Raw genomic sequence first — 72,089 nt, forward strand, 5'->3', positions numbered from 1 at the left:
ATTGTTATCTATAAAAAATGATGTAATTATCATAAGAGAAGCAATATTCATATATATATATATTTTTTCTTCCAATCTTTACATTAAATGTTAAACTCAGCATCACCTGACCAAGACAGTATAATTTAGATGCAAAACATTTTGGCTCGCTGTGAAACCAATATAATTTACTCACACCAATAAAAGTAATTGCTGAAAAGAAAGATTTATTATTCAGTCAATCCAATATATTACAAACACAAACCAATATACAGTGGCAATCAATTTATTATACTATATAAAGCATTTCATGTGGAAACCAATTTATAATAAACCAAAGACTTAGTGCCAACCACATTTTTAAAAAGCTTGATATAATATTCACATAAATTTCATGCAAAAAATTCAGACTTGACTTTATAGATGTCCCAGAAAAGAACATTGCTCTTCTTTTTTTTCTCCCCCCATGTCATCAACTTCCAAGAAAGTCAAAGATTTGTAAAAACTAGTTTTCTTTTCATTCTGAATATGAAACAAAGGAATCATTAACAATACAGAAGTGGATTCTCCTTTAAAAGCTTAGGAATTCTTCAAATCTGATAAGTCGTGAAACAGCAGCTGTAGAATCACATTTTTGCTGACTTCGATTTTATTTAAAGAAACAATTTAGCAGCATGGATTTTGCAAACACTAACACATTTCTCCAATTCACATTTTAGATTTGCTGTAGCCAAAGGAGCACTTGCCAAAGTAATAAAGCCTTTGCAACTTGAAATGGGTAGGTGTTTCCAAAACATTTCAATTATTCTCCTGATGACTCTGAGAGACGGAGGGCCAAACTGATTTAGGTATGCAAAATGAGACATTTAGAGGCAGTCCTCTCTCACACAATCCCATCTCTTCCGTCCTTTACACATGAATAATTACGTGCAGGGCTTTCTGGGGATTAACAAGTAAGAAAGAGAAAAATCAGGCAGGGAAACTTTAGGGGACAGCTTTCCAAATTCATTTCAATGCAATTCGACTAACTCACATTCATTACAGTGTGTCCAATCTTACTGCTGATGAGACAACCAGAAATAATAGTCCTAGTAATCACGGTGGCAAGTCTTTGACTCCCAAGTATCTTTCAGGATTTCCTCTAAAAGTAATGACAAGAGCATTTACTCTCAAACCTGTGAGCACAGATTATGCAGCACTAACTCTAATTTTAAGATGCTTAATTTATACCCAGTATGAGTTATATTTTAAAATTCAGATAAATCATAACTTCTATGTAATCTGCGTTTTACTTGGTGATGTGGGCAGATGCCTGCTTTTAAACAGATCCTTTATTTTATAAAAGTAAGCTTCTCACTGTTCCTTAATTAACGATTGTTAATTTAATTAAACAAGGAGGCTATTGAGATGGGAGGATCAGAAAAACTCATAATTCTTAACATGCCTCTCAGTTTATCTTTTACCAGGCTTTACTTTTGCCCTTAAATTTAAAATGCCTCTGTATACAGTTTCTCAGCCAAATCAAAATCCTTGTCACTTTCTTGTTCTCTCAGTCCTCAACTTTGATTTCTTTCTTTCTTTCTTCCTTTCTTCCTTTCTTTCTTTCTTTCTTTCTTTCTTTCTTTCCTTCTCTTTCTCTCTCTCTCTCTCTCACTCTCTTTCTTTCTTTTCCTCTCCTGCTTACCATTCCTTACTATGAAACTATGGAATTTTAAGTTTGGAAAGATCACTGAAGGGCTCCAGTGCATCCTTTGGTCGTAGGATGCGTAAACTCAGGACTGGGGGTGATCAACACTCAGACTACAATCCAATAGCTGTAAGGTCCTCTACCCACAATGGCAATGAATGTATATAGTGATTTTAATTTTTTTAAGATTTTATTTATTTATTTGACATAGAAAAGACACAGCAAGAGAGGGAACACAAGGAGAGGGAGTGGGAGAGGGAGAAGTGGGCTTCCCAAAGAACAGGGAGTCAGATGCAGGACTCAATCCCAGGACACTGAGATCATGACCTGAGCCAAAGGCAGATGCTTAATGACTGAGACACCCAGGCACCTCTGTATATAGTGATTTTAAAGTAGGCAATTGTTTTGAACTCTATCTGCCAGGAAGCTGATAAGAATTTCATATTCAGTATCTCATTTAATAAAAACAATAAACATCAGTTAAGTTATATTATTTTTCCTATCATTTCAAATAATGAAGCATATTCAGCTAGTAAGTTTATTAGTTGATTAAAAGTCCACAATATTTATAATGGTAACTTTGTTATGCAAGATCTATGACTTTTCCTTTCTTTCCATACTGATCTGAGGGTCTAAATACAAATGCAGAAAATTATAACTCTGCTTAGCTCCCATTCTGGGCCCTATATTTCCTCATCAGTCCAACTTCTCTATATCACGCCCAATTTTTAGGCTACTGCTTTAAGGAAAGACATAAAACACATGAACATGAACAGGTAAATAGGAACAATTTCAAGAAGACACATCTTTAGAAATGGTATATTTATGTATTATATACATATACTAAATATGTGAGAATGAATTAAGTTATTGTATATATAAATATGTGAAAATGAATTATTTTATATATATATTTTATATATACATTTTATATATATAATATATATATTATATAATATATATTTTATATATAATTTATATATAATTATATAATACAGTAACTATATGAGGATTAATTAAAACACTGACTCATTGATTTCTGGGGGGTTACTGAATAAGTCAACTCAGAGGAAAACATTAAAGTGAGATAAAGAGGCATCTGGGTGGCTCAGCTGGTTAAGCATCTCCCTTTGGCTTAGTTCATGATCCCAGGATCCTGGGATCAAGCCCAGCATCAGGCTCCCTCCTCAGCGGGGTGCTGTTTCTCCCTCTCCCACTCTCCCTACTTACTCTCCCTCTCTCTCTCAAATGAATAAATAAAATCTTTAAAAAGAAAAAAAGTGGAATAAAGATAATGAGAATACTGGGCAAGCTTCTGGAGGAAAAAGTGGCAATTTCAGCAGGGTTACCACTAGACTGCAAGGTAACTTTGTGTTAAAACACAGTACTCAATCTAGGTGGATGCAATGCTAAAAGGAAACTTCTCTAGGCAGACCAATTAGGAAACATGTGCTTCCTCTTGGATGATCAATTTCAAGGACAAGTCCTTCCAGGCTGATGCAGCCCCATGCTGGAGCTCAGAGTTTGCCAAGCACAACTGAAGCTAGCTGGGTATCATGGCCACTCCCACTCAGTTGCTGGGCGCCCTTGAAAAGGATACAATTTGGGGTGCCTGGGTGGTGCAGTCAGTTAAGTCCGACTCTTGGTTTCAGCTTAGGTTATGATATCAGGGTCATGATCTCAGGGTCCTGAGATGGAGCCCTCAATGGGCTCCATACTCAGAGTGGAATCTACTTGAGATCCTCCCTCTACCTCTGCCTGTCCCCCTCACGTTCTCTTGTTCTGTCTAAAATAAATAAATAAATCTTTTTTTTTTTTAAAGTACACAATTTGTACAAATTTATTGGATGGAACAGAGGCTCAGGAGGGTAATAAAAACAATCACCCCTCAAATGCAAAGAGTGTAAAATATCATCAGTCTAATCACTGGTAGGCTTACAAATATACACAGTTTGTACTATAACCTTCTTGTTTCCTCTTTGTCGTGCTCTGGTAGAAGGAGCACCTGAACTTGGCTGGGTAGTACAAGATGATCAGAGATAAAAAAGAGGGGTACAATCTTATATGGGAAGAAAATTTTTAATTTTATTATTTTAATATTATTATTATTACAGTACCAGAGGAAGAATTCAATTGTCTTGTTTAAAAATTTTAAAGGTTTTATTTATTTACGAGAGAGAGAGAGAGAGAATGCACAAGTAAGCAGAGCAGCAGGCAGAGGGAAAGGGAGAAGTAGGCTCCCTGCTGAGCAAAGAGCCCAATGCAGGACTCTAACTCAGGATCTCACCAGGAATCATGACTTGAGCCAAAGGCAGATGCTTAACTGACTGAGCCACCCAGGTGCCCTGGAATTCAATTATATCTTAAGTTTCTATATATAGTTCATTTCCCCCAATATCATATTGCTATTTCAGGTATTACAAACATTTTTTATGTTACATCAATTCCATAACAGCAAATATTTTACCTGTTTCCTGACTACTTTATCTCCAGTATAGCATAGTACTTAAAAGACATATTTGCTGAATGAATGAACAAATGAATGAATGGGATATATAAACACAAATTTGTGTGGTTAGACAATATGTTGTAACATCTGGGTGTCTTAATCTGTCCAAGCTGCTTTAGTAAAATAGAGTTAAATATCACAGTCTGAGTAGCTTATAAACAACAGAAATTTATTTTTCACAATTCTGGAGGCTAAAAGTTCAGAGTACCAGCACGGTCAAGTTCTGATGAAGGTCTCCTTCTGGGTTGCAGATTGCCAGTTTTTGTTTTGTTTTGTTTTGTTTTGTTTTGTTTTGTTTTTCCTGTGTCCTCACATTGTAGAAGGGGCTAGGGAGCTTTGTGCGGACTCTCTTAAAAGGACATTAATCCTACTCATGAGGGCTCTGCCAAAGACCCTTATATGCTGGATCCTTACAAAGGCCCTAATATCTTCGCACTTGGAGTTTAAGATTCAGCATATGAATTTGGGGGAACACATTTTCCTTACAAAGCAAAAGTCCAATAATCCTAACCCCAACTTTCCCATGACTTACTTCTATTCCTCTTTCCTGAATACTCATTGCAAATATTTCCAATGGGTCAAAGAAGGGGTATAAGAATAAAAATAAAATAGAGTTCAACCGATTTATTTGCAGATAAACTAAATGACCTCATTAGTAAGACATATATAGTGTAAAACAAAAAAAGTAGTCAAATTTAAAATTAAAAGATAGAAGACTATTGTCATGGTAAGAAGTATTAAGTATCTTTTGCAATTGATTGATTTTGAATTAATGAATTCCCCATCATGAGTCATGTTTCAGAAAAATGGATAACTACCTTTTCAGAAGTATCCATTCATTTCATCCTTTTCAGTTATTCATTCAGTTAATAGATAATTATAGAACACCAACCATTTGTCAGATACTAGGTCAAGCACTAATTTTTCAATAAGATAAAGACAGATGTCATTCTTAGCCTGAAAAATGCAGATTTCCTTTAAAACCATTAAATACATAATCATAATAAAGAACAACTCAGGATCAGTGTGAAAGTAGTTGACCATCAAGACCCTCCCCCAAGATAATATTCAGTTCTATTACTGGCTGATTTAGAAGTAATGAAAAGAAAATACATGTCTTTATTTATCTAAGTAAGTAATACTAGATGAGCAAAGTCCCAACTCCATAGAAAGAACCAATTTTTATTTTTTTGAGTATCTATCAGAATTTAGCTACGCAGGATAGGTTATAAGCATATGGCCAGTAGCTTATATAACTGAAGAACTAAGGACAATACATCTGCTGCTATTACTGAAGAGTACAGAATAATAAGAAATTCTATTATAATGAAGCATTACAGACATCAACTGACATAAGAGATGGAAGAAAATGAAAGAAAGTCGCTTGAATAGGTCAAATCAGATGTGTTTGACCTCCTCCCACCCCAACTGCATCTCCTCACCTTTTAAATCTATCTCTCACTTTCATCCTCAAATGGTTCGCTCTTCATGTCTTGTCTTGGGCTTTGTATGCTATAGGAGTAGAACAAAAAATTAACTGCAAATCATTAACTGCTGTGCATTTTTCTTCCCAAGGTAGTTGACCTTATTTCCTCAGGAGTTTGAATTGGAAATCCATGACTTGTGGATGTGAACTTCCCCCACTGGACCCTAGAATAGTCTTCTTTGGGAATTTAAAGCCATGAGCAAAGAGCAATTTACATTGTGAAAAATTCTCTTCTCTGAGGAATTTGGCATTTAGGGGTCATTTATTACAACTTAGCCATGCTTGTTAACAGTCTTAAAAGTGCCTTATGTATACATATGCCTACATATGCAAACTAGGATTTATTTTAATTCCCTGGAATTAAATATTATTATGCCAGTTGAATAGAAATATAGAAGCATACTATTTGTTTTATGTCCCCCCCAAACTATCTACATAAATAAGTGGAAATATAATATTTTTAAAATCTAGCTTAGATATAGCAGTTAAGTTTTCTAAGCTTATCTGATTGATTGCTTAAGGGTCATTGTAATACAGTTGTTCCAGGGAGACACACCATTACAAAATAAATTTCAAATGATATTTGCTATTAAATGGGGAAAGGTGAGAAGGAATTAATAGTTATGCAGAACCTAAATTCCCTTATTCACCAGGTGATTTAAAGGTAGTCTATCACTACATTTGTAAAACAAAGATTTTTGCATTTAAAATAACAGCTAACATTTACTGAGAGCTTATTACATACCAGGCAATATTCCAAATATTAACTTGTTTAATATATAATAACTTATTAATGCTCATTCTAATTAATTATACTTCTAATAAGTAAATTCTTTTTTGTTTGTTTGTTTGTTAATTTATTTTTTCCAGTGTTCCAGGATTCACTATTTATGCACCTCACCCAGTGCTCCATGCAATACATACCCTCCTTAATACCCACCACCAGGCTCACCCACCCCCATACCCCTCCCCTCCAAAACCCTCAGTTTGTTTCTCAGAGTTCACAGTCTCTCATGGTTTGTCTCTCCCTCTGATTTCCCCCAACTCACTTCTCCTCTCCTTCTCCTAATGTCCTCCGTGTTATTCCTTATGCTCCACAACTAAGTGAAACCATATAATTGACTCTCTCTGCTTGACTTATTTCACTCACAATAATCTCCTCCAGTCCCATCTATGTTGATACAAAAGTTGGTTGTTCCTCCTTTCTGATGGAGGCATAATACTCCATTGTATACATGGACCATATCTTCTTTCTTAAAAACGAGGCAGAAGTCTAAGTAACTTGCCTAAGATTATACAGTTGCGGTGGTGGAGTAAAAATCGAACCCAGTAGGTATGATCATAGTCTATGCTCTTATGTAAAAACTGTTTCATATGGACTTATATTTGTATGTATTAGAAGGCAAAACTATTTATATTTTTGCTTTGTTGGACTTCGCTAGTGCCAGAAAAACTTGTCATGATGAGGGAAAAAAAAATTGTTATGATGTAGAAGATTTTTTCTTTAGAGGGGAGAACACACTGAGGTCATTTCAGGTGTTTCCTTACCTACTACAGAAAATTAAAAGATAATTTCAGCCATGACATCAGAAGAGTTGCAGAACTAAATTGCTTGGAAGGTCAAGAAGGACCAATGATACTCTTGGTTCTTGGGTAGCTTTCATTTTACTAGAAAGATTACACTTTAAGGTTCTCCTATTCCAAGTGATGCAACTAGAAATAGATTCTTACAAATAAATCTTTTAATTAAAAGTATATAATTAAAAAAAAAGAGTAATGAGGAAAGTCTGCTGTTAAAAACTATTTTCTTAGTAAGGAAGGATGTGAGCAAATTTGCGTTTGTTAGGTGGGGTCAATCTAGTAAAAACTTACTTTGTGGTTATAGATACATATAAAGAGTATACAAGTTTGCAAATTCTCTTCAGAAATAAATTACAAAAAAGTATTTAAAAAGGAAATAAAAAAAAAAAAGCCCAGCAAATTTAAAGACTTTGAGTGCATTTTAAAATTTCTTGATTTTCATTGTCACTACCCAAGTCATTCCATGCTCCTTTGTGCTGTAGGCTAGTGAGAAAACTAGTTGACTACTTCTTGTAGCTTTTCTGATAGTGCAGTGACATCTTAGAGGAGTGTGTTTTGACACGCTCATTAACAGATGGCAGTACATTTTCCCCTCATTATATCTAGTTGGTGGCCTTGAGAACTTGTCTACTGGATTACTGCTTTTATAGAAATAGTAGGAAAGAAATTATTGATATATATTTGCTTAAAATATACATAGAAAACACAAGAAGGTGTGTTAATAGGTGTGTACACATCAGGAGAGAATGTTTTGTCCTATGTTTATTATTTTAAGAAGGCTTTTATTTTGATAATAATCTTCTATATCAATTTTTCTATAAATATTATTGTTGTACTTGAAGAGTTACAAACATAAGAGTCTTCTTCCCTAAGATCTTTCAGTGTGAATTAATTTACTATACTTAATGAACTTTATGATATATTTCTTAAAGATTTATTTATTTATTTATTTGATATATATATATAGAGAGAGAGAGAGAGAGAGAGAGAGAGAGTGTGTGTTGGGTGGGAGGGAAAGGACAGAGAGAGAGGGAGAGAGAATCTCTAATAGACTCCCCAGTGAGCCTGAAGCCCAAATGAAGCTCAATCCCAGGACCCTGAGATAAACCAAGACCTGAGCCAAAACCAAGAGTGGAACACTTAACCCACTTAGCCACCCAGGGACCCCTACAATATATTTTTAAATGATACGTCTTTGACACTTCCATAAAATATTTACAGATAGAGAAAGTCACTACCTTACAATCAAAACCATCCTTCAAATTCCTTCTTCTGCATCACGATCACCACCACTCTCATCACCTATGTGATGAGAGTGGTAGTCAACCGTTACCAACTTCATTGTTCATTATAGCAGATTCACCAGCATTGCATCTTTCTCCAAACACTTACCCTTCATAAACACCTATATGCAAGTGATCAATGTCAGGTTTTCCCAACAAAAGTGTGCACTCTCCTTTTCTTTACATATTTTAAGAAATAGACTTTGATTCTCTTCTTCATATTCATTTCTATTTTCATTGGCTTTCCTTTCCATCCTTTCCATTTTCTCCCCTCCTTCTTTCCTTCATTTCATGGCAATTGTGACTGGAAAAGTCCCTCTAAGAACTTAACTGGAAATCGACTTTTAGGCTGTAGTTAGTAAGAGTTGACCAGTTCACCTTAACAGTTAAATTAGAATCACAAAGTGGGTCATGATCTATAATCTGCAGTAACTACTAGATAGTGTCATCTTTCAGTGACAGTGAACATACGACAAATAAGGCACTCTAAATCTTTGTCTTATTTTTGCATGTCACTGAAGGAAAATTAAATTGCTTGAAAAATTCAGTGAACGTGCTCTCCTATTACTAGGCAGTCTTCAGTTAATATTGTGCTACGATGCAAAAGAACTATAGAATGGCAAATGTGAACCTTTATACTGCATTAAATAACATTTTATGAACAGAAATAGAGCATATAATATGTGAGGCAAAGAGATAGAACATGAGAATGTGGAATAAGATGTAATTTATTTTCCTAAAATGGCTCTTGTCTATTATATTTCAGTTCCATCTTGCTTTATAATAGATATTCTTATCAGACATTTATCTGCCATCACTTTCTGACATAATACACATCTTGTGATTTTCAATTTTATCACACAATAAACTTCCTTTATGTTCTCAAAAATAACATGAGTTAGAATTGACTAAAAATAATCCACAGTATTGCCATAGGTATTTCAAACTAGAAAACTGATTCTTTGTACTCTAACTAGCTATAAAGAATGGATTTTGGAGGACTTTGAAGCCTTCCACCAAAAATCCTCAAAGAGTTTAATAGCTTTTATTTATAGTTAAATTATAAACAGAATTTGTTCAGACTGTTACATGGAAACAAAAGAGACAAAAAAGAATTTCTCTTTACATTTCAGCTTCTTTAGGCAATTTTCTCCATATTAATAATTGTGGTTGGTATAATATTGGAATTATAAAAATTCCTTAAGTTCCTTCATGGTGTTAATTTCTTCATGATGCACTTTTAATTAAAATAGACAGTGACTTTCTGTTTGCGTCTATTACAAAATTAAAACATAAGCTGAATTTCAAAACATCACAGAGTGATCCTCTACTCAAATCCATCAAACTTGATAATGTTGTCCCATCTGTGAAATGTCTCTGTTTCTCTGATTTTATCTTTACAATCATCACCACCATCATGTTATTAATAATTTCTAAAATCCTGTTTCATCTAAACAACCTTACCAGTAAAGAAATCACATCTGTCTTATCCCTCTCAATTAGTCCCGAAATACCCATGGGTCCTTCCTCTTAATCTCTTACAAATGAAACTAAAATTATGTATTTTCCTAATTCTGGCATATTTAATCACTTTATAAAATGTGTAACAGCAAATAGGCATTATTTTGTCTGTAGATGGTTTATCTGAGTATATGGCAGATTCAATCTATTGGATTTCATTAACATTTTAGGGAAAATAAACATTGAGACCATATACCCATTATTTTGCCAAGCAAATTAAAAAAAAAAATGCTTACCTAAGTGACAATCGATTTTTTAGTGGTAGCAAATTACAAAATCATGCCCTTGTTATTTGCTCACTGTCTTTTTGTTTTCTGTCTCTGCATCATCTAAAGCTGAATGCAGCTTAACCTCTGTAGTAGTATAAATCCACTTCAAGTAGTCTGATACTTAAGAAAGTTTTTATATGTACATCTATATGAATTCTACTTGCATAAAGAGTATAACTCTTTTGTCAGAGAACTGAAGCTTGAATCCTGATTCAAACACCACTAGCTTTGTTACCCTGAACATGAAACAATAAAATGGTAATAGCACAAATTTCATAAATTTGCTGGGTAAATAAAAGAGATAAAGTACTTAGCACAATCAGTGCCTGGCACATAGTACTTAAATATTAACTGTTACTTTTATGACCAAAGATAGAAAAATCTATTAACAAATAAAATGTTTTACATATAAATGTGTTGGTATAATTATTTTGTTTATTTATCCCATATATATGTGTTATATTCATATTCATATAGGTGAATGTGTCTTAAACTGAAAACTGCTATAAGGCAGAGACAAATCTTGAACTCTTCTTATAAACCATCTAATATAAAATCTCTATAATTAATTTCATACCAATTGCTTTTTTTTTCAAGTTTTTATTTAAATTCCAAGTAGTTAATATACAGTGTAATATTAGTTTCAGGTATAGAGTTTAGCTATTCATCACTTACATACAACACCCAGTGCTCATCAGAACAAAGGCCCTCCTTAATGCCCATCACCCATTTAGCCCATCCCCCACCTATCTCTCCTCCAGCAACCCTCAGTTTGTTCTCTATGGTTGAGAGTCTGTTTTCTGGTTGATCATACCAATAGCTTTCATATGGTGACAATAAATACACAAAGCCCATTTTTTCCCAATAAATTATAATTATACTCTAAGAGAAAGCTTATTTGACCTTCTATAAAAGAAAAACCTTCTAGCATCTTTCTAAGGAAGACAGATTACCTAAAAATACTATGGGACTCTACTTGTATTCATCATTACCCAGTACTATTATTAAAACTTCAAATTCAATATTATGGATTCAAGTGCTTTTTATGCAGAATATTTTTTAAATATTTATGTATTTAATGAATTCAAGGTAAGAAAAGTTTTCAGAAAAGCAAGATAGAAAAAGCAAAACAATTGTTTGAACACACTTAAAATTTTCATAATATAGTGCCATGAAAACTGGTATAGAATTTAAAAATCGTGGCAGACATCCAAAGAGTTTGCAATAACAGTAGTTTTAGTTAATTAGAACATTCAATCGGCAGTGTTTGGGAATGTGTTTAAGTGAAATATACTACTTATTGTTTGAAATTCATTAATTCTTAGAAACAAACTTCACAAAATTTATTACATATAATTGAATTCTACTACAGAATAACCTCGAGAAAATTTATTTGGGAAATCAAGGAAACCAAGATTTTATTTAAAGCTATCATAAAACTTGGTAGTTTTATTTTATTTTGTTTTGTTTCAATTATTCTTTTATTTTATTAAAATATTAAGGTCACTTTTCATTCACCCAGTTTGGTAAGAAGTCTGGTATCAGTCACATTTGGACTTTTTTTCAATGGTATGAGACTATATGTGCCTGGAGAGCTTTAGAACTGGCCTGGTTCCTAGTTCCTGATGGTAACCATCACTGATATAACTCCTTTTACAAAATACCAATGAATTGCCATCTACCCACCATCAGACAACATTTTTTATGGCAGTCAGTTATGCTTCTCCCCAGTAACCCTGTTTTCTGACTGTAGGTCTGTCACAATGGGGCACTGATTCTGTCTGCAAGGCAAAAAGCTTAGCGTAAAAAAAGATTGCCATCCCCTACTAGAGTATTGTGTGTATGAGTAGAAATCAGCAAAATCACTGTTTTGTGAAACCTTTCACCTAATACAGTAGCCTGGAAAGACTTGAGAAAGTTCTCTTCTCCTTTGGTATTGGACCACTCTCTTCTTAAAGCACTTAACTGGGAAGCTGTTTTATGGCCGTTCAATAGTACAAAGAAGTTTCTAATCCTCTTTTCACACCTTCTAACCTGTCATTTTGAAGTGCTTTAAAGAATGACTCTTCCTGGAAAGGGAAGCAGGAAGATAAAATCACCCCGAGGTTTTTTTGTGTTTGATTTTGGTTTTGTTTTTTAATCTGCTATAGCGTAACAAGGGAAAAAAAAATAAGGTCACAATAAAATATCGTACAGCACAGATATGATCATTGTGAAGAAGTAGTTTAGGGAAAATACCTTTTCTTCAGCTAAAATAAACTACTCATTGCTAAAAAAAAAAAAAAATAGGGTAAAATGGGATGAGGGCCCAGATACTAATTTTGTTAAACATTTCCTCTGTTCACTGGTTTCACTGCTTTTGAAGCACTCTTGATTGAAATATGAAGCAGAGCATATACTGTAAATATAAAATCAGTGCTGATACTGAATGAAATGTGCTGTGCTGTTATCCACAGATACGTCCATAGTTTAGGGTATTTATATAAAGAATTCTTGTTCAATACGGAAGTCATTTTGAGATGTATGTCTTGAATATATGTTCATGGATGAGAGTGTAATCTCTGATATTAGTATGACTTGGTTTCTGCTTCTCTTCTCTGCCTGCTACACACTTCTGTGTTAGGCTAAGTGGAGATACAGCATTGGATAGGAAAGAAAGTTCCCACTTCTCATGGAGCCTACAACCTGTGAGGAAGCCTATAATGAAAAGAAAATCATTACATAACAATGCAATGACACATTGTGTCAACCAATGTGGGGATGTTGCTGTGGGGAGGAAGTAAGCTTTAGACAGGAAGGTGAACTCAGGAGAACATTTCCTGTTGAAGTAATATCTGAGCTCCCAATTGCGGGAACACAAAGAGCCAGACATATCCATGTGGAGATTATAGCATTTTAGATGAAAGGAATGGTAGCAAGAACAAAGTCACTGAGGTAAGATGAACTTTACATGATTGAGATAAAGAAAGGAACCAAGGCCAACCCCACTCTCTTAAAGTAAGGGGAGGCTACCAGGGCATGAATTTGGAGACAGAAAGAAGAACCAGGTCATATGGCATTTTATAATGCAAGAACAGGAATTTTTATTTTAACTGTAAAGGTGATTTATTATAATGCTTTAATCAGGAATTTTTTTTAAATGTTATTTTTTTGTAGTTAAGGAATGGATTATAGAAGTATAAGGATGGGAGCAGGAAATCTGACCAGAGGATGATGTTGACTTGGGCTAGAATAATGGTAGTAGACATGGAGAGAATTAGACAGTAGACCTTGCAGTTGAAGCTGATAACCCTTCTTGATAGATTTAATGTGTATTATGTTGAAAATGCAGAAATTAAAGATTACCCAAGGTTCTGGATTAAAGATTACCCAAGTTCCCAAAGCATTTGATTGAATGTGGATGCTGTTTGTTTGCCTGAGAAACTCGAAGATAACAAGAATATGGTATGGAAAAAGGATTAAGAATTGGTTTTTGTCTTTGCATAGTAACACATTTAAACCTATAAGAGAACTACTATAATCAGCATTTGACAAAAGTTAGAAAACTTTAAAAGACAAAACAAAAAAACAAACAACAAAAACAACAATAAAAAAAACTTGCCCATAGCTTTCATTTAACTGTTATGTCAATTTAGTATTCATAATAGAGAAGTTACTGTATGCATTGCATACAGAGAATAGAAACTACTGTACACATTAGTAAGTAATTTTAGTGCTTATTCACAATTCTGCTAAGTCACATGGCCTTCGCTTCGTGGCCTGCACAGTCTTCCTTTGAATGAAGAAATAAAAATTATCCAAAGTGGTGAAAAGTTCTGCAATGCAGACACATTTATTTCAGGGCAATAGCTGGAGCTAACCAATGAGTTTCACTTCTGTTTATGAGTCAGGAACTATTGATATTGAATGTTTATAAACGGGATCAGCTAGATACCTAGACTACCACCTACCATATTGGTAGCTGGTGGTGCAAATGACAGACTAAAAAGGGTTAAACAAAAATGGAAGAACAAATTAAAAGACTATCTAAATAAATGATAATTTCTCTGACATTCTCTTGCATTTCATGCATGAGCTCTGTGCAGTGAATAGATCAACACGTTTAGTTTTCAATTCAGTAGCCGAGGTTTGTTATGAAAGTTGAGTAATACAGATGGTAGGCAATTATTCATGCTGCATCAGAAAGCCACTATGAAGACCTTATTAAAATACAACTGTTGATTAGTAATCATGGTTTCTGGGAAAAAAAAAAAACAAAAAAACAAAAAACAAAATAACTTGGTAAAAAATGAAATCTCCGGTGGGTTCAAATGCTTACTAATGCATCAGGTTAAGGCAAGGTTAAGATGTCAGTATTATTAACTACAAGATCAAATGACCTGGGTCCTCATTTCCCCCCTTAAATCTGCTAATTTAAACCACTGCTTTTATAATGATTATGTTATTATTATCAATGTGCCTTTCTAGCAATCACAACTCTCATGCAGCTGTACAGTAACTATGATGTTTCTTCTTCTTAAAAAAAGAGAACCCTGTCTCTTCCTCGTTAAAGTATTCATTTAATTGGATTTTGCTTTTAAGGGCACTTGCTAAGTCCTAGTACCTGACTGCAGTTGATAACAATCAGCACATAGTGCAACAATAAATTTCATTGTTAATAATAATGACTTAATGAGAGCTCAATATGAGGGGAATGCCTTCAAACTTGTACCTTGTAGATCATCTCTAATTTTTCACAATAACATGCCAACGTGTTATAGATTGAATTATGTGCCCCCCATGTCCAAATTCATATGTTGAAGACTATTTGGAGATAAAGATTTATGGAAGCAACTGAGATTAAATGAAGACAGGTGGGACCCTAATCCAACAGGACTGCTGTCCTTATAAGAAGACGTAGAGGACACCAAGAGTGCACATACCCGGGGAAAAAGACCACATGCAGACACAGGAAGAAGATGGCCATCTGTAATCATGAAGATAGGCCTCAGGAGAAGTAGAAACCCCTGACACCTTGACCTTGGACTTGTAGCCTCTAGAACTGTGAGAAAATACATTTCTGCTACTTAAACTACCGTGTCTATGGGATTTTATTTTGGCAGCCCTAGCAGACTAATACTACACAAAGTAAAGATCAGTGTAACTATTTGAAAGAAAAAAGAATTGCCCATCAAAAGCTCAATCTGGACCATTCCCACTGAGTGTCTGTTACAGAAATCAGCTCTAGCTTGATCAATCGGAGGCTTTTCTGATTTCATAGCCTGGGTTGATCCACTATATTTACAAACGCTCTCTTAGAGCTGAAAGTTACTCTAGTTTAATTCCAAGCACCCTTGACATATATGGAATTTGGGAATTAAATATTTACTTTGGGAAGTAAATATGTGACCTTTTTTTTTTTTTTTTTTTTTTTTTTTTTAAATAATGTAGTGTTTGATTCTACTTTTCTGGCTTTCCCATGTCAGAGGAGATTAGGGTTCTTATGTATTTTGAAAGGATTTCGATTATTTCCCTCACACTTTCAGCGCACTAATATCTAGTAGTCACCTACTATGTTCCTGGGAGTATTCTATTATTATGGATGCAACAAATAAGACATAAGCCTGTCATAAAGATCTCCAAGGTACATTGTCCTATGGGAGGAATAAACACAAGAGCAAGTCATTAAAATATTCTCTGGGAGTGCAACTCACAGTGTGGTGCATGATCTCACACCAACTTGCAATATCATACTGGTCTGCCATGCGATTAGCACAAAATGTGAGAAGGAACACTTAGAAATTTCTACAGTGATTTGGCATAAGTACAAAAATCCAACCTTTTTGTCTGTGTATATTTACAAAAATATTAGTTTGGTCTGTGAAGAACAGGGAATTAAAACAAGCAAACAGACATACAAAAAATAGTCTGTTACCACAGGTAGATTGAGAAGTTCTGTTCTATGTGATGTCTGTATTTCCCTCATCTTGAGGAGAGAAGATGGAAAAAAAATTCAAAACGTGAGCTTTTTATAGACAGTTGTCCACATATTTTTTTTAAGACTTTATTTATTTATTTGACAGCGATCACAAGTAGGCAGAGAGGCAGGCAGAGAGAGAGAGGGGGAATCAGGCTCCCCAATGAGCAGAGAGCCCAATGTAAGGCTCGATCCCAGGACCCCAGGATCACAAACAGAGCTGAAGGTAGAGGCTTTAACCCACTGAGCAACCCAGGCACCCGAATTGTCCACATATTTTTTATTGAATTTACTTCCACTTAGGTTAAGATGAAATAAAATTAATACTATGATTGGGGTCAGCTACTGAGTGTATTTTATTTTAAAGTAAAAGAAGAGAAAAAATATTCTAAGATGACTTTATACAGATTGACTAACTTTCTTATTTGTGTTAGTTATCTTTTGCCTCAATTAAAAAAAATAAAGCAATTGAACTTAGTACTTTGACACCCAATCCTCTCACTTACTTTTACAAGTATTTAAAATAATTATCCAGGAACCACTGCTTCTTTTATTACAATTTAATAGGGAGATGGTCAGGTCAGGAGCTGGATCTCTTTTGAAGGTTAGAGTCAGGTGGGAGCTTCCAGATACATTTTTTGAAGTACATTTTAATTTTTTCAAGTAATATCCAGGCCATTCTTTTCTGGCTTTCTCAAGATGAGAAAGTTGGAATTCATGTACCTTATCTTGGCTTAGGAGAATTCACTAACATCTCACTGGCAATCACTCACATGACTCCTGAAGAAAAGAATGTCTGGATCACAAGAATATCTTGTTTGCAACCAGGGGAGACAGGGGCTTGGATATTTGGTCTATGTCATTATTATTTTCTTGAATTTTCAGTGGTTTGATAGAAAAGAAATTTTAATGAAAAATTATAAGTGGGAATGGAAAGCTGTGGATGAACTAGTCCAGAAATTATTTGTCAACCAGTGCAGAAAGACAATGCAAAGTTAAAAGGTGTTATGAACCGTCTTGGTGCAATACAGAAAGAAATAATTAACTTATATGTTTATAAGTAGAACAAAGTTCAAAAGATTTAATGTACACTTTTGGTAAATTTACAGAAAAAAATTAATACAATGGATTTATATACGAATCATGCCCACAGACACCCAATTACTAATAAACCTTTATCCCTCCTCAAGAATTTCTATCGCACCTAGTATAATCTGAAAAAGCAATTGACTTTTGCCAGTTCTATTAAAAAACTGGTATACCACCTTTCCAGGCAGTGCAATCAGCTTTCCTCTTTTATTTCCTCTTTCTACAAGGGAGAAGTTGTTTTGTTTTCCTTTTCTTTTGGCAAAACAGGATAGAGTATAATTGCTACTCCCTGCATGTGCCTAGAATGAAATCCTTATGGAAGATTCTTTCCCATTATAAATGAATCATTTTCTAGGACCTATTCTTCTTTTCCAAGTTTTCTTTTTCCATGGAAGAGCTTATAAATTACAATTTAAATTTAGGACATAATTGGTTTCTTTATTAGTTTTTGTGGGCCTTTTGGTACAATTGCAGGTATTTTTCAAAGGGAATAGCCTTTTTTTCTTACGTGCCAAGATTCATTTAACTTTGAAATGTCAGAATGTTTGAGCAGGACCTTGGCATTCTTAATGTGGATATATGAATAGATTCTTCAAGAAAAACACTACCAATTATGTTCCTATTTTTACATTTAATTGAAAAAAAACCTTATCTAGATATGACCTAAATCCTGAAGAAATTGAATGTCATTATGTAATATAGATGAGAAAGTTTATCAAAGTTATAATATTTTAATTTCTATAAATCACATGCAAAATTCTGGAAGTAACAGATGACTATAATTAAACATTATGATGTCTCTTTTCCTTTTACCAATGTATTGTAACACACAAAGGAAGAGAGAGCATGGAGATGGGGCATGTTACGTGGCAATTAATGAATAGTTCTCCCATTTGGGAGGAATTATGAAAATTGAAGTTTTTCTATATTAGGACTCAGTTTAGCGCCTTGGGTCTATCCTTTATTATATTCTGAAATCTAGAAACCTGGTTATACCTTCTGACTCTCAAGTTGGAAGTAATAAATCTACCAGTATTGTTATGTAATTTAAACGAGGGAAAACATGAGCGCACATATTGTAAACTGGAAGACTCTATGTAAATATCGATTATACTTGCATTTCGATGCTTATGTCTACTCCTTCTCCATGTAAAACTTGAAACATTTAAGTATATTCTGACCTAGGGGGAAATGTGTATATTTTACTTTCGAATTATTGACAGTACAGACTGCATATGTGCTAGAGAAATTAAACTGCCACTTGGTGTCTTTATTTACACTGATCTCTGGAATAATGGATGTCATTTTTTTTTTCTTTGTGAACCAGAATATATGTATTTTCCATGGATTGATCAGATGTCTTTTTGATCATATTGATATTTTCATCCTTTACTACCAATTTATCACATTTTTTTGCCCCAGACACTGCTTTTCATTGGCACTGTAATCATAGGCAAAGATTCGGGATCCAAAATATCTGAGGGTCGAAAAATACCAATAGGTCTCCAAATCTAATGGAAGGCATGTTTACTACGGTGTCCTTTCTCCCAGCGAATTGGCATTCTTTGGTACCTAAGGCAATCTAGAAAAGACAAACCTCTGTCTGGTTGCTAAGAACTGGAAGAATTTCATTGCCTCATTTGACAGAGGGACTCTACCGACAAATCACAATCTTTTCTAAGAAGTGCATTTGACCCAAGATTATATATGTCACAGAAACATTTTCTTTCCTAATGTAACACAGAGGATCCTAGATTCTGGTCCCCCTCTTCTGCTGAGCTTTATCAGTTTTATGATTTCCATGACTTACAACATACTGATCTTGAATTCTCAGTTTCTAACCATCTCAGACTGGTGGAATAAAGGTTAACATTATGCTTTTGAAGACCACAATTTATGGTAATCCTTCTTAGATGTGTACATGTGTGGGTTAGGGTGGGAATTCATTTGTGAATCTATTGGAGATGACCTTAATAAAAAAATCTATAGACCAAAAACCTGTGAGTGGTTCTGAATTATTTGAAAATAATTACCAGCAAATAAATGTGAATTTGCATCTATTGACTATTCCAGTTGACAAAGCTTCCTCCTATTTCAGGAATCTTTCACTTGCTTCCTTGTACCCAATAAATCCTCCTATCCTACCCTCCTCACCATCCCACCCCTCATCCTTCCTCCTGCATGTCTTCCTCATTCCCATCCCTAATCACTCCCCCATGTCCAACACCAGATCTAGAAATCCTTCTTTACACTTGGTGATCTGCTTAAGGCTTTCCCTGATCACTCATCTTCACTCAACTCTCAATGCTAGAAAAGCAGTTAATTTAGTCTAAAATTGTACACTTTTAGTTAGGTATTTACAGAATGTAGCATTCATTAAGGCAGAGATATAATCTGTCTTATTCACCATTGGACTGTCAGTATCTAGAAGAAAGTTTAGCATATAATGGTTCCCAATATATACTGTTATTGAATAACTAAATGAATTCAAGTTCTTTTGACTTTAAGGAAATGTCAGATTTCCCCCCAAAGAAGGAGGATGGATAATTAAATAGTTCTTCTTGACATTGTATTGGGGTTGATTTATTTTGAATATATAACCTCTATAACTTAAATCATGTTAAAAGAAAGATTATGGGCTATGCCATAAAAAAATGCTACATCAACTTATAGTTCCATTATTTATAAGCTATGTGGCCTTCAAAGAGGCACCTATGTAGACCACAGTTTTTTCCATCTGGATATTGGGAAGAATAATATTTTTATTAATAATACTTATGAGACTTTATGTATGAATATTCTTTTCTAGTCCTGATCTCACTCAAAACTCAAGACTCTTAGGTCCAACTACCTTCTTGAAATTTCCACTTGGATATCTAGTTGACATCTCAAAACAGCATTCCCTAAGCTGAATTCAGTGACTTCCTCACTTAGTTTTCTCTATAATCTTTCCCATCTCAGTATATGACAACTCCATTTCACTACTTGCTTCACACAAAAACCTTGAAGACACCATTGTTATTGTGTTGTTTTTTTTTTAATCTTTTTAATCTACATGTAGCCTTTAAAATAGCCTTTTCTGAGTTTAAGATGTATCTAGAACTCAACTACTATTCGTCAAAATGCCCCTTTCCCCTGGGTTGTAAAACTGTAGATGTTTGGGCATCCTCACTACCTAACTACATTACCCTCCAGAAAACTCCTCCTTGCTCATTTCATTTCAGTCATTAATTTTCTCACCTTAGCTTGAACACTGTTAAACACCTCATACTTCAGGATGTTTTTCTGGAACAATCTTCTCCAGTTAGCTATAGGACTAACTCCTTCCTGTCATCCTCTTTTCTGCACACGTGTCACTTTGTCAGAGATGTTTGACCTGCTATGGCTGAATATGTTGAAACCCTAATGCAAAAATGTTTGGAAGTAGGGCCTTTGGGAAGTCATTAGATCATGAGAGTGGAGTTCGCAGGATGACATTAGTGTCTTTATAAGAAGAGGAAGAAAGCTAACGCTTTCTCTCTTTGCCATGTGGGGACATAATTAGTAGATCTCCATCTCCATTCCAGAAAGAGAGCCCTCACTAAGAACCAAATATGTGGGCACTTTGATCTTCGAATTCCTACTCCAGAACCATTAGAAATGTTTGTTGTTTAATCCAGCCTGTCTGTGGTAAATTTTTATAGCATTTCAAGCCAACTAAGACACTACCCTGTATAAAATAGCATACTTCCTGTCATCAGTCTCTATCCCTGATTTATTCTTTCAAAAAACTTAAAACAGACTGATCTATTCAATATGACTTGATTATTTATTTACTATATGTTTTCTCCCAGTAGAACATAATCTCCTTGAATTTAAAGACTGTTTTATTCACTGCTTAGGATAGTGACTGGCTCACAATAAGTACACAATTGTTTTTTGAATGAATGAATGAATAAATAAATGAATGATCATTTTAGCACTTAGAAGGTTCTTAGTAACTAACATATTTTATCGTACTAACTACTTTCAGGCTAAAGGATATCACTAGTTTCCATTTTAAAGATATATCAAAGGATATCATGTTTTATTTTTCAAATAAAACTGATTTTCAAATTAGTTTTTTAACTAATGATTATGCTTTATGATAAGTACTAATTCACATGTTTATCTTTCTCTGTGATGAATCTGATTTGACTCACAGATGATAACTATTTGTGGAGAATATGTGAGCCACAGTATGTGATTCCTTGAGACTAATCGTATTCCTTCTATATGTTTTCATCTGAGGTTACTTTTGTAGTCAGCAATTCACAAGGAGACAAGTTAATTATAATTTGTTTCTCTTTCATCTTTCTTTGTGTTTATCAGATATGAAACTTAAGTGGAATTCTTATGTCTTATTAAGAAGTAGCTACTGGGCGCCTGGGTGGCTCAGTGAGTTAAGCCTCTGCCTTCGGCTTGGGTCATGATCCCAGAGTCCTGGGATCGAGCCCCACATCGGGGTCTCTGCTCAGCAGGGAGCCTGCTCCCCCCCTCTCTCTGCCTGCCTCTCTGCCTACTTGTGATCTCTGTCTGTCAAATAAATAAATAAAATCTTAAAAAAAAAAGAAATATCTACTGTAGGCAATCTTTCAAAATTATATTTAAGATTAAGATATTCTGATACAGGCACTTTTCCACAAAATTCAAATGGAACTCTACCACCCCAATCCTAAGTATGCTATATCTTCCTTATTTTCTTAAAGGCTCACTGAGAAATCTCAAAAAAATAATAATTTGATTTATCATGAAACTTTTGAGTATGGGCCAAATCTTTAATTCCAGTAACATCACAAAATAGAATTTTTACCTCTTTTGCTATCTATACGTTGTATAAATTGTGTTAAGTCTCACACAAACTTCATGGCCTGCCTGCCTTTCTTCCTTCCTCCCCTCCTCCCTCTCTCTCTTTAACTTTTCTTTCACTTCTCCATCCCTCTATCCCTCCCTTCCTTTCTTCTCTTTCTTTTATTCTCTTAATTCATTTTTAAATAATGTGCTCTCTATTGGTCAGAAATCCAATTCAAATGCAAATAACTAAAGACAAAAGGGTACCTTCTTGGAATAGTGTATATCTGTAAATGGATCTCAGATCTTATTTCAAAAACAAGAACTCACTTAAAAAGGTGTCCACATAGGGTCACCTGAGTGGCTCAATTGGTTAAGCATCTGCCTTCAGCTCAGGCCATGATTTCAGGGTCCTGGGTTTGAGTCCCATATAGGGCTCCCTGCTCAGTGGGGAGTCTACTTCTCCCTCTCCTTCTGCCCCTGCCCCTCCCTGCTTGTGCTCTTCCTTTGACTTGACTGAGCCATCCAGATGCCCCAAGTTACATTTAAATTACTAATATTTATTAACTTCTATAGGACAGAGAATGTTTTATTCATTTATTTATTCTAATTTCTACCAACAATTATACCATGTCCAGATATAAAGTAGGACTCAATGATTCTGGTTAAAGAATTGATGAAATGAAAGAATAATGATAACTAATTTCTTTATTTACAATTATAAATGTTTTTCCTATTTGGAGACATTATTTTAGTTGATAAAAATAAAGATCTCTTGTGTGAGGAACGTTGTCCCATGGGTAAGGTCCATGCAATGTAATAATCTCAAGGTAATTTTGGTGTTGACAATGATATTTGAAAACACATAGTTAAATACAAGCTTAACTGTAATCTTCAACATTCATCAATTTAATTTTGGTAATTCCTCTTCATGCAACACTGTTCTCTCCAAATCTATCTTCCTATACATAAAACACTTTAGGGGATTAAATTATTCCTCTACAATTGAAAAAAAAAATATCCTATTCATGCAAATATGTGCAATTTATTTTAACACTTTAGGTTCATGAGTATGTTAGAAACTTCTTGACTTCTCAGTCCCCACTGCAACATCCAGAGAAGATCTCCTTTCATCATTTTGACAATAGGAATGATTTTGTAAATACTCCTTGAATGTATTTCACAGGTCAGCAGTCTCACTCCAATATAGATCTACATCTTAGATTAGATCATAATTTGTTTTCTGCTTTACCTTCACCCTGACGTGCTATTTCATATAATGAAACAGTAAATCAATAGAATCCTTGTGGGTGGGATTCAGTAAAAAAAACAACCTGTGTTCTGCTTAATTATAAACTCATTAAAATGAGAACATGACATTTCCAAAGCACTGATTTATTCTTACAAGTCAAATCTCACTGAAAGCTAAGTGTGAGGCTTACTGTCCTGAAAACAATCTTAATTAACTAAAACCATGCACAAATGATCACTGATCTGGTTGGACCTCAAGAGCCTACTGATTTTGTCCTCCAAAAGAGTAGATATGGTAGGTCATGTTAAGTAATGGTCTCAATTATAGATGGAATTTTACCTAGTCCAGAACTCTATAAAGAGAAAAATATATATATTCTCAGAGAAAACTTATTTTCCTCATATCATTTGTGTGTGATTTGATTATAATGTCAAGGAGAAAAACGCTAATCTATGCCTTATAAAATAAAACTATAGATATGTTTACAAATGGTGTTCATGGGTCCTAATATCCATATATAAATAGATAATTCATAATTTAGTTAGGCACATGAGACACACTTTAATTTGCTAATATTTATTTTTCTTCTCTCTGGTCTTTTATTAATAGGTTAGTATTTTATTTTTTTGGAGGTGAGAATTATAGCACCATAAGGCATGGTGATTGGATCAAGGTCAAATAGGTAGTAAATGAGAGAAGAATGTGCTGCTCTTGTTATTTCTGGAAAAGAGATCACCCTGTGTTTCCAAATATTTGGATGCACAGAGCATCTTTTCTTAGAACATATAACTTGCCATGCCTGTGATTATCTTGATTCAATCATAAGGAGAGACTCTTCAACGGGCTCGCTCCCCTGGAATCCTCATTTGGAATTCAATGGCCATTTTGCATTAATAACTTCACTTACCATTGTGCATTACCATTTGCAGGAACTGTACTCTGAAATGTAAGCTAGAATGCACCGTATTTAAAAGCAATCTCTACTTGTCAATATTTTGAAAATGCAAAACAAAACAAAATAAAAACCCATGAATCCTATCAATCTCCTTCCTGATCCATTTTTCTTAACTGATCTGTTCCACAGTTTGGGCACTGAAGGCTTTAGAAATAACTTCAATATGTTTTTATTTGCTGTGACAAGATAACTTTCTGGGTTTCAGCACTTGGCAGATAATTAAAATATGTGGAATACTACTGTCCTGATAGTTACTTTGCTTTGGAACAGATTTACTTGGGAAATAATGAAATATTGCTAACTTCTAAGCTTTCTCATTACATTAGAAGGTTAATTTACTTAAAAAGCACAGTGAGTTAAACAGCTGGACTGAAATGCACATTTCACATTATCATCAAAGTGTGATGTCTTTCTATGGAAATTGGGTGAAAACCTGTCCTATAAGCTATTACTCTCTCATGTAACTGGTCACCCACTCACTAAGTCTGTATTATCCTCAGGGAACAATGAAAAGAAGCATCTGCAAGGAAGTAGAAAGCGTTCTTTGGTCACTGATGTAATTGGATTGGGTATATTTATGTTCTAGCAGATCAGGGTCAAAGACTTGAATTGAATTTGAAATTGCACTGTAATTCTCGCTAACTGAAAAAAAAATTAGGAAGAAATGATCTCTGAAATTATATATTTAAGAGTTGAACCACCCAAGCCTATAAAATGCTTGCTCTGAAATATACCTTCCCCAAGGGTCAATATTCTAAATAAAGAAATCTAAACTTATTCTTCACTACAAATAGCTGATAACCAATAAACTCTGAGTCAAAGAGGATTATGTCTAAGAAAGCTGCCTTCTCTATGCCCTCTTGATATCAGAAGTAAAGAGATAGACATTGGGGTCAGAAGTAATTACTTTTGAGTTACTATATCATCTGGAATGTTATGTTTCACATTTTTGTTTTTAGAAATATATTTGGAAATACATAAAAATAATACATATATAAATATGTAGATATTTGATATAGGTATTTCTCTCTATATATTTAATATGTATCTGTATACTTAATATAATATATATATCTGTATACTTAAATAATTTTTCAAGCAAAAATGGATATTAATCAATAACTTTTATTCTTCTTAAAACACTAATTCCCGGAGAAAGGAATAAGGCTGCTGCAGTAAACAAAAAGGGACTTTTCACCAAAACTTAGTTTATTTAAATGTATGCATATACAGATGAAATGAATGTGAAGATTAATAATTTTAGATATAGGATTTTTGAAATCCTGGTGTACAAACTTAGACATGCATAATATTTTTTATAACCCTTCCATATTTTGGCTTTAGGTACCACATAATTTACTAAATTTCCACAATATAATATGTTAACTCATTATTTCTGAAAGCTATAATATAGTCATTAGGTCAGAAGACTATAGCTTTCAAAATATCATGCCACCGGGTCACCTGAACAACATATGACCTTTTCTATATCAAGACATTGCATTGCAGAAGGAAGCAAAATGTTTCTCTGTAATGAGGTGGACTGCAGGGGCATCCTGCAAATGGCTGATGGAAGAATAAATTTAGAAATTCATGGTTCACTGATGAATTGAACATCTTTTCACTCAAAAGGCACTAAATAAAATCAATAATATGTTTTCATTTAAAGGGAGGAGTTATACTTCCTAGGTTCAAATACAGTTTTGATATTTAATAGAATGAACAGTTTGATATGTATATCATTTAGTACCTTCCATTGTGGAGTGTGATTCCTCAAAGATCTTCTAGTTATGATATTTGCTTTATTGCTAATGGGTTTCAAACCATTTTATATGCAAATCATTTGTTAAACAGTCTTTATCTTAGTTTCTTCCTCCTTCCTCCTTCCTTCCTTCCTCCTAAGATTAATACATCTTAATTATTCAGTCACTGAAATTAAGAAGAGACATTTCTTCAATGCTATTTGAAAATTGAATATCAGTATCTTACCTTTTGGTATCATGTAAATGTGTCCCCCTCTTCCCAAATTCTTATGGTAAATCCTAAGCACCAAAAGGTGATAATAGTAGCAAGTAGGACCTTTGGGAGGTGATTAGATGGTAAATGTGGAGCCTTCATGAATGGAATTAATGTTCTTCTCAAAGAGATCCCACAGAGCTTCCCTGTCCATTCTCCATGTGAGAACCCAGTGAGAAATAGTCTACAGCTAAGAAAAGGGCCCTTACCAGAAGGGACCAGGCTGGTACCATAATTTTGTAGTTCTTAACCTCTAGAATTATAAGAAAGAAACTTAATTATATGCTACCCAGTGTGTGGTATTTTGTTATGGCAGCCTAAACAGACTAAGACACCTTTCTAGGTATAAAATTAAAATGAATCTATATGAGAAAAATAGCTAGCACAAATCCTGGCATATATTAAAATACCATAAAATATTTGGGATGTGTGTGTGTGCATGCCTGTGTGTGTAGGGACATATACAGAGTTAATATACAGAAATATATATTTCTGAATAAAAGAATTTATAAAATATTTAGTTATAAATATATTCCCAAGGAGTTTTATTTACCCAATGAGACATGGGGGAGTTTATTGAATAATACATTAACTCCATTCCTTCTGTCACTTTTAATAATCTGTACTAAGCATTGTTACGGGTTGAAATATCAACCATCCTGGGCAACATGTAGGTCTTTATAGAATTTGTAAATCCTCTTAACTCAACTTATATTATTCTCTTGGGATCTCCAAGATTTCTCAGTAGTCATGAAAGAGACACTGGGGAAATCATACAAATCCAGTATGAATCATTTAGACAAGGATTTTTCAGAATCATATCTATCCAAAGAGTATTCAACTCTATTTGGAGATCATGTGTCATCCTGATTAGTTTTTAGTGCCTTATGTATATCTTGCTATGCTGTAACTCATCTTCAACCTGTCCCCCAGAAAAGTGATGTTTACTTTATTTCTTTTTGTTTGTAAAATGCATATAGCTTCCTGTTGCTATTTGTCTAGCAAAGCATTCTTCACAAGTTATATCTTTTAGCTCATTGAAGAATGCCCTGATTAAGCAATTTGCCATATTTAAAACAAAATATCCACATTAGCTTTGTTACCAAAATCACCAGTGACAAACTTTCAGGACATTCTGTGTAAGTCCACTTCTTTTCCACCTTAAATACTAGGTTTGTGTGGATCATAGTATGTGGCCATCTTCTAAAAGTTCCAATGTTACTTGTTAAAAACACAAGTGGTTAATCACAGAAACATTGTTAAATAAGGCTAACAATATGTACACTGATTACACTGGAAGGCTCAGATAGCTTTTGTCTGTATTTCTCTACCCCAAGTCCATCAGAATATCTCAGCAGAGCACTGTATACTCAGCGGGCAATCAGTAAAATTTAATGAGGATTCTTATCACTCACAAGGAGACATTACAACATAAGTAACAGAAATATAAACAATTAACAGATGGGCATTTTAAGGTAAATGTCCAATATATAATTTGGGTCAATGGTTACCTTCTTTGTGGAGTGAACTTGATGTAATACTTAAAAATATATAAAATACTGTATACTGAGGACAGAGCCTTTATATTTCCTCTGGCCATTTTTTTTTCAATTGAATGATTTCCTTTGAATCTGAGATCCAATTATCATCATTTGGGGAGAGATTCTGGTTACCAATTTAAAATAATTATTTTTTTAGCAGTCTGCAATGATACATGGAGACAATGTAACTATGTCTTTATTTAGTGCTAAATTATCTACTTTATGTAATAAGCAAATGCTAGAAAAGAAGAAAGGATATTCTGTACAATTTTTCTCCAATGACAAAGATTGGATGTCCAGTATTTGACCCAAAGTCATGATTTTTGGTCAATTACTTACATTTCAGACCACATTTTATGTATCAAGTTTAGCCTCTCTTTTCTTGAACTTTTATCCAGTTAATAGATTGCTTATTATTTATATAACGCCTATTTCTGAAGAATTTAATGTAATTTAGTTACTCATTAATCTTGATAATGTAACTTCAAATTAGATGATTATGCATTTACAATGATGGAAACTGAGGCAGAGATAATTTTAGTAACTCCCATAAAGTCCAACCGTCTCTGATTTGTGACAATCTGCCTTCTAGGAGGAATTGTCACCTCATACACGTTCAGCACTGATAGGTCACTATATTCAAAAGTTTCCATAGAGACTGCCCCAAACTTTTATATTCTGCAGCTCATTAGCTGAGAGAGATGCTTCAGTCCCTCACTACTGCATGTACATCTGGCAATAAAAATGTCCTCTGCAGTCACTAAAGCAGGCATGAGGAGAAGACAGGGAGTGCTCAAGAGCCTCACTGGCACAAACAAGGCAACTTTCCTCTCCTCATTATTAATCCATTACATCTGGTTGTGAAGGAGGTATAGTTGGTCCCCAACAGAGGGCTAGTGGCTTAATGTCTCAGGCAGTGACATATCATGCCAGCAATAAGATCCAGGTCTAGTAGCGAGAGTCCTTGGAATCCTATTAATGGCTTTCCAATTTTCAACATATTTAGTATATTCAGTAAAATAAAAGCTTCAAGCTTTCAGTGGGAACCATCATAGATGACAGTCACGGCCCCTTACAGCAATGTGAGTGTCTGTGTCCCTTATTTTCCTGTATACAAGAAGAAAATAAACACAGATCTTAGATCCTACCTTTTTGAATAATCACGCTGAACGGAGGAAATCAGGCATCCATAATGAAATTTTTCCCTATAGAGACAATTTATTTTTATTTTTTTATTTTTTTTTTAAGAGTTTACTTATTTATTTGACAGAGAGAGATCACAAGTAAGCAGAGAGGCAGGCAGAGAGAGAGAGGAGGAAGCAGGCTCCTCACTGAGCAGAGAACCCGATGTGGGGCTCCATCCCAGGACCCTGAGATCATGACCTGAGCCGAAGGCAGAGGTTTTAACCCACTGAGCCACCCAGGCACCCCGACAATTTATTTTTAAAGAAAAAGAGATACATAGCATGAGCTTATATACTGGGAAAAAATGTTTATATGAGAACACCTAGAGGAATCATGTCAAATTTAAAATGATTGTCCAGTAATAATTATAATGATTGTCGATGGTCCTAAAGAAGTAGAATGGGGACATGGGATGTAAATTCCAGTTGCTGATCTGAAATAGAGTATGGCTATCCAATACCTGTTTTAAGATGCTACTGTTTTAGAAGAACTCCTTTCTAAGGATTTCTTTCTGCTTATGATTTTCCCCTTTTCTATTAGTGACCTAATTTGAACCAAGTTATTAATACACTATTAGAATGTTATCCTTAACTTTGATATCTTAAGAAAACAAGCAGTACGAATGTACTGTACCTATGGCATAACTCTAAAATTGTTAGAAATTCTGAATGTGTTATATGTATATAACAAAGCCACAGTTAGTATAATTTAATAGAATAAAACAGAAAAACAGAGCTGACACCTCCTATTTATCATACTCTTCACAGAAGAAGATAAAGAAAACCACCAATAGGGCTCCTGGGTGGCTCAGTGGGTTAAGCCTCTGCCTTCTGCTCAGGTCATGATGTCAGGGTCTTGGGATCAAGGCCCACAATGGCTCTCTGCTCAGCAAGGAGCCTGCTTGCCCCTCTCCCTCTGCCTCCCTCTCTGCCTACTTGTGATCTTTCTCTCTCTGTCAAATAAATAAATAAAAATCTTTAAAAAAAAAAAAAGAAAACCACCAACAATCTATGCAAGAGAGAGGAAAGTGAGCTCTGTGGTACGCAGCCAGAGATGTAACACAGACAGGTGACTTTGCTGCCGGCAAATAAATGTGAATGTCTTTGAGAGGTGTGAAATAATACAAGCAGAAATGATAGATGGAGAATTTCTGCTTGAAACAATGCATGTAAGGTATTATTCAAATCACCCTTTGTGAAAGCCATTGTTTTTTTTTTCTTGGGTTTTTTTTTGTTGTTGTTGTTGTTTTTGTTGTTTTGTTTTGTTTTGTTTTGGTAAAAGCAAGAGGGGAAAATCAATATGTAGTTACAGAATATAGTGTTAATAGCTCAGGGTATTTTTTTTTTTTTCAGACTTGGTTTCCAAACATTTTTTCATATGGTAAATTGTACTTATGTTTATACTAATCTTGAGATCTTAACACTGTTTTTTTCTAGTATAAAGTGATGCAATATGTTAGGGTTTGCTAGATAATTTGCTAGATTATAGATATATAGTATATGCATATTATCTATATTGTAGATTATAGATAATTATTTGCTAGATAATTATTGCCTCAGGCATTCTGAGTGTACTTAGTAAATTTCAGATTCAAAAATTTATTCCAGATCCCTTGAGTAGAACTACCCAATACCTTTTGCTACTGTCATAAATGACAAGCTTTGTAGCTAAAACAACAAACAATATACAACAAACAACATACAACATACTCTCTTACACTTCTAGAAGTCTGACTCCAAAAACACCTAATGTCAAGATGTCAGTAGGGTTGGATCGTTCTGGAACCTCTAAAGATACTCCATCTTCTTGTCTTGTCCAGTATCTAACGGCTCAGCATTTCTTAAATCTTAACCCCTTCCTCCATCTTCAAAGCTAATGGGTAGGGTAACATCTTCAAATCTCTCTCTCACTTTCTACTTCCTTAGTCACATTGTTTGTTTTGATTTTGACCTCTTGTTCCCCTCTTTTAAGGGTTACTGTGATTAGTCCCACCTGGATAATCTAGGATAACTTTCTTGTCTCAAATTTCTTCACTTACAACTTCACAGTCCCTTTTGATATGTAAGGTAACATATTCACATGTTTGGAGGATTAGGACTTCCAACATCTTTGACCATTATTCTGTCTGCTACAACAGGTTTTGGTAGAAATAGATGATCTTATTAAGCGATTAAATTCTATAATTCTGTGTTCACCAACATTTTTGTTAGTGCATACAACTATTTACTTATTCAGTCATTCATCCAATCATTAATTTATGCATTCATTCATTATCCAACAAGTATGTGTTTTATATCTGTTGGATGTGAGTCACAAAGCTAGCCTATGGAGACACAAAATGATTAAAAAGAAATGTATATTTCAATATAGTTCTTAAGCTGAATTTATGTGTTTATTACCTAGTATGTGCAAGATGTGGTCCACTTACAAATAAGTAGACATACTCAGGTAGTAGACAGAACATGTTATATATTATTTTCATTGAAATTATTCTTTCAGAAGTGGATTGCAACATAGTGTATGTATCCCCATCCATGAGGATATATCATAGAATTGCTAGAGAGAGAAAGAAAGAAGAAAGGAAGGAAGGAAGGAAAGAAAGAAAAAGGAAGAGAAAGAAAGAAAAAGAAATAAGGAAAGAGGGAAAGAGAGAAAGCAAGAAAATGAAGCCTGCAAAACTACAGCCTAGGGAGATATACCCAGCAGTTGACATACTGCTAGAGTGTCAATAAAATCAAATTTTGTCTGTTAGAAGAATAATGAGCTCTTTTCTCTCTGCACCCAAGGGAGATTAATTCAAGAACATGTATTTTATTCATGTTCCTCACCTCTGCCTGTAAAATAAAAGTGCTAAAAGTGGTCATCTGGGGGTGGTTTTACTTTTATTCTCTCTTCTGAGAAGAAACATGTTGCATAACTTCTTTTACACACAGAATAGCATAATAGACATTTTGTTGTTTGGATTCCTGGCCAAGTGATTTAATGAATGTTCAATTAAAAGATATGTGGGTATTTTTTATAATTATCATATCAGAGCTGACAGAAAAGTTCCCTTCCTGTTAAAAATGTCCAAAGTTAGGCAACAATCTGCTAATTCCAGGCACAAAATGAAAATGAGCAAGTCACTGAGAGGAAGCAATAGCTCTCCTTCCCTACAGTCAGACTTTTCTGAAAGAGCCCCAGGAACCTCCATCTTACCTCAGCCTCCTGCTATCTGTTTCTCTAAGTTTCTATCTTTCCTGGTGCTATTATACATTTATACCATAGCTACTGTTTGCTCTTCTCTTGGGATGGAGCAGACATGAGTTGGGTACAACTTCAACCCTACCCCACATGAATATTTTCTCCTCACTTCTGCTGCTTCATCCTTAGGTACTCTGTGCTTTGAAGTGGCTCCCTAGATATATAGGTATCCTTTTGAATTTGGTTCATGTTTTGAACTTTTCCTGAGTTCTTCTGTTTCCTCAAATTTCTGTGTTGCTTTCCACCATCCTTGCAACTAAATGAGGAAAGCCTGATGAGGTTAACTGAGCTCTATGTTAATGCATACTACTGGCTTCATATGATTACATTTTCAGAAAACATGTTTTTTATTTTAACTCAGGAGCCATCGATACTAAAATCCTGTGCTTCTTAAATACCTGTGGACTAGTAAATTCAGGATATCAAATGTTAAACAGGATGCATCTGTCTGAAGCATGAATTTTACTTCATTCAGATTTAATTGATTAGAAGTAAGTTACAACACTGCTCTTGCATTATTAAATAGAATGTACAATTTGTGTTAGAAGTCTTAAAGCCAAGTCTCTAGCTTCAAATAAATCCTCTCCTTGTGATAGGCTATTTCAGATTCATCTATCTCTAGAACTGTCTTTGTAGAATCCCACAGAAAATGCATTTAACTCATCTGCTACCATGGATATTTCTGTAGAAAAGATTGAGAACAGCTACCTAAAAAATATTGGGAATTAATTTTGTTGGAGGATGTTTCAGAGTCTCTCATAATCCATTTGTATCACTATCAATCTTGGCCCTGGAATGGAGAAAGCATAATTTACCTTTCAACTCTATGTTTAAGTAAATTTTTAGTAATTATCTCTTTAATGATAAAAGAAACAGTTGAGAAACAGAAGCACCAGAATATAAGTTAACTGCAAAAATTGGATAATACTAAGAGGAAATATTTTCTTAGATCCTAGCCACTATCAATCACACTGATGGCTGCCACAGGAAATTGGACTATGAGTTGAATATTATAAATTATCTAGGCCATGGCCACATTTTACAGATAAGAAAAATGAGGCAGTGAGAGGGAGAGGAAGGTGAAAAGGAAATGAGGAAGATAAGATTTCTCTTGGATCTCCTGTCCCCTCATTAGAAGAAGTAAACATATTACTAATGGAGTTAGTTAATAAATCTTTCTGTTATAATTGAGAGCCCCCAGATAAAGTTGGCTTAAAGTAAAAAGGAAATTTATTAAGTCATGTTAGTAAATCATGAAATGAGTGGAAATTAAGTTGTACGGAGGGGTTGAATGGGAATAAGTGCTTGAACTTAGCTCTTCTCTCTGCTTCATGTAACACCTTCATGTTCTATGTATGTGCACTTTTTCTGAACATCAAAAATAGAGCAGTATGTGTCTCATTCTTTTACTTAAACAGCTTTGTACCTACAAGGATCATCTCCTATTCTTCCTGTTCCAGAATTTTAAATCATAGGGAAGAAGTCAAGCTAGTCTTGCTTAAGTCATATGACCATCCCTTGGACCAAGGAGATATGTATTAAGTTAATTTTCTCATTCTGTGTAACCAAAAAATAACTTTTAAAGGAAAATAAAGATGGCAGGGTGTTGAACAGATAAAACAAAAACTCCTGACCTGGGTGCTGGGACTCTAGTGGGAGAGATACACTGAATTTCTGAAGTACATGTTCAGGAGTATTTTACACCCAATGTGCTCCAATTTTGTCCACCTAGATTAAGCATTATAGAAATTAGTTTTAGTAAGGCTAGCAAATTAGCTTGGTTAAAAGGGAGTTAGAAGGATCAACTGTAATAATAAACTATAATAATGTCACTGTTCCTTACATTATCATTCTTAAAAAAAATTCATTGTATAAAACCTAGTAGCCATATATTGTATGAAACAATGTATACAGATAAGTAAAATGATAATTTAATATTGCATCAAATTACCCATTACTTTTCAGAAGTAGCCTAATTTAGACTTTTCCCCCAAATTTTCTCCCCCCCACAACCATGTTTGATGTTTTCTCCAAAAAGATCTTCTTGTCTACTTTGAAATACAAATTAGGATAATGTTTAAGTGAAATGAACCTATCTCTACTGTCCATACACAGAGTATCTTGTGAAAGAGTGTCTTAGGGCTCGTTCATTTTGCCCTTTCATTTTCAAAACAATAAATATGTTGCTTCCTATAGGCATGTGCTTAAATATATATAAGAAAGCACCAATCTTCTTAATTGGATAGGATATTAATAAGGATAAATCAAATGTTACTGTGTTTCCAACTACATAATCAGCATGCTAATGATTAGGTTATTTTAAAAAAATTTTTAAAAGGAAATAAAATTGTTCTGATATAGCTGTTATTTTCTGCCTATATTTAAAACTTTGAAATTAGATTTTCAATATAAAGAAGAAGAAAAAAAGAAAACTCTCTGATGTCTATCCAGAAATGGGATATAGAAATGTAACAGCATATATATATATATATATATATTTTTTTTTTTTTTTACACTCATTGATAGAAACACTAATACACACACATATTAACAATAAAAGCTTACTTCTAGAGTCAAGCTTCAGACCTAATTGGTGAACCTCAGTGAACCTAATATTGTGTTTATTATGGGTTCTATTTAGGGAAAGAAGAGGCAGCAAATTGTAGAGAAAGGGCTTTATGGGTACAATCAGGGCACTGACCTCTATTCGACCTTCTGTGATCTTGAGAGTAGCACTATTACAGATGCTAGAACTCTTCTTCCTTATTCACAGCTGTAGCTCTTTTATATTATGGGGTATCATCAAGGAAAACATGAAAGGAAAAAAAATTTTCATGAAAAAATTAAACTTGAGATCTTGAGGTATTTCATTAGTCAAATTGTGTTTACCAGGCCATTTGCTTTTCTACCTGATGTCAGAGAAAGAAACATTCACTAATATCTCACAAACTAAAATATTAGAGTAGCTTCTCCATTCCCCTATCAACTCAGCGCCTCTTGTAACCATAGCAACTCATACATATAAAGGACGAGGACAAGATGCCCCTGATTCTGGCTTGTCCAAGTGTCCTAATATTTGATATTCCATGATTTATAGCTCTAGCAGCAAATAAAACATGTCATGTTCTTATTTTCAAAGTCTGCAATTATTCTTCCTGCTTTTGAAACAACAATGAGAGCATTGGAGATTATCAGCTGTACTTTGGTTTGAAATTCCCCATCTTGAATATTGTTTCTGTGTTCTTATAACTGAGAATACTGTCTGAGAGACTGAAGCTGGTGTCCCCACAGATTTTGTGAAATTGTAATTCTGTCTTCTCAGACAGACATAGAATAAAAGAACAAGAGTAAGAGTGAACACATAGTATAGTAGAAAGAGCTTGAACTTTAAAGTGAGACAGTCTGTTTTGAATCTCAGTCCTGCATATCCTACCAGAAAGAATTTAGGCTAGTCACTTTTGTGTCTGAGTATCTGTTTCCCCATTTTCAAAACAGAGAGATTGATAGACACTTCTTAAGATCATTGACATGATTTAATGAGATCGCATATATAAGTCCCCGAGCATAAAGTGAGTTGAACTACCAAAAATGTAGCAAGTGGACTGAATCACAGTCTCCCCTCCCTTTCAGTAGTTAAACAGACAGGGTAGACAATGAGAGCTGTGATGCAATATGGAGTACCAGGCAAATAAAAAGTAAAACTTCAGAAAAAAAAAATCTCAGATGAATCTGAAATTCCTGTTGGTGTGCTGACATTGACTGCAGTGTGGCAAACCCAGACATTGCTCCCCTTAGCAACTGAACATACCTCTTGACTAGTCCATTCATCTCCTGAGTCCTTCAGCCAGTGACTCAGTACACCTCTTCTCTCAGCAACATCTGGAGAAGACAGCTTGATGAGGTAGCCCCGCTGAACTTTCTAGGGGAATATTGGTGTTATTAACCATTTAAAGGAACGGATCTTTTAAAGTTCAAACTCTCTGGGGTTACCTTAAGAAACCAGGTCTGGAGACCAGGGAGCATCATACATCAGTGGTTCCCTCAATATCTCACAGTGTTTTGTGAGCAGATACCACCCAGCTGAGCTCTCATACTTCCCACTGATGATAGGACAGGATATTATAGCACAAAGCCATCAGTTTCTCCCAAGAATTCCTTTCCCAGGCACCTATGGGCTTTGGCAAAAGTCACAAATGCCTCTTTGCGTTTCCTGTTCATAAGAGCAACCCCAAATATCCCCCAGTTCCTTAAGACTAGCAGTGCAAAAATAAACTTTAAAGCAGCCTCTGGATTACTATTTCAATAATCATGTTATATTTTGAGAAGTGACTTTTTAAGCCACCAAGGTCACGCTGATGTGTTACTAGTCATTTTCTAGCTGCCATAGGGAAGAGTAGCAGAGAAAAAACCCTGCATTCCATGTCAGCTGACAAGGGTTCTAATCCCAGCTCTGTCACTAGGCAATTATATGAATTTATGTGAATCATTCAATAGCTCTGGACCTAAGGGCCCTCATGTATGCAGACTAAATTATTTCTGAGCTCCCATCCAGGACTAAGATTCTATGATCTGTACCCTCAATTTGCTATTGCTTGGATAGCCAGGTGGATTGAATGCTCTCTCAGAAATGCTAACCAACCTTCCTGGGAACACTTGCACACAAGGTTATTAGGTAAATAAAAAAGTGTTTCTGTTTGCAGGAAAAAAAAAAAAACCTCTTTGTAATATGTCTTCAAGTTAATATTTAATGCATTAATAAAAAGTTCATGCACACAATGTTTTCTATTTCTTTCATTTTATTTGGCAAATGTGGATTCTGTGAGCATGATATGTTAACCAATATATCAAATATATGACAAATATAACATTTGTCAATCATGGGACTCTTTAAATATTTCTAATTGGAGACCCCATTCAATAAATTTATTTTACTTCTAACTATTTAGCAATGATTTCATTCTGTTTTGATGCCCAAATTACATTTATGATTAGTTAATTTTCAGATTTAATATATATTTCACCAGCACCTATGATGAATCATTCATTCACTAGTTAAAATACCAGTAGATGATAGGATGACTTTGGTTTATAAGAACTGTATTCAAGCAATAGCAAATTTCTGCCTGAACCACTGCTGTGAAAATATTTAGACAAAAATATACCAATGAACTGTGTGACATAACTTTGAAGGGGTAAAATATTGCAAGTAGCATATTTATATATGCAATCACTGTGTATATTCAGATCTAATTTTCTCTTATTTTTTCTGTTTTATGGTTTAATTTGTTAGAATTATAGAGTCCCTTTGTAAAACCTGATATTCATAATCACAACAATAATGGATGTTGCTGAACCCAAATATAATTAAGGAAGTTGGACCAATAGTTGCTTTATCAACCAACAGAGGTATATCAAATCTTAATTGGACGGGCTTGTGCTTTCTAATATGTAAATTGCCCATTATCAGAGATATCCTCAAGTAAAGATAAAGCTCATTATCTCAGGAATACTGTTGGAATCTTAGGTACATTAACCAATAACCCCTGGAGAAGACACATAGAAAAAGGTGGTTCATTTCTTATGTTCAATAAAATACATAGATTTTAATACTGATGTCATCTAGGGAGTGTCTATAACAGGTCGGCCACTCTGTACATGATTTTATACAGCAGAGGTTGAGTCAAGGGTCTGTCTCAAAGTCGTCGAGAAGAGGAGAAAGGAAGAGAAAATAAGGAGATGGATACTTGCCAATTAGTATGATTGGTTGTCTTTTGGATGTCATGTGCAAACACCTGCTGTGATACCTAGCTCTACATCAGGAGGGCAGGGAGGCTTCACAGATGAGGGGCATGTATCCAAAAGAACACTGTCTAAAAGAAGGTTCTTGGATGGACAGAAAGATGTGATCATAGAGGAAACACAAAATTAATACATTTACATCTTAAACTTACATATACAGACTTTTGTGAATTTTATCAACACGAGTTAGCCAATCAAAGCTGGTTTATAGATAAATGACTTTACTAAAGCAATTTTCTACATCAATAAACTGTAACATAGAATTTAGGGTCAGTGGTGACTTTGCATGGAAGTAAAATATTAAAAGTTACCTGGTTTCTCTTCCTATCCTTTTTTTCTTAGCATCCCAGCAACAATGCCATACATGAATCAAGTAGATAATGAATTCACTCAACAATAAACATAGCAATGTATATACATATATGTATGTCTCATATACATAGCCCCTATTCTGAGATAGAGAAAATATCCATATGAACAAAAATGCCTAGTACTATGTGATATGTGATTTAGGAGTTCTATACAGAAGAAACTTCAAGAACACAGGGGAAGAGATGCCTACATGAACTTTCAGATTTGGTTTAAGTTAGTGATTCTGACTGTATGAACTTTTGTGTGATTTCTCTTCAGTCAATGATAGACCATTATAAAGCATTGTTTTTAAATGTCCAGTATAAGGCTGCAATAACAGGGGTGAAATATTTTTTGTATTTGTGTTTTTGTTTCCTCAAGTAAATACCCAAAAGTGAAATCACCAGGTGGTATGGTATTTCAATTTTAATATTTTGAAGAAACCTCTATACTGTTTTCCATAGTGGCTGCATCATTCACAATAGCCAAGATACAAAAACAACCTAAGTGTACATCGATAGATGAATGGATTAAATAAATGTTGTGTATATGTACAATGGAATATTACTCTCACATAAAAAATAATGAAATATTGCCATTCATGACAACAAGGTTGGGCCTACAGAGTATTAAGCTAAGTGAAATAAGTCAGACAGAAAATGACAAATAACACATGATTTCACTTACATGTGGAATCTATAAAAAAAAATGACAATTAACAAAAACAGAAATAAACTCATAAATGCAGGAAACAAACCAGTAGTTGCCAGAGTGGAGAGGGCTGTGGGGATGAGCAAAATAGATGAAGGGGATTTAAAGATACAAACTTCCAGTAAAAAATAAATAAGCCACAGGGATAAAAAATACAGCAGAGGAAATATAGTCAGTAATTTTGTAATAACTTAGTATGGTGACAGATGATAACCATATTTATCATCGTGAACATTTTGTGATGTATGTAATTGTCAAATCACTATGTTGTACACCTGAAAATAATATAATATTGTGTGTCAATTATACTTCAATTAAAACAATTAAATAATTACTGATAAAGAGGAACTTTAAAAATAAATAAATTAATAGTCCAATATATCCAGCTGGAGACAGCCAGGCAATGTTCAAACTGCAAAGTAACATTCAAACTGCAAGCCAAATGGAGCGTTTACAGCGTGACTGGTTTCAGAATCATGTAACATGATATATACCCCACATGTGTTCTTGAATACATCTCTTAGCATCACTGATCATGCAGAATGTGAATGAACAGATATAAAATTGCCACCAACATGTTATTAGGATTGGCTGAATGCTTTCATTGAAACAATGCCAACCCGGGTAAAAATTCACTGGAGTCTGAAGAAGTCTCAGGAACTTTTCTTGGTAGAGTTAAATATGGGTTTCTATAAATAGGAAAGGCAAAGAAGCAAAACCTGTTTCTTACCAACAAAAGAAAAAAAAAAAAACTGAGCAAAGATGTAAAGCTACAGCCTTTAAGGAGAGAACATCAAATTGAGAAAAAATAGTACTTATATTGTAAGACAGTGGGAACCGATTTTAAAGATCTTGAGATGGGGGCTGTGACCATATACCAACTAATGTGGATAATATGATTCGATATCAGGAATGGTGATGATTAAGTCTATTCTTTAAAATTGGGGTGTTTCAAAGTTACCATTTTTTTCATTAATTGATTTGTTCATCTATCCATTCATCCAGCTTTAATTAGGCCTATTCTATGTTTATTTACTCAACATTTCTTAAGTGTTTATAGTTGATGGCTATTTTGCCAAATTCTGTGGACTTTGAGATACTTTTTATGGAGGATGGATAAACAATAGCAACCAACATTAAATTACCAAGTGAGAGATAATCTTATGTTGCACTGAAGAATTATTTCACCTTTTATCTGATGTGGTAGTGTGTGTGTGTGCACGTGCACACGTGCGCGTGTGTGTGTGTGTTACCCAGAGTAGGCTGATGTAACTTTATGGTATCCAGAAGCTACAAATGGCTCCTTTTTGAATATGTTTGCTTGAAGGGAGAAAGGTGTATTATTAGTTAAAAGTATACTTAATTTGTTAGTAGAAAATGAAATTGCTTCCATTGATTCCATGTGTAACAGTTCTCAGAACTCAAAATTATGAAAAGAGAGTTTATTTTTTAAGACTCATACCATATTTGTTGAAGGTTATGGCAAGAGACAGTGTTGACATCATCCTTGTCTGTCTAGTTCATAGAAAGTCAAAATGCTATTATTTAAAAACATGCCCAGCTTAAACACTACCCACGAGCCATCTGATCTTCTTGTCTTTTGAATTTGTCCTCCACTTTGATGTTAAATCTCAAGCACTTTCTCACAAAAGCAAATTTCTGAGTCCTTTTTTAATTGCGGTATAACTGACATTCAGCATTCTAGTAGTTTCAGGTGTGCCACATCATGATTCAGCATTTGCATCCATTTTGAAATGATCACAGTAAGACTCGTCACCATCTGTCACCATACAAATTTACAAATTTGTTTTCCTTGTGATGAGAACTTTTAGAATGTACTTCCTTAATGACTTTCAGATTTGTAATACACTATTATTGACTCCAGTCACCACGCTATACATGACACAATGCAGTAGCAAATAAATTGGACATATTCATTTTATAACTGGAAGTTTGTACCCCTTGATCCTCTTCCCTCTCACCTTCCTACCCTCTAGCAACCACCAACCTACTCTCTGTATCTATGAGTTCTGTTTTATTCGTTCAGCTGGTTTGCTTTTTAGATTCCATGTACAAGTGAAATCATGTGGCACTTGTCTTTCTCTATTTGACTTATTTCACTTAGTGTAACAGACCTCAAGGTCTATCCATACGGTACAAATGGCAAGATTTCATTCTTTTTTATAACTACATAGTATTCCGTTGTATGTATATGTATGTGGTATATATAATCTTTATGCATTCATCTGTCAGTTGCTTAGGTTGCTTCCCTATCTTAGATACTGTAAATAATGCTGCAAAGAACATGGGGGTTCCTATATCTTTTCTAGTTAGTGTTTTTGTTTCCTTCAGATAAATACTGAGAAATATAGTTGCTGAGTCATGTAGTTGTTCTATTTTCAATTTTTTGAGAATCCTCCAAACTGTTTTCCATAGTGGTTGTTGCAATTTACCTGAAAAGCAATGCAAGAAAAGCAAAAATAAACAAATGGGACTATCTGAAACTAAAAAGCCTCTGGGCAGTGAAGGAAACCATGAGCAGAATAAAAAGGCAATATAATGAATGGGAGAAGATATTTTCAAATCCTGTATCTTGCAAGGGGTTAATATCTAAATTTCTGAGTTTTTAGCTCCAGAAGTATGAAATAAAAAATGCACAGTCTTCCAAGCACGTTGGGTACATTTCTTCAGTGTGTTCTTGACCCAGTGGGGAGAGATATTATTTATATCCTGATGACAATGAGAACTGAGAGAAAATAAACATGTTACATATTTGCTTGAATGAATTGATCAATAAGCATTTACTGTGTAATGTGCCTTTGGGTTATTACTCAAAAGGCAAAATATGTTAACCACAAATAATTAAAATAAGCATGTTGCTTGATTTACCACTTCCATTTTTGCATATTTGATAAGTAATGATTTTTTAAGGCCAGTTAGTCTATTTAGGATTGGTAGATTATTGTTGCATATAATCCTAATATCCCAGTGTTTTTGTTTTTGTTTTGTTTTTTAAGATTTTATTTATTTATTTGACAGACAGAGATCAGAAGTAGGCAGAGAGGCAGGCAAAGGAGAGGGGGAAGCGGGCTCGCCGCAGAACAGAGAGCCCGATGTGGGGCTCGATCCCAGGACACTGGGATCATGACCTGAACTGAAGGCAGAGGCTTTAACCCACTGAGCCATCCATGTCCCCCACCAGTGGTTTAAAATATAAAACAGAGATTATGTATATGACAGATTTAGCTCTGCAGAGGTAGCATTTCAACAGCAAAGAACGAGATGCATAAGGACAAAACTCCTTCTGTATGTGTGCTGATTATTTAACTGTGGAGGCAAATCAAGACACAAGTATCTACCACAGAAGAATGTACATCCTGAGAGCCAGATGATCAGTTCAGTTGAGTAAGAGATCTTTTCTGACTGCTAGAGCTAAAATGTTGAATTCTTTTCTTATTTTACACAGTTTTTTTTTATATTATTATTATTCTTTAGAAAACCAGTCTTGTTCAGAGTACATGTCTGCCTCTTCTTCAATATTATTAAATGGTCATTAGAGGCTGCTGCATAGGGAACATATAAACGAAACGATATGAAAGGTATAGCAGTTTCAGTAGACAAGATGATAAATTACTATGTGGAGAGCTGGCTCAAAGAAAAACAGCAATAAGAGCCTATGGTAGAAGCAGCCTTCCCAGAGAACACAATAACTCAGCTGTCACAGGTTCCTGGGCTCTTGGAGGGTTGACAATGAAGTAAGTGCAAAGCTGATTCTATAGAATGACTCAAACCATAGGCTTAGAAATACACTCACACCAAAGTCAATATGGCCACCTGTTTACCTGGACCACTTCCCAACAAACATAGAAATATCATGACTCAGGATGTTGGTTTCCTGTGTGGAGCATGGATAGGACTTGCCGAATTCTGAAAGGAAAATAAGGTTGAAAAGATGTTTATTTTATTTTCCAACAGCTTCACCTTACTCATTCCTTATAGGTGTTCCACTGGGATATGAGAAAGGAGTCAGAATGACAGTGATACTCATCATGTGGCAGAGGAGTGAAGAATCAATTACTAGGAATACTTTAATTCTTGGGGGAGGGGGTTACATCAACTTTCCCATGTTGTTTCCATACTAGAAGAAACTGACATAGGAAGGCAGGAAGGAGGAGAGATAGGGAAGGGGAGGGACAGAAAAAGACAGAAACAAAGACAGAGACAGACAGACAGACATACACACACATACAGCACAGAGGGTAAGGGAGAGAGTGAGATTTATCAGGAAATCAGGGATGCCAATGAGCTGGTGTTTCCTACTCCAGTGAAAGTTTATGGACAGCCCAGGCAGACTATGAACAATATGGAGAGAATTTTTTTAAGGTAATGGTTTTCAACCCTGACTGCATTTCACCCTGAATGACCTAGAAGAGCTCATTTATAATAATCCATTCCTGGGTCCCAACCCAGACCAATTAAATCAGAATTTCTGGATATACAAAACTCCATTGGTAATTTCAACTTAAAGCACAAGTTGGAAATATAAGAGTATAGAGAATAAAATCAGATTTTTTGATAGAGTTGACTATCATGTTATTTGAATTTGTGAAGTTAGAATTTGTAAGCACGTTCTGGTAATAAATATCACTGATGTCTCAGCATCAAGAATGGATATAATAAATAATTGTCAGAGGACCCATTGACCTCAAGATACTTCGGATAAATATGAGGTTTCCTCCAGATGCTATATATTCTTCACCTGCTGTGACACAATGCATATCTTAAGGGCTGAGCACACAACATGTCTTCTTATGCCAATATATGTGTTTTTGACCAGTTGTTAACAATTGAACAAACTGGGTTCTTTACACTTTTCTTTAGTGTTGTCATGTAGAAGAAAATGTGAAGATAACTTGAAATAGTCTTTCTAAGATGCATGTGGTTGTCCTAAACTGTCACTAGACTTGAGTTTGAGACTGTTTCTTATCCCAAGGTTTGGGCAACAACCTGAATATGTCTATATATTATTATTGTAATTGTTACTATTAACTTATTTCTAAAATTGAGTTAATAGTATTTCCCATGACCATATGAGAAAATTAAACATAAGATAGCAATGTGCAGTGTAGATGCAAGGAATATATAGCAGGAAACTAGTTTGATATGCTATTTGGCATATGTTTTCCTTGATATTTCTTTTACATTGATACACATTCATTTGGTTTTAAAAGCTGAAGACTGGACATAAGATTAAAAAGTTTTAGAAAGATATGTGTGATGCTGAGCTAGTTTTTCCCTCACTCCCTGGAATAAAAAATACAGTTCCCACTTAGAGACAGAAATGAAAGGGGAAAGCAGAATGTTCATACATTGGGGTTCTCCTGACAAGTGATGCACTATTTCATCCACACTCAAGAAATAGAAGGATAAGAGAAACTTCAGATAGGTTTTCAGGACTATGAAAGTAAATGGTTCTAATTATTCACTTTAATAGTGCATTCCAAGGAAATTAAAATCCTCTTCCCAAAAAGGTAAAGAGAAGGAGTTTTGGAAATTAAGACTGATGTCTTGAAAGAGAAAATGTCTGAACTCCATCAGAGTTACTAGCCACAGCAGAGTTGTTCCCAAGGAATCACAAAAGAGGTCTGCTGGACCTGGAGGCAGAGAGTCCTCCTGGTGAGGAGGAAAAGACAAAAGAGCTGAAACTTCCAGGTGACAAAGAATGAAGTGGACCAAGGAATATTTAGTACATACCATGTCAGATGTTCCCACCCATGACCCTGGGGCCATATTTATGCAACACCACCACCGCCTTATACTTCAGAGAAAACCAAACAAATGGTAGAGAGAAACTCCAGTGCAGCTGACATTCTTTTCCCACCATCCCTCAGAGTAGAGTTTAAAATAGAAATCGTTTTGTCGTGCAGTGTTAAAAATCACACTTCCTGCCTGCCTGAAACTGTGCCCTAGATTTGTACCTAATGTGGAATGTGTATCAACAGCATACAAAACAAAGCAAAATAGAATGCACATACGCATCTACCATAGGATGGATGCCTCTGACTCTCTGGAGATTGTTGATTATCTACATTTCAAATAAATTTTGCTGTGTTAAACCTATTATTTAAAACCTCCTGAATTCTTGCTTTATTTTTTGTGGATTTTGAGCAGTGCTTCCTGTTTCAAAGTCCCTGTCACTAGTTTTTTTCAGTGTCTGACTCAACTTGGACTTCAAGCATGTCAGAGCTTTCAAATTGATCCTGGAAAGCCAGGCGACCAAACCCAGGACCAGACAGCTCACACATTAGGCAAATTCAAGTGAATTCTAGTCTTTATACAGCATTAGCCATCAAAACAATCAGCAGTTTCACACCTCCCCCCCACATACACACACAGTTTACCACATTTCCACTATGTATAAGTAAGATGGAATACCTCAGACGGGCATGGGATGGAGCTGTATCTTCAATGTATTAATTGATTGCAGGACTGGCTTTTCAGCTGGGTCTAAAGAGAAGAGGAGTGAGAAGGTCAACTGGTAACTAAAATTAGATGAAAAGAGAGAATGATCTGGGATCAGGAAAGAGCTGGTTCCCTCTACTGCAGAATAACAAGATGCACAACAAATGTCCTCAGGAGATGAGCTGCTTCAGAGCAAGGACTTCCCCCACCCCTTTTTCTGCCCTCCAAGTAACCTGCACCCCCCACCCCATACACCAACCAAACACACAAACAAGCTTAAAAAAAAAAAAAAGAAGACCTAGATTCCCTGATAGGGAGTGACCACATAAAGAGAGTTTCTTGTCTTTCATTTCTGAAGATATGGTAAATTATGTATCTTGACCACCACTTCCACTAACCACTGTTTTTAATCTAAGGTGAACCAGAAGATGCTGTAACACAGAGTCAAAATGACAGTGGCTGAAGAAAATGGAATACACAAGTGTATTTCTCTCACTTAGCTGTGTATAGCTCTTAGGTTGCCGTACTGCAGGCATGTTTAAGAATTGAGAGGGAGAGGGGCACCTGTGTGACTCAGTCGGCTAAGGTTCTGCCTTTGGCTCAGGTCATGATCCCAGGATCCTGGGATCGAGCCCCTTTTTGGTCTCCCTGCTCAGTGGAGAGTGTACTTCTACCTCTCCTCCCCTGTATCTCTATCTCTCTAACAAAAAAAATCTAAAAAAAAAAAAAAAAAAGGAGGGAAAGGAGGACAGAAGCCCTGTTGCTTACCTACAGTGGAACTGAAATGAAATAATAGGGGTATCCTCATGGGATGGAGGGATCAGCAGTACTACAAACAACCAAAGAATGCCCCAGACCTCACAAAAAGTAACCCGAGTAGGTTGTACTTCCTGCCTCACAACTCAGTGGCCATGTGCCAGTTGCAAAGAATAAGAATATATTCATGAGCAAGTCAGAATCTGTCCTGTTTAATGCCTGTGGGATGAAGGTCAGCATCTGCTCTGTCACTCGAATTTCATTACAGAAAAGACAATCTGAACAGAGAATTCTGACCTGGATATCAGAAAAGGAGAGGATTTTTTTTTTTTTTTTTTTTTTTTTTGAAGGGTAGAGTAAGAACTGCTACAAGATCATCCAGACCCATCTGCATATCCAGGAGCTACTTGTCATAGGTGGGAGGTTAATTTAGCATAGTTTCACTTCTTATACATGTATATACATGAAGTATATTTCCTTTGAATCTAACTTTTATTGACTAATTTGTAGATTTAATAATTTTACTTACTCGGAGCATTTACACTTCCTTCCTCACTCTGCAGTCATAAGCTGCCCTCAATACACTGTAGTACATTCAGCTCCGTACACCTACCACAACACCAGAAAACCTGGAATGCACATCATTTTGAAGAGTGAAAATGGCTGAGGAGCATGAAGTCTCATTATGCATAGGTAAGGGACCGAAATCTGTGTCTAGATATTTAAATATAAATAGTTCCTGATATCTGGACTGTGACAGATGTAAGTCACATTATCGCTTCGTAATTACCCCCATTACTAAATTCATTACTTCTCTTTGGCATTAGGAGGACCCCATGTGAGCTCATGGGGCTCAACTGCTTCGGGTGAGAGAGAAATGAGCACTTTTCCATGGGTACATTGCTGGAATTTTTTTGATACACATCACACTCAGAGCCCAGGTTACATTAAACGAGTGGCTGAAATGATGCTTGGGGAGTTCACTGTGGCGTGGGCTCCCTCAGCACTGCAAGTGCCTAAAGCCAGCCCTGCCTCTCGCGTTTTCCAGTCTCTGCCTGTTCATATCACCTTGTCTCCTGGAGCCTATGGCGCAGTATTGTACCTAGAGGGACATTTTGCTTTTCTTAGATAACAGGTCTATTTTGCCATCGACATTCTTTTCCTACCGTTGAGATACAATTTATTTTTTAAGAAAAATCTCCATAGTGTCAGGCTATATTAGGCAATGGGACTTTAACTGTCCCAGAAGTAGATGAAGTCTGAAGGGTTGAATTGAAAAAACAAGATCACATTTCCTTAGTTGTCGATAGAAATGGGACAATTAACTTTGTCTTATACATGCACTTTGGAGCATATTTTGTTGGTGGTTGATATTTTTCAATAATACCCTCTCTAGAGCTTTCCTGTCTCTGATTATCAGCTGATAATCTTCAAATCCCTTTGCCCTTTTCTCTTTCATGCAGATATTTAAGCTCCTTCATTTATATGTTTATGTAATGTATTCAGTGAGTGCTTGTCAGAGCTGCTGCTTCTATGTTTTTTCAGAATCTTTCTTGGCAATTGATAACTAAGATTTTTACCTGCATTGAAAGAAACAGTCTATGTTGAAATTATGTCAAAATAGTTTACTGGAAAGTGAAAAATTCAAGTTACCTCTTTTGAACTCTGTAAGAGATTATTTAACAGACATTTAAATTAGTTTTTTGTTTGCTTTTTAAAATTAATTAATTAATTAATTAGAGAGAGAGAGAGAGAGCGCACAAACAGGCAGAGTAGCAGGCAGAGGGAGAGGGAAAAGTAGGCTCCCTGCTGAGTAAGGAGCCTGACAGGGGGCTCCAACCCAGGACCCTGACACGGGACTCCATCCCAGGACGCTGGGATCATGACCTGAGTGAAGGCAGTTGCTTAACTAACTGGGCCACCTAGGCGCCCAACTGACATTTAAAAATGCTAAGCACTCTGCCAGGCACTAATGTCCAATTATACAATTAGACAGCTTGGCAAGGTAGAGCAGGCAGTTAGGTAAGCAGGACAGAAGAAAGGAGGATGGCAGGTGGGCCATTGCCAGGAACCACCCAGTCTTCACCCAGAGACTGCCCCTCTTCCCTTACACCAAGCCCTTTTGCAGTAAATTTAGCACAGTTTGATAAGCAAGAGATAAGGGCCAGAGGGACCATCCCAACTTTGAAGCCAATGTGCCTAAGGAAAACATTGTTCACTAGTAATCCCAAAACTATTATAATATTATCATAATATCATTTGCATTGCATTCACCCACGTCTCCACACTCCTCCCTCGGCCCCACCATGGGTTTCCCTTAGGCGCTCATGGGAAGATGGAGGATGCAAACGGGCTGAAAAGGTTAGGGGTGTGGTAAGAAACCAGGTCAGATCCAGAGGGTGGTATGATACTGAAAACATGGGTAGGGGAAGACCAAATAGACCCCCATAAAAAACACAATGCAGAACTCTGCAGGCTGCTACCTTCCCTCCGGTCAACTAGCTCCCATGGCTCTGGAGTGTACTTTTGCTTTGCTAAATATTACCTTTGCTGCTTTAACTCTCTATCCGGTCATTCCACTGAATTCTTTCACAAGAACCAAGGAGTTTTACAGTCTACCACCTGGTAACAAGCATCACATAAATAAAGTGTGAAAATGCAAGTTATATGAACTATAAGGAACGATAAAATGAGTGACACTGACTCAAATTCGGTTTTTGCCATACTAACTGTGAAACCCTGGGCAAGTTACTTACTTTGAACTTGATATTCTCCTTCGCATAATGGGATGATAAAAATAATGCCTGCTCTGAGGAAGAAATAGGAGCATAAACATAAAGTTCTTAGAACAGTATCTGGCGCACCATCAGCATTAAATAAATGTTAGTTATTTTTACTATTATCCTTGAAGCAGAGCCAAAATACAGAATTGTGCTCGGAATCATGGGAGCTAGGGAGGGAAAAAATGTCTCTCTTGAATAAACGTAGGAAACAAACAAAACAAAACAAAACAAAAACAAAAACAAAGACAAGTGGCTGCAAAGGCAATGAATGAATTGCGTAGAGCTTCATGGATTAGTAGAAACATCCTTTGGTTCCAGCCAGCTGTTAAAGATGGGTGTATGGGTTTGTGAGCATATGTGAGTATATATGTATTATGTGTGTGCTGGAGGATTTCAGAGACAGTTTTATTTCACGTTTTGTATTTTTTCCTTGCCAAATAAAGGACTGTATTCATTAAATTCATTATATCATTTATATCCTTTATAACTCTATGATTGCTACATAGTCTAATTTGACTAATTATTTATAAAGAAATTTATCAGAAGTTTGGGGGAATGCACAGGATCAAACGGAATGGTGAGGAACCCGGCCCAGAGAAGTGAGAAACCCAGCAGCCATGGTAATAGAGACTATTCAAGGGGATCCTTTGGATTCTTCTGCTTGAATTGAAACAACTCCAGTGGCTTCTCTCATGCTTCCCCTCAAGATTCAAGGTTCTTGTTACTGTCCGACCTCTGTCTCCCTCCAGAGTCTGCTATCCACCCCACTTTAAAGGTGTAAGTGTCAGAAAACACCATGCCAGTGACAGGGTGACAAAGAATTTAATGTTTAATTCCTCAGGAATATGGAAGTTCCTGAATGACAAGAGCTTCCGGGTCAAGGGATTCACCACCAGCAAGAAGTAGAGGGAGAAGAAGAGGGAAAGAGTGTGGTTCTCTGCCCATAAGATGTTTGCATAATGTGGGGTGCAGACTAATCATGGCAGGTGTCTCCTGTTAAATGGGAGGAATTCAGAAGTGTAGGGCTAGTTGCCCTGTCTTGATTTATAGGGCTTAATAGAGATGAGTAGCCTGGGATGTCTGACATGGTGTCTGCTGTGGCTATTGTTAATGACTTAGCTAGATGCTGTTTTGCTGTGAGTGTCTCATTGCTTCCAGTTCTATTTCTGTACAGTTCCTGTGGGACAGAGACTGATTGGTCATGCTTTGGTAATCTGACCACCCCAGGTGTTTCCCTTTGACTTACAGACCATCACAGCACACACATTGGAAGACAACTGCTCCCCAAAAAGAGAGACAATGAATAAATACTGGGCAGCCAGATGACCAGAAGGAGCAATTCCTAGTCTGAAGGTGTGATGATCCCCAGTCTTTAACATCTCTTGAAAAGCTTTTTTGTTTTCCTTTTATGTATTATAATATGTGCAAAAAAGAAAAGAGGGACACATTTTTGGAGGGAGATAGTTTATGTAGGAAGAGACAGGAATAGCGAGGACAGAGGGAGTGAGATAGATTAAAAAAATAGAAAAATAAAAATAAAGATAGTATTCAGATTTTAAATTTAATTCATGTCTTTCAAATGTGTAATATACACTAAACTGTGCATCTCATTCCCAGGTCCACTGTTGACTAACTTTATATCCTTTGGAAAAGAACTCCTCTTTTGTTTGTTTGTGAAAGGATACGTGACTCTCTTGAGTTGTTTTTAGATGAAAAGTGCTAAAGTATCTTCTAATAGACATGCAAAATATAGTTATGGGCTTTGGCATGCTCCTACATATCCTTGAGAATAATTGCTTTGTGTTCAATATCCAAGAGAATATAAGGGCAGTCTGGCAATTAAAGGAAAGAGGTATCTACAGCAGGTTGAGATTTTCCTTAAAGTATCGACAAACTCTGGGCACTTGAAAATATGTTTTCATTGTGCTCCTGTCTGAGAGTCTTAGGGGCCAGTAAGATGAGATAATTCAGGGAAATTCTTTTAAAAATGCTTATTGAACCCTTTTATCTAGGAATTCTGCTACTGTGGATATGAGAAAACCAACATAAAAATCTTTCATTCTAAAGAAAAATGCAGACAAGTAAGTAAAAATAATAATAATACCAATACATGACAAATCAACGGAAATACAATGCAAATGCACTAGAGGGGATGTTTGAGTCATTTTTCTCAGGGCATTTGTTCTTGAGATCTTGTGATACAAAATTGTAAAACCAGTGGTGTGCTGGAAACAGCTCCTAAGGCTCATACCTGCTGATTGTGGGGAATCTCTTTCCAACTCTTTTTTCAGTGATGTCATGTTAATAACTTGAAATTGGCCATGGCAGGGACATTTACACCAAAGAAATAAACAGGTATTAGAAATAGAGACTTTCCTTTACTTCAATGCCTAGAATCATTTTTTCAAATGTTTGTAGGGTGATGTTTTTATGCTACTGTCTACCATTCTAAAATAAAATAGTTGAAGAGAAAAGGAAAATAATTTTATGTCTTTAGGGTAGGACAGCTTAACATTTTACTTATTTTTTCTCATATCTGTGAAGTCATGTTTTGCATGCTGATGATAGCTTCAGAATGATTGTCTTCTTTATGTGTATCTAGGAACCTCCAGGAAAAAAAAAAATGCAGTAAATAATTCAAAGCTCTTAATGAATGGTCTCCTTATTAAGATACCAGATAATTTTATTAGAGGGATAATTTTGTTGGAGGTTAAGTGATTTTTAAGCGTTTTTCCCTTAGCCTATAGTCTCATCATTAAACGTGATGTTACAGATCAATGCATGGTAAACATAAAATACCCAACTGGTAGACTGCTATGGGAACTAACCAAGCACTAACTTCAGTGTTCAAATGACCTGAGGTGATCATCACTTGCCAAAGTACCAACTGAAATTCAGAGGACAGCTTTGTTGGACTGAGTGCAGTTTTGCTTAGTACAAATTAATTTCACAATTTCCCCTTTCACCAGTGATCACCAAAAATCCATGTCCTACTGCCAATAAATAAGACTTCATTTGTTTCTTGAAATAATTATTAGTGTGAAATTGAACTCGTAGAAGCAAGTCATTGTAGCCTGTGGCTATTTCTCCTTCACTAGAGCACTCTAAATTCGTTAACTTTTAGCAATTACTTTCGTACCAGACGATTATCTTTCTAACCCAATCGATTTGCCCATATTTTTCTCGCTGCACAGTCTGTACTCTGGGGAGACAAATCTCTACCTGTTTGGAGACCTAGTAGAAGCCAAATTTCCATTGTAGCTTTTACTTTTTGGTTTATGAAATTATAAAAACCTGACTTCTTTGGTAATGTTCACTCTTTTCTTACTCAGTTATTATCAGTGATGTGTAATGATGAGTAATAATGTGATGTGTAATAATGATTCCACCACTCTTCTCAGGCTTCATTAACAATGGAAAAGAGTTTTAAAGAGTTTTAGGTGAGTAAATATAACCTCCCCCCTGAATTACTGCTGGTGGGGACAAGTTATAGGATTGAACTCCTTCTTAGTGATCTGTACGCCTAGGGCTGGTCTGTTAGGCTCCCCGAGGTCTGCTGCAGGAAGCTTTTGATTCCTGGGGGGAAAGGAGGGTTCTAATTGCTAATACTTTCTGAAGGCAGATAAAGGTTAGCAAGTAAGGGAAGGAGAAAATGTCAGGAACACATAACGACCCTTTTCCCCAGAGTCCTAGCCAAAAAATGTATGAAACAGGAGATTCCCGTTGCATTTTTCAGAGGATGTTTGAAAGGTATATTTGTTCTGTTAGAGATCTAAGGTTCTAAAAGCATGATAACTCATGGAAAGGACCTGGATGTATAATGTTTTTTGATCTATTTCTCCTCTAGATTTATGAGATGTCCTCTCCACTATTGGAAAGGTAAGTTTCTATAGAACTGAGAAGCCAATACAGTCTGAGAACAGACAGACACGACCCTCTTCCAAGGGGAGTATTGGAAGACAGTGGACTAATTTGGTAGGGGTAAGTACAGAGATTGGAGAACCACAAGGTTCGAGTGGGAAACCTGATTCACAACTTAGGAAATTTGCAACTTTGGCTAAATTTCTTACTTCTTGAAGCCCTGAATGAGTGATTTATAGCATTGTGGTAAAAAGGCTAGCTAGTACAACAACATCGTCCCTCCACCCCCTCCCCTGCCCTTATCCACAGTTTGATATTATGCCTTTCAGTTGCCTGTCTGGAAGCAGATGATCCTCCCTCTGAAGTATTGTTAGAAGACCAATAGCAGCCTAACCCTCATCATGCTATGTCATTCACCACAATTCTCCTCACATAGGCATTTTATCATCTCACATCATGGCAAGAAGGGAGAATAGAGTATAATAAGGGTGAATACAAAAAGATATTTTGAGAGAGAAAAATACTACATTAACGTAAGTTTTATTACAGTTCATAGAATTATTTTATTACAATAAATCTCTTAATGTGCCTAATTTGTTAATCTCTTATTTACCTAATTTAAAATTACACTTTATTGGGGTCCCTGGGTGGCTTAGTCGGTTAAGTGTCCGACTCTTGGTTTCAGCTCGGGTCATGATTTCAGGGTCTTGAGATCAAGCCAAAGTTGAGCTCCACGCTCGGCAGGGAATTTGCTTTCCCTCTTTGTCTACCCCCCACCCCCACTCGCACACTCTCTCTCACAAATAAATAAATAAATCTTTAACAAAATAAATAAAATTCAACTTTATCATACTACCCACAGTTTTAGGAATCCACTGGGGGTCTCATATCATATTCCCTGTACTCCCTACAAGGGGCAACTTCTGTGTATATTGAACATGTAAATAAGCCTGGCACCAAATTAGAAGCTTTACCTCCTCCATCTGTCTTAATCTTTTTAACAATTCTATGAGGTATATCTTGCCATTACCTATATTTTCAAGTGAGGAATTGGAATGTGAGGAAATTCAAGTGAGGAATTGGAGTGATTGAATAGTTCTCTCAAAGTTGCATTGTTAACAAATGGCAGTTCAAATTCAAACCCAGAAAGTCCCTTTCCAAAGATCACACTCTATTGATTAGACTTTAGCAATCACTGTATTTCTCACCTAGTTGATAGCTATGTGAAGTACATATGAAAAGTATTGGCTGACCACTGCTGTGTAACAAACTGCCATAAATTTAATGGCTGGGAGCAACATTTATCTATTAACTCATTGTTCTATAGGTCAGAAGTCCTGAACAGACTGGCTTTTCTGCTCAAGAATGGAAATAAGGTGTCAGCGGGACTGGTTTTTCACTCAGAGGCTCAGAACAACAACAACAACAACAACAACAAAAACAACAACAACAACAACAAAGAAAAAACAAAAAACAAAAGCAAAAATCTGCTTCCAGCTCATTCTTATGGTTGGTAGACAATAATTCCTTTCAATTAAGAGAACTGAAGTCCTTATTTCCCCCCAGAACTCTCTTCTGGGCACTACTCTTAGCTACTATTTCTTCCCTGGGGAGTTTGCAACATGGATGTTTGCTTTCTTCCAGGCCATCCAGTCAGCTATTTGTGATTTCTTGACCAGTAGGAGAAATCTCTTTGCTCTTAAGTGGTCATGAGATTAAATCAGGCTCACTTGGATAAACTCCCTTTCTTAAAGTTACATGAAAGCCCACATAATATAACGTGGTCATGGAAAAAAAATGCATCCTATTCACAGCTCCAGGTCTTATGCACGACATTTACATAAGGAGCCAAAAGTGCTGAGGACCATGTTAGCATTCTGCCTATCACATGAGGAATGAGTGACAGTCTCAAGGCGTTGTGAAGATTAAGGGTAATAATTGTTAAGTAGTGAATTAAGCATCTTTATTAGCATATAACACTTGATGCATGGTGACACTAATGATGAGACATCATGGAGGGACATGCATGGGACCAAATCAGGAAATAAAATCAGACATGTAGAGTCAAATAGCCCAGATAAGAAACATGATTGGGATGTGCAGTGAGGGGTTCAAACTTCATTGTTGGTGACCAAGTATAATATTTATAACCTACAGACTGTATTGATTGGATACTGGTAGTTTGTTAGGTAGGGGTTAGACTAAATTTTAAGACATAAGTATAGGGTCAGCATTATCTGTATTGATTTCCAGGCTTGGCACTGCTAGTTTAGCTGCATCCAAGATATGCTGCTTCTCTCTGATTCTACAGACTATTCTTGGAATAAACTGCTGCCTTCCCTGTCTTAGAAATTTTCTTTGTCTCTTTCCTATATTACCAAAGTCCCTAGTACTAGTTCATTCTTATCTACCATGTGCTATTATCAATTCATACATCTACCAAGAGCACATTTTTTTAAAGAGTTTATTTATTCATTTGACTGACAGAGATCATAAGTAGGCAGAGAGGCGGGGTGGGGGCGGGGAAGCAGGCTCCCCACTGAGCAGAGAGCCCGATGTGGGGCTCGATCCCAGGACCCTAAGATCATGACCTGAGCCAAAGGCAGAGGCTTTAACCCACTGAGCCACCCAGGCACCCCTACCAAGAGGAATTTTATATCATCTCTGTGATACATTTCTTTAGATACTAAGTTACAGTCAGGGAAAATATACATACATATATATACACATCCAAATTATGTCTTATTATGCATAAGTGCAATAAAAGCCATGATAGTTGACTAATATAAATTATGATCTTGTCAGATGAAGCTTTGGCATGGTATCTATTAGATCAGGTTATGTCAGCTGTATGGGAGTTCCTAATTCTTTCTTGTCCATATTTTATCACAGCTTATGTAAAACCAAATTGTAAACAAGAATATAAGATAGGGTATGCTACTATTAATCATCAGATTTTACAACAAAGTGATAATTATCAAGATATAGAGATTCTATATCAAGAATACTTGGCATTAGTGAGAACGGTAATTTTTGAATAAAAAGAGCTTCCTTCCTTCATAAAACATTTAAGGAGAGCCTAGTTTGTGCTAGACACTGGTGGTATGTAGCAGGGATAAATAATATCTGCTCTCAAAGAGATTATGATGCATTTAGGGGTAAAACAGAGAAGTAAATCAATGATTAAAAAGTATGTTGAGTTATGCCAGAGTTATGTACAGAAAGCTATAGGGACAAGTGTTATTTTAAAATCCCAGAAGTGTTATAACTTGAGTAGTAGACTGTGATTTGACTGTCTGTATGTGCCGTCGAGGCATAGACTCCAGACTTATCCCACTCTTCATGTTTCCTATCATATTATCACACATATAATAGATTTGTAATTCATATATGTTCAAGGACTAAATGAGAAAAAAAAGTTAATTGATTATTTATTTGACTACTAGTGTCTTTGTTTCTTTCTTTTACTTATTTATCCTCAAATCTAACCATACCATTTTCTTCCCAGAATCTGCCTCAGGAGACTCTTGCCTTACCCCTGATTTAGGGTTCAGATCTATCTCCATCAGTCTAATCTAGTGGTTCTTGACAGGGAACATTTTTCCCTCTATTCAGCAATACCTAGAGACATTTTTGTGAGGGGACCAATGGTAGTGTGGGTTGTTACCGGCATCTAGAGGGTAGAAGCTCAGGTTGTTACCACACATTTATAATGCAGAGAATCATCCTTCTCCTCATCAAAGAATTATCTGGCCAAAATGCCAATAGTATATATGTTGAAAAACCTGATCTAATTTCATCTTTCTAACACCAGTAATTGGTGCAGGGAAGAGCACCTGATCTAAACAGATCTACTCAGACAAAAGGTTGGAGGTTTTCCTTGATGTCAAGAGAAATGAGGCTCTATCAGTGAAATATAAATCTGAAAGCATCCATTGAATGTGGAAGTGTCTAGAGCTGAGATCTAAAGGAGCAATTTTAGACCATGAAGAGGAAGTTATAGAGGATTAGCATCCATACCAAGGAAGATGAGCTAAGAAACATAAAAAGAGATTAGTATAATTTGAACAAGGAGATAAAACATAACCTGAAGCATCCATTACCTCTGAATGTTTTAGTAATATAATCCAATGAATTCTCTTAGAATTATTTAAATATGGGGTCCTGATAACTTGCAAAAAAATCCCTTCAATCCAATAAAGAGTAAATGAGTGCATTACAAATAATACATAGGTAAAGGCAAAAAAGAAAACCATAGGTGAAGGGAAGGGTTAGCAAATGTAAAGGGGATTGTGAAGCAACATGATGTATTCCAGCCTCTCTACTCAGACATAGTATAAGCACCACCAAGAACACACATTATTGAAAGAGAAATGCTGATTCCACTCTCATGTTCAGAAAAATCTCATTGATTCTCAGCACAATCACCTTGGCATTCAGAAATCCCTTGAACTAAAAGGTGCTGTGTCCCCTCTCCCAATTCACACAGTCATAAAGATTTCCCATTAAGTCTTCCCCTTCTATGGAGTCTCCCCAGATACCACTGGTCATAATTAGCACCATCTTTTCCCCACCAATACATAGTATTAATTATTTTAATTTCTTCCACATATGCTATTATAGTCTGAGAATTAAGTGCTATTTTTTTTCCCATTCACTAGATTTGAGCTACAAAACTAAGAACAGTCTTCATCACCTTTTGACTCACAATTTAGAAGACTATTTATACCTAGTAGAAACTCATGAGGCCTTGTTTAAATAATGCTATATAGCTCAAAAACAAAGATAGTTTTTTGTTTTTGTTTTTTTTTTTGTTTGTTTGTTTGTTTCATTTGGGGGCAAAATAACATTTTAAAATCCTTATTGGAAGATTGTCTTTCAAGTTTAAAGCTCTCCCCTCCACCTGATGTGATCCTAAAAAAAAATGTTTTTGGTTCCTCTACTTTTATCCATGTTCATTATTTTGGAGCATGGAAATAGAAGAGTATCACAGAACACTGCTATTATCCTCAGAAGGAAGTCAGAGGGCACTGCTATTTCAGTGTATATTTGTCTCAAACAAATAGAGCAATAACAATCCCCTTGTGCTAATTGAAGCTGACATTTACATACTTTTAGATTCTTCTTGGGAGTAACACACTGTGCAGACACGGAACATAGCTTCTCTGCTCTATCTCCTACTACCAGGGTAATATCTTTGAAAATCTGTTCAGATCCTGAACCCTATTTATTAGAATTTTTCAAATCTCAAAGATACAAGCCAGAATGTTTTGTATAGCATCTTAGGAACCATTGGATGTTATTTCTTGCCTCCATCTCGGCCACCTCCTTCCTCATATGCTCTCCTCTGACCATCTGCTAGTATGCATTCATTACTAAAGTACTTTCAACAAAGCATGCTCTTTCCTACATCTCTGGATTTACATATGATGCTTGCTCTATTAGGAGGCATTCTGCACTCCTTTGGTGACATGACTTATTCCTATCCATACTTATGATTTAATTTTGAACCTTAAAGATCTTTTGACCATCCCACCATAGGGCAAGATGAGAACTCCCTCCTCTCTGCATTATCAGCACCCTGTGGAATTTCTTTTTCTGATTGATGTTTCCCTCCCCAAACAACTTGGAAGTCCTTTAAGGAAGGAAACTTCTTGTAATAATGTGTTTATCCATTAAATGAGGGGCTTTCTAATATTTGGAACTGTACTCCGTATCAATAATATAGATTAAATAGAGGCTCAGAACACACGGGTGTGTGTGAGTGTGTGTGTGTGTGTATTTCTAACTGAAATTCACTACGAAATTTTCTTCTTTTCTTTTTCATCTTCTATACATTTTATATTTAAATAAAAACTACCCTCTCCCCTATTATTCTGCCTTTCACACTTAAGTAAACAGCATCACCATCTACTCAACTGGTCCTACACACATCATAGGGATCTCGTTCTTTTCCCATTCCTCCCTAGCACCCCAGCTGTCCTACCTCTAAGGGTTCCATCTCAATCCAAGTGTTAGTCCAGGCCATAAACACTCCTGCTCTAGGTAATGGAAATAGCCACCGTGTGGATTTTGCACTTCCATAATTCTCTTTCCATAATCTTCTAAAAATGCAAATATTAGTTTCCTAGGATTTTCATAACAAATTACTACAAAGTTGGTATCCTAAAACAACAGAAATTTATTTTCTCACAGTTCTAATGGACAGAAATCCCAAATCAAGATGTTGGCAGGGCTGGACTCCCTCTGAAATTTCTAGGGGAGAACACTCCCTCCCGTCTCTCAGCTTCTGGTTGGATACAGAGTTTTCTTGACTTGTGGCCATGTAACTCCAATCTCTGCCTTCACTTAAACATAGCTTCCTCCTTTGTACATCTTAGTCTCAATTTCTCTTTTGCCATGTAACTCCAGTCTCTGTCTTCACCTTCACTTGGGTTTCTCCTTTGTACGTCCTGCTGTCAGTTTCTCCTTTGCCCGTTCTTACGAAGACATCATTTAGATTTAGAGGCCACTTTCATTCTAGGATGTCCTTATCTTGAGACCTTTAATTTAATTATGTCTTCTAAGACCCCTTTTCCAAATAAAATTATAATTACATGTTCCTGGTGGACCTATCTTGGGGTGGTGGGGGAGTGGTACTATTTAACCATTTGATGGTTTCCCTCATACCTAGGTACATCATTTTTTTTTTTAAATGTTTACTGTATCCGAATAGTAGGTATAAAATAAAAGGTAAAGAAATTCAAGATGAAAAGAAAATTATTAGCTTTAGTTTTTGTGGCTCCTATTAAAATGTGTTTACATATTTTCATGTGCCCCAGACTAGACAATAACTAAGTTTCATGAGGGCACATACCATATATACAATTTCTAGCAGTATAAATCCAGATGTCTAGAACATCACTGACATTCAATAAATATGTTAGACAAGTAAATTAAATAATTATTGAAGAAAATAGGGAATGGATAGTGTTAAAAATAAAAATTCAACTAAGTAAATTTGAAGATCTAGTTGGCTTTATTAAGCAATTCATGAATTGGGTAGCGTCCCATCTAGCAAGCAGAGAGATGCTATGGAAGCTATACAAAGTGAAAAAATTTCATAGGCAGAAACAGGAGAGACAACTAGCCAAAGAAAGTAAAAGATTATTTCAGGCAAGATAGCCTTCCCTTAGGGGGAAAAGCAGGGGCTCTTATTAGAAGGATTATCACATCTTCCTTGGGGGAATGAAAAGGGCCCATGTGACAGATTACTTCACTGGTGATGACCAGATAATGCCTGACTAACCAGTTAAGACTACATTTCTGGGGGAGGTTGAAACTGCAATTAGATTGGGTATTAAGCCTCAATTGATGATCTGGCCTTCCACAAGTGACCCTAATTGGGGCTTGGGGTTTACCAATAGAAAGAAAATCTCATTGACCCATTCTAAAATAATTATTATGTGTTCTGTTACTCCCACCATGTCTGAGGAATAACTTGAACACCCTACTAAAGTTAATGTACTGAGAAGGGCTCAGATTAGTTCTTCTACCTTACAAATGCTCAAAATTGAGGATTTACCATGAGGATAGGGAAACTTACCTATTTAGAAGGAGAAATAAATCTTGACCTAAATGTAGCTTTATCTATCCTTTTGCTTTTTTCCTAAACAAAAACATTAAATATTCTTTAATGAAAGAATTTTAAATCAACTTCATGAGCTTGATTCATATAACACTTCATGTTTTAATATTGTATGCAAAACAGCTTTTATATAGCTCCAAGGAGATTACGGAATATGCTTAACAAAATCAAATAATATTAATACTGCCAGAACAAAAAGTTTTATATATATGATAAATAGTAAAAAAGAAAAGCCATATAAGATAATTCCAATGACATCAAAGTGATAACATAGCTAGATATTTTATATTGACTAGTAAGAACTTACAGCCTACCGCTTTACCTAAACATTTACCTGAAAAGCAAAATTAGTCATTGTTTGAATTTTAATTTTTGTTTAAAGCTTATAGCAAGAAAAAGTATTCAAATTCATTTAAGTATAAAACTATATTTTTATTTTAATCAAATTAATGAAAAAATGGTTCTCAATCTATTTAGAAATGTTAACATTTTTTTAAAAATAATAAATTAGATAGGTTAAACTTTAATTATAAGTATTTTCAAGTCATTGCAATATTCAAATATCTCTCAATTATTTATTTAGAATTCTTATTGACCTCAAAAGTTAGAAACAGAATAAGAATTATTACAAAGATTACAAAGTAAATTGTTTTTCAGCTTTCACACTTTAAAAGAAAATTGAGCAAATGAGAATATTAATCAATATAACCAATATCAAAAAGAAAATAGAACTGCATCAAAGTTATTCAATTTTGTATTTTTTTATTAAGTACCCACTGTCTCAAAGAAACTGGATAATGTAGGCTAATATATGTATTTTCATTTTATGAATCAAGTTTGATACAAAACATAAACATAAAAATAGAAACTGAAAAGAAATAGCTAAAACTGAAGTATCATTTAATTCTGCAGAAAATGTACTCATTCTTTTCATAGACATTTATTGGGCACCAAATATGTGACAGAGAATATGCATTATATAATTTATGCCATTATGGATGACATGCATTTCCTTTCCTCAAACAAATAACTTTTTGTTCCCTAGGCATTTTATTACCCTTTCTTGCCCTTATTCATTCACTCAATAATTATTTATTGAGTGCCTACTATGTAATGGACATTATGTTATTTGTTGGGTAAATAAAGGTGAACATTAGTTCCTCAGTGATTCACTCTTCACCATAATGAGGTCATTTGGATTATCAGTAAATTCTTTTGATGTAATACAAATTATTATTATTATTATTATTATTGCTATTATTATTATTACCACCGTTATTTTGATCATGGTTAACATCTTAGACCAGTCCACCAATATCCTCTCAGAGACTTTGGAAATATATTCAAAATCTCCTATCACATCTTTTCCAAACCACATTCTGTATAGCTTATCACACCTTTGAAACCACTTACACTGAAACTGAAATAAAATGCAAACTCTGTTCTAATGATCAATAAAGACGTGAGATTTAACTGAGGCATTTTCACCTCCCAGCCTATGTAAGTTATCATACTTTTAGCCTACCCTCATTTGCCCAGTGAGTCCAATGACTTGTCCTTTCTAGTACGTTAGGTCTCTTAAATATTATTTTCACAGAAAGATAATCTCTGGTAGCTCTACCTTTCTAGCTCCTTATTTCCCAGAATATTATCATCTGGAGTACCATATGAGTTTCTTTCACAGTATAAATGGGAAAATAAATTCATAAGCTTTTAGTTTATAGGAGCTAGGGATAGCTCTACAGAAACTATAAATAAGTAAACAGACATTTATAAATCCGAGTGATAAAATACTATGATGATGTAAGTGCAGGCTATACAATCACTGATCAAAATGTTAAGCATAGCTCTGTCTCTAAGTTTCCATAAAATGTATAAATTAATATGCACAGGATTAGTAGAGCTGGCTGTCCAAAGTTAGAAAGTTGGGGTTTAAAAAAAAAAAAAGAGTTAAAAGCAAGATGGAGTACAAAAATATTAGGAATAAACAAGAATAAATTAAAGAGGTAAACAAGGACCAGATCATAAAGTACTCTATAATCCGTTTGAAGGAACTTAGTCTTCATCCTGAGTACCATAGGTGCCATTGAATGTACTTTAGCTACCAAAAACTTCGGTGTAGAGGTGCTATATTACTTTTCTACTGCTGCTCCAGAAAATTATACAAAGTTAGCAACATAAAACAACACCACTTTGTTTTTTTACAGTTTATTTGGTCAGAAGTCTATGTACAGTGTGATTCCATCAGCTTTATACTTTGAGTCCACAAAGCTGAAATCAAAGTGTTGGCAGGGCTTTCTTGAGGTTCTGAGAGATCATCTTTTTGAAGGCTTATTCAAGTTTTTGGCAAAATTCAGTTCCATGGGATAAGACTGAGGTGCCTGTTTTCATTCTATTTGTCCTCTAGGGATTCTTCTCAGCTACCAGCCCACTTCCCATATCCTCTGGCTCATGGCCCCCTTCAAAGTCAGCAACAGCTGGTCAGTTACCCCTCATGCTTAGATTTCTGCCTTATCTCTCTTACACATCTCGGCTACCATCATCTTCTGCTTTTAAGGCCTCATGTGACCATTTTGGCTCATGAGTATAATCCAGTTTACTCTCCTTGTCTTAAGATCAGGTGATTAGTAAACTTAAATATATCTGCAACGTCCCTTCGTTTAGCATTTAATTAAGTAACCAAGGTACAGGTATCTTTCGAACTCTGCTTACCAAAATGAAGCAAGGAGAGCAGCTGAAATTGTTAAATTGATATAAAGGAAATGTCATGATACTTGAAATTAAGGCATTGGATGTGAGATATCAGAAATAAAGCCATGTTCTAGTTTGGAATCTGTGTGGATGGTGGTTGCACTCTTTGAGACAGCAAACATATCAGGAAAAGTTTGAAGAAAGACCTTGGGGGGCACCTGGTGGCTCAGTGGGTAAAGCCTCTGCCTTCAGCTCAGGTCATGATCTCAGGATCCTGGGATCAAGCCCCACATCAGTCTCTTTGCTCAGCAGGGAGCCTGCTTCCCTTCCTCTCTCTCTTGGCCTGCTTCTCTGCCTGCCTCTCTGCCTACTTGTGATCTCTCTCTGTCAAATAAATAAATAAAATCTTTAAAAAATAATTTAAAAGACCTTGGGTTCATATGGAACTTAATGAGTTTGCAAAGTCTGTAAGACATCGAATGAATGCAAATATTTAAGTGGAAAGAACATCTATGGCTATGGTAGTCAAGACAAGTGACACATATTGGGGTACACAATTTTAAACTCATCAGTGGATATATATATATATATATATATATATATATATATTTATAATTTAAACCTTTGAGGGAATAAAATTGCCTAAGGAAAGAAATACACACACACATACACACACAAACACACACACACACACACCCCTGACAGCTTAAGAATTGTGAAGAGCTGTATAGAATTTGGGTGGAATAATTGTTAACCTGAAAATCAAGGAGGAAGACTTCCCTAACTCTAATCCTGGTAGGTTGGGTGGGGAGGGGGGAAAGCAGGTGAATGCAGATAACTTATTAGCTCTTGGATAAGCAAAGAAATATTGTTCATGGTAGGGTTCAATTTTCTTTGAAAATTGGGAGTTAGAAATCAAAACCAGAATTGATGTCATCAAGTTGAACTCAGTTCAGAACAAAACAGAACAAAGAAAAGATGGTAAGATGCTGCTTAATGAATAATGTAGATTTGGTGGCACGGTGGCCTGAGATTAGAGAAACAGAGACTCTCATTTAAACACTTGGTAGTGTTCAATTAATTGATGAACACTACATGAAAAACTAATGATGTATTGTAAGCTGGCTAACTCAACATAATACAAAATAAAGTAACAAAATAATAAAAAAAAACTTGGTGGGTGCTCATGAAATACTTAGACATTTTTTGATGGAAGTTATCATAACATTTGCTTACTTAGGAAATCAAAATTGTATCTTAAGTAAAATCAGAATCCTGGTGTTCAATGATCTTTATTTCATAGTACCGAGTCTTATATCTCAATTTTAAAATATTCACACACAAAACAAAACAAAAACAGGAACAAAAAAATAAAAATAATACAGAGGGTCCTCAGGTAGTACTTGTTCCAGGGAAAAGTTTGTTCTGGCTACACAAGACTTTTTACAATACTACATTCTTAATAACAGATACCATGACAACAACTAGAATTTACTAAGTTTTTACTGTGGACCAGACACTGTACTAACATTTTTATGTGTTTTTTTTTTCAGTTAAGTCTTACTACTATTGTATCAGTTGTAGGCTGATATCTATTAGAGAGACAATATCTTTTTAAAAAGTAAAGTTTCTTATACAAAGTTTACTTCTCTGTTGTCAGTCCCTAGACTAGTGCTTATAATGTGGTAAGTGTTCAATAAATATTTGTTTGATGTGCAAAAACTTTACCAAAATTAGTTTGGTTCTAATTTTAAACAGACATGCCTTAAAACTTAAAATTAGAGGGGCACCTGGGTGCCTCAGGTCGTTAAGTTGCTGACTCTTGATTTCTACTCAGGTCATGATCTCAGGGTCCTGGGATAGAATCCCATGTCATGCTCTGCTCAGAAAGAAATCAGCTTGAGGATTCTCTCTCTCTCTCAAATAAATCTTTTTTAAAAAAGTTAGAAATTTGCCATTTACTTTTCTTGGTTAATTTATTGTTACTTGATGTTTTCATTGAATTTTAATTTCACTGGATCCTATTTTATTGTAGAATAGAAATCATACTTGACTTTCCCCACAACTGATCATCAATAACTAATACTAATGATTATTACCCCTCATTTTCTTAAAATACTTTGTGACTTTTATAGAAATAGTTTTCCTTAATTGCTATCATTATTAAAACATTATAAACTATGTTTCACTTTTTTAAAAAAATAAATTCATATATGTGTATTTATAAGAATTTTATAGATGTGGTATTATGTTATTGATCCATCATGAAAGTGAATATGTTTTATTTATAAAGGTATTCTCCCCTGATATGTTTAATTCACTTCAGAAGAAACATGATTATTAGAAGAAATTTTAAAAAATAGAGAAGAGTGAAAGGTCTCAAAGTAGGCAAACATGCATATTCCCTTGGCTTTGATTTAAAGGTGTCAAATGCCAAGAAAATGAGGAATGGAGGATAAAACAGGACTAAGTAGGACTAAGTCTAAGGTTTTGGTTACAAAATAAACATAGGTTTCAAAACATTTCCCTTTGAACTATACTATATGGTTTCCATTGTTCTTTTTATTATGTATCAAACTAACAAAATGTTGTTTTGTTGGTGTTGTTTCTAAACGCTGATCTATCTCACTACACTTAGAAGTCATGATTGATTACATAAAAGTTATCATTGCAATAGCAACAGAGGAGAGAAAAACTCCTGAAGTTGATAATTGAGACAACTCAATATGTGATCAGGTTCATTTCATGTACCTGGAAAGTAGCTGTTAAGACTTACATGTTGGTGTGCAATTGTAAATAAAGGAGTCAATTCCCTCAAGCAATAATTCTCAACTTTGGTGGAATACTATAATTAGTTTGAGAGCTTTTCAAAATCCCAACTGCCAGGCCACACCCAAGAGCAATTAAATTTGAATCCCTGGGGTTGTCATCCATGGAGATATTAGCACTTTTAAAAGCTTCCCCAGTGATTGTAATGTATAGCCAAGGTTCAGGATCACTGCTTTGGAGTGGTATTACATAGTCTTTCTTAAATCATATATGTGAGTGTGCATGTACTTGGGTCTGTATTATGTGTTTATTTCTCAAATTCTGTTCCACTGAATTGTTTTCTGATCTTACAATATTTGAATTATTGCTAATTTATTCATCTGCTAATGCAGTTTAGAACTAGACATTTTTATTTTAAGTAATTTTATGTTCTTGTATTTATTTGCCTTTTTAAACCACCAGTTATTTAATGTAATTTACATATATATACACATAGTTATATATGTGTAGTAATATATAAATTATTCAAATATATATATTTATACATTATACACTTGTGCATTAAACATACATATTTATATCCTTATACATATATACTTATATATAAATAATATAATGTCTCTTATATTTGTGAATGTTTTGTACTTCCTTTATCATTAAAGTATGCCATACATTCCCTAGATTTTTGTCATTTTTTATTTCTAGTACACAGAAATATATTGATCTTGAATCAGGCAGTTTTATTAAATGATACTAATTTTTTAGGTTTCTCCTTGATTTATTTTAATTCATATCAGATAGAGAAATAATGATGTGTAGATCAATTTTACTCTGTAAATACTTTGATGATACTGCACTTAAAGTTCCTAGCCCTGGGAAAGAAATATTGCATTTTAAACCTTTTCAAATTAAAGGAATTTTAGAAGTCATCTAGTGAAGCATTTTTCAAATTTTTGGCCACAATTCATTGTAAAAAAACAATGTTTTACATCACATCCCAGTATATTTATATACACACAACCAAACTAAAGCTTTGTAATATAGCACTTACTGTTTTATTTGTGATGCCCTGTGTATTTTTTTCTTCTACTCTATTTAACCTCACTTCTAAAGAGTGTTTGTTGCAAAATAGTTTTCAAATACACTTAACTGTTGAGAGATGTTTGAAGATCATTTTAGTCCAACACTAATTTTATAGGTAAATTAACTGAGAACCATGGCCTATAAGAAGCTTGTCCCAGGTTATTCAAATAGACATTGAGAATTCATCTGCCCAAAAGATAAATTTTAAAAAGGCGAGATGAAAAATAAATAAAAACAGAATTTTTTTCTTTTTACTCTCCAATGAATCATCTCATCTACCGTATTTTAGAGCTCACTGACTAGAAGAGTATTTGTCAAGAGTTTTTGGTTATGTTTATTAAAAACACATATTTGAGGGCCTCATCTCAGACTTACTGAACCAAAATTGCTCTAGTGACTAAATAGTATTCTAACCTTTAATAAATGTTCTAATCTGTTAGGTTTCTACCAAATCTCTCACATATTTCAGTAAATTGGACAATGCCAATCTCTACCTGCTCACGTTGCATTAGTACATGTGAAATTAGAAATCAGCATTTTACCAAGTTGCAATTGATTAAAGCAATTTCTAGCCTCTACTCTGGCAAACACTGACAGAATATATGTCACATATGGACTTTGATTGGTTGGGAAAGTGACTACATGTGTGCAACCTCCCCTCCTCTTCATGAAATGTAACGACTTCTTTTTTTTTTTTTTCTTAAAGATTTTATTAATTTATTTGACAGAGAGAGAGATCACAAGTAAGCAGAGCAGCAGGCAGAGAGATGGGGGAAGGAGGCTCTCCACTGAGCAGGGAGCCTGATGCAGGGCTTGATCCCAGGACCCTGAGATCATGACCTGAGCCAAAGGCACAGGCTTAACCCACTGAGCCACCCAGATGCCCCTGTAACCACTTCTAAGTTAGGATTTAAAAATATTTTTTCCCTTGGGGTATCTGGGTGGCTCAGTCATTAAGTGGCTGCCTTCAACTCAGGTCATGATCCCAGAGTCCTGGGATGGAGCCTTGCATTGGGTTCTTTGCTCATCAGGAAGCCTGTTTCTCCCTCTTCCACTCCTCCTGCTTGTGTTCTTTCTCTTGCTCTCTCTCTCTCTCTCTGTCAAATAAATTAATAAAATCTTAAAAAATATTTTTCCCTTGAATTCCTATAATTTCCTTGGTTTCAAGATTAAGTTTTGCAATACATTTGTTTTCTGATTATTGTCCACTCACTTTATCAAAATTTAACTTGGAAACTACTGAATGTTAATCACAGAAAATTGGTGTTTAATCTGTTTTTTTTTTTTTTAAGATTTTATTTATTTATTTGAGAAAGAATGAGTGAGAGAGAGCATGAGAGAGAAGGTCAGAGGGAGAAGCAGACTCCCCAAGGAGCTGGGAGCCCAATGTGGGACTTGATCCTGGAAGTCCAGGATCATGACCTGAGCCAAAGGCAGTTGCTCAACCAACTGAACCAACCAGATGCCCTGATCCATGTTTTAAAGACTTACTCTTTCATTTGGAAAGTCATATTTTATTGAAGTAAATATATTTTAACTCTAAAAGATTTGTTAGGAGGAAAACATAGTGCTTTGAAGAATTAAATACAAACTTTACATTATATCTTTCCTTCAAGAAAGGCAAAAGAATTTGTATATATTATCCTACTCACTTCCATATATCTTCCAAATAATTATGGACTCATTACATAAAAACTATAAACATTTTGCACTGCAAAAGAATGGAACTGGGTCACTTTCTTATATCATATACAAAAATAAACTTAAAATGGATTAAAGACCTGAGTCCATAAAATCCCTAAAAGAAAACAGGCATTAAAGTCTTAGACATTGGTCTTAGTAAAAATTTTTTGGATCTCTCTCCTCAGGCGAAGGCAATAAAAGCATTAATAAACAATTAAGATGTTATCAAACTAGAAAGTTTGTATTATAAAGGAAACCATCAACAAAATGAAAATGCAACCCACTGAATGGGAGAAGACATTTGAAAATGATATATTTCATAAGGGGTTATTATCCAAAATATATAAAGAAGACCTATGAGTCAACATCAAAAAGAAAATAAAACAAAACAAAAATAATCTCATTAAAAAATAAACAGAGGTCCTGAATAGACGTTTTTTGTTTTGTTTTGTTTTGTTTTCCAGAGAAGACATACAGATGGCCAATAGGCACATGAAAAGATGCTCAAAAGATAATCATGAGGATAATGCAAATCAAAATCACAATAAGATGTCAAGTCACAACTATCAGCATGCCTATTATCAAAGACAAGAAGTAACAAGTGTTGGTGAGGATGTGGAAAAAAGAGAACCTGTGCAGTTTGTGGGAATGTAAATTGGTGTAGCCTCTATGAAAAACAGTATGGAGAGTCCTCAAAAGATTAAAAAGAGAAATACTGTATGGTCCAGCAATTCAATTTCTGGGTATTTGTCTGAAGAAAACAAAAACACTAATTTGAAAAAGTCATGTGTACCTCTATGTTCACTGCAGCCTTATTTACAACAGCCAAGACATGGGAGTAACCTAAGTGTCCATAAACAGATAAATTAATAAAGAAGGTTTGGTGCACACACACACACACACACACACACACACACACACACTGGAATATTACTCAGCTATTAAAAAATGAAATATTGCCATTTGTGACAACATGGATAGAACTAGAGGATACTATGATAAGTGAAATAAATCAGGCAGAAAAAGAGAAATACTACATAATTTCACTTATATGTGCAATCTAAAAAAAAAAAAAAGATCAAGCAAAACAAAACAGAAGCAGACCCATAAACACAGAGAGTAACTGTTGGTTGCCAGAAGGGAGGAAGATTGGGAGTGTGCATGAAATAAGTGAAGGGGATTGATTGAGAGCTACAAACTTCTAGTTATTAAAAAATCAGCTTTAGTGATATGAAATAACAGCATAGGGGACACAGCCAATGATGTGGTAAGTTTGTATGGTGACAGATGGTAACTACACTTATTGTGGATTTTTTTTTCATAATGTATATACATGTTGAATCATTATGTTGTATACCTGAAACTAATATAATATTGTATGTCAACTACAGTTTAATAAAAAAGTAATAATGGTTGAAGATATTTTAAAAATCACGAACATATTAATAAAGACATTGTTCCCTGACATTCATTGTAACCTTAAATATTCACACACACTCACATACACACACATATTTTAACATGGTTGTTGACACATTCCACCAAAAAACACTGCATTTATTACTAATTTCCTGAATTCTACATCTGAAACTAATGATGTACTATATGTTGGCTAACTGAATTCAAATTAAAAAAAGTATTGAACAAGGAATTTTACATGATTGTCTGTTTTAAATATGTAAGTACATTTGTCATGATGTTACCAAAATTGGTGATGGACATGTCAAAAACTTAAGCTTTCCAGATTTCCAGTCAGCTCTTTTTTTTTTTAATTTTTATTTATTTTTTTTAAAGATTTTATTTATTATATTTGACAGACCGAGATCACAAGTAGGCAGAGAGGCAGGCAGAGAGAGAGGAAGGGAAGCAGACTCTCTGCTGAGCAGAGAGCCCGATGTGGGGCTTGATCCCAGGACCCTGGGATCATGACCTGAGCCGAAGGCAGAGGCTTTAACCCACTGAGCCACCCAGGTGCCCCTCTAGTCAGCTCTTTTCAATGATCAAAAAGGACAAATAGGATTTATCTTTCAATTTGCTGTGTTGAGATGGATTGTAATCCTGAACACCATGTCCAGCAGGCAGAGTGTGATAACTACTTGGAAGATGAACATGTTTTCCAATGTGCATCCAATGTGGAACCCCGAATGGAATTATTAATTATCAAACTGTTTCCAAATGCCTTTATGGTCTTAGTAATTTTGCTTAGAATTCTTGGCAGAACACTCCACAAAAAATATTCTACAAAGGGTGCTAACATCAAGTTTTATAAATCAATAATTCAAAGTAGCAAAAGGAATTCTTTTTTTTTTTAAGATTTTATTTATCTATTTGATAGAGATTACAAATAGTCAGAGAGGTAGGCAGAGAGAGAGGAGGAAGCAGGCTCCTCGCTGAGCAGAGAGTCCGATGCGGGGCTCGATCCCAGGACGCTGGGATCATGACCTGAGGTGAAGGCAGAGGCTTCAACCCACTGAGCCACCCAGTCGCCCCAGCAAAAGGAATTCTAAGGAAACTTTTCTTTTAGGCAATTTGTCCTGCCTTTGGGCAACACTGACTAAACAGAAATCATTTTCCAGCTCTATTTATTTGACTGTTTGTTTTTAGGATGTCCCTCTACAACATTCTGAGGGAATCCTCTGTGTATCTTGAGTATCCATTCCCAGCATATCATATACTTTTTGTCTGATTTTGCCAAAAACAAAACTAAGGATTTCTCATCAGAATTTAGTCATGAAGGTAACACTAGTAGGTAGGTGACTCTTATTATTCATCATTTCACAGAAGAGTCAAGTTAGGGAGATGGCTGCATTAATTTGTTAGTTGGATGGAAGACCTTATAACCATTAGCTATCAGTAACAGCAGCTAGAAAATGTTCTGGCACTTATTTGGTATTTAATTAGTGGAATGCATAAGTGATCAAATAAGTAATTGCCTGAATAGGGGAATGAATAAAACAAACAGAACTTGCCCTTATGAATCCATTTCAGTTACTATTTTATTATTTTATTTACCAGAGGTCTTTAATGCTTTCTGTATTTCATAGTCTAAATTTTATATTTGTACTCTCATGTGGTCAGTGAGTCTAACACTACAGTTTCTCTTATGTTTTCCTCTAAAGTAGCCTTGTTAATAAATGATAGGGTTTTTTAGA

The sequence above is a fragment of the Lontra canadensis genome, unplaced genomic scaffold (assembly GCF_010015895.1).
Source record: "Lontra canadensis isolate GAN:19392208 unplaced genomic scaffold, GSC_riverotter_1.0 scaffold1, whole genome shotgun sequence".
Lineage (NCBI taxonomy): Eukaryota > Metazoa > Chordata > Mammalia > Carnivora > Mustelidae > Lontra > Lontra canadensis.